The sequence below is a fragment of the Capricornis sumatraensis genome, chromosome 3, assembly GCF_032405125.1.
Source record: "Capricornis sumatraensis isolate serow.1 chromosome 3, serow.2, whole genome shotgun sequence".
Classification (NCBI taxonomy): domain Eukaryota; kingdom Metazoa; phylum Chordata; class Mammalia; order Artiodactyla; family Bovidae; genus Capricornis; species Capricornis sumatraensis.
This window is the reverse complement of record NC_091071.1, coordinates 43,321,558-43,389,384: the sequence shown is the minus strand read 5'-3', so window position 1 is coordinate 43,389,384 and position 67,827 is coordinate 43,321,558.

Genomic DNA, 67,827 nt, shown 5'->3' with positions numbered 1-67,827 from the left:
ACTCAGGAGCTGCTTCCCTGAGCTGGGGCTGAGGACCGGAGCCCAGACACGCAGGGGCAGGCCCCAACCACCTGCACACGTCTCTGCTGGGGAGGAGAGCACTAGGGAAATGACGTCTGTCAGGCACCTGCTGGGTGCTCACGGAGTCAGCCGCCGGGTGTGTGGGGCTGCAGACCCGAGCCAGGGGCACTGTGAGCCTTGTGCTCTCCGTGCTGTGCTGAGTCAGGGCGGTCAAGCGACCGCTGGAGGAGCCCTGCAGTTGCCCTCCCATTGCCTCTAATAGAGCCCTCACTGCTGGACCTCTTGGCAGTGTGCAACACACCGGCCCCTAAGCCTTCCAAAAGGACGCCTTTGAACTAGGTGCAAAGGCAAGGCAGGAGCGGAGCTGAGGCCAGGAAGGCGCCAGTGGCCTCTCCCAGCATCGCACAGCCTGCTCCTTCCTGGGCAGGAAGGCTAGCAGCGCGGCAAGCCTGGGCAAGTCTCGCACTGGGCAGAGCTGCCTCGCGCAAGGAACCTTACTAGATCCAGCCTCTGAGCAGAGCTAGAGCTCTGCCGTACTGGAGGCGCACTCAGCTCCGCCCAAGCAGGGATTGCAGGTGCAAGTGGCTTGGCTCCCTCGACTCTTCCCAAGGAGGCTCGCATCCCCGCGTACTGTGCACATGGCTTCCCGACAGGGAGGCCCCGCGCCTCCTGAAGGTCTTGGCTCAGGGGCTGCTTCAACTGAGCTGGGGCTGTAGGCGGGAGCCCAGACACGCAGGGGCAGGCCCCAACCACCTGCACACGTCTCTGCTGGGGAGGAGAGCACTAGGGAAATGACGTCTGTCAGGCACCTTCTGGGCGCTCACGGAGTCAGCCTCCGGGTGTGTGGGGCCGCAGACCCCAGCCAGGGGCCCTGTGAGCCTTGTGCTCTCCGTGCTGTGCTGAGTCTGGGCGGTCAAGCAACCGCTGGAGGAGCCCTGCAGTTGCCCTCCCATTGCCTCTAATAGAGCCCTCACTGCTGGAGCGCTTGGCAGTGTGCAACCCACCGGCAACTAAGCCCTCCACAAGAAGGCCTGGGGACTAGGTGCAAAGGCAAGGCAGGAGTGGAGCTGAGGCCAGGAAGGCGCCAGTAGCATCTCCCAGTCTCGCGCAGCCTGCTCTTTCCTGGACTGGAAGCCTAGCCGCGAGGCAAGTCTGGGCAAGGCTCGCCCAGGGCAGAGCAGCCTCACGCCAGCAACTCTACCAGATTAGGCCTCTGAGCAGACCTGGAGCTCTGCCGTACTGGGGGCGCACTCGGCTCCGCCCAAGAAGTGATTTCAGCTGCACGCAGCTGGGCTGCCTCCTCTTCCCCCGAGGAGGCTCGCTTCCCGCATGCTGTGCACTAGGCTTCCAGGCGGGGGCGCCCCGCGCCTCCTACAGGTCTTGACTCAGGAGCTGCTTCCCTGAGCTGGGGCTGAGGACCGGAGCCCAGACACGCAGGGGCAGGCCCCAACCACCTGCACACGTCTCTGCTGGGGAGGAGAGCACTAGGGAAATGACGTCTGTCAGGCACCTGCTGGGCGCTCACGGAGTCAGCCGCCCGGTATGTGGGGCTGCAGACCCTAGCCAGGGGCACTGTGAGCCTTGTGCTCTCCGTGCTGTGCTGAGTCAGGGCGGTCAAGCGACCGCTGGAGGAGCCCTGCAGTTGCCCTCCCATTGCCTCTAATAGAGCCCTCACTGCTGGACCTCTTGGCAGTGTGCAACACACCGGCCCCTAAGCCTTCCAAAAGGACGCCTTTGAACTAGGTGCAAAGGCAAGGCAGGAGCGGAGCTGAGGCCAGGAAGGCGCCAGTGGCCTCTCCCAGCATCGCACAGCCTGCTCCTTCCTGGGCAGGAAGGCTAGCAGCGCGGCAAGCCTGGGCAAGTCTCGCACTGGGCAGAGCTGCCTCGCGCAAGGAACCTTACTAGATCCAGCCTCTGAGCAGAGCTAGAGCTCTGCCGTACTGGAGGCGCACTCAGCTCCGCCCAAGCAGGGATTGCAGGTGCAAGTGGCTTGGCTCCCTCGACTCTTCCCAAGGAGGCTCGCATCCCCGCGTACTGTGCACATGGCTTCCCGACAGGGAGGCCCCGCGCCTCCTGAAGGTCTTGGCTCAGGGGCTGCTTCAACTGAGCTGGGGCTGTAGGCGGGAGCCCAGACACGCAGGGGCAGGCCCCAACCACCTGCACACGTCTCTGCTGGGGAGGAGAGCACTAGGGAAATGACGTCTGTCAGGCACCTTCTGGGCGCTCACGGAGTCAGCCTCCGGGTGTGTGGGGCCGCAGACCCCAGCCAGGGGCCCTGTGAGCCTTGTGCTCTCCGTGCTGTGCTGAGTCTGGGCGGTCAAGCAACCGCTGGAGGAGCCCTGCAGTTGCCCTCCCATTGCCACTAATAGAGCCCTCACTGCTGGAGCGCTTGGCAGTGTGCAACCCATCGGCAACTAAGCCCTCCGCAAGGACGCCCGGGGACTAGGTGCAAAGGCAAGGCAGGAGTGGAGCTGAGGCCAGGAAGGAGCCAGTCGCGTCTCCCAGTCTCGCGCAGTCTGCTCCTTCCTGGTCAGGAAGCCGAACTGCGAGGCAAGTCTGGGCAAGGCTCGCCCAGGCCAGAGCAGCCTCACGCCAGGAACTCTGGCAGATCGGGCCTCTGAGCAGAGCTGGAGCTCTGCCGTACTGGAAGCGAACTCGGCTCCACCCAAGCAGTGATTTCAGCCGCACGCAGCTGGGCTGCCTCCTCTTCCCCCGAGGAGGCTCGCTTCCCGCATGCTGTGCACTAAGCTTCCAGGCGGGGGCGCCCCGCGCCTCCTGCAGGTCTTGGCTCAGGGGCTGCTTCCCCTGAGCTGGGGATGGGAGCGGGAGCCCAGACACGCAGGGCCTGGCCCCAACCACTTGCACACGTCTCTGCTGGGGAGGAGAGCGCTAGGGAAATGACGTCTGTCAGGTAACTTCTGGGCGCCCACGGAGTCAGCCTCCGGGTGTGTGGGGCTGCAGACCACAGACAGGGGCCCTGTGAGCCTTGTGCTCTCCGTGCGGCGCTGAGTCTGGGCGGCCAAGCAACCGCTGGAGGAGCCCTGCAGTTGCCCTCCCCTTCCCTCTAATAGAGCCCTGACTGCTGGAGCGCTTAGCAGTGTGCTAGGCACCAGCCCCTAAGCCCTCCCCAAGGACGCCTGAGGCCTGGGTGCAAAGGCAAGGCAGGAGCGGAGCTGAGGCCAGGAAGGCGCCAGTGGCCTCTCCCAGCATCGCACAGCCTGCTCCTTCCTGGGCAGGAAGGCTAGCAGCGCGGCAAGCCTGGGCAAGTCTCGCACTGGGCAGAGCTGCCTCGCGCAAGGAACCTTACTAGATCCAGCCTCTGAGCAGAGCTAGAGCTCTGCCGTACTGGAGGCGCACTCAGCTCCGCCCAAGCAGGGATTGCAGGTGCAAGTGGCTTGGCTCCCTCGACTCTTCCCAAGGAGGCTCGCATCCCCGCGTACTGTGCACATGGCTTCCCGACAGGGAGGCCCCGCGCCTCCTGAAGGTCTTGGCTCAGGGGCTGCTTCAACTGAGCTGGGGCTGTAGGCGGGAGCCCAGACACGCAGGGGCAGGCCCCAACCACCTGCACACGTCTCAGCTGGGGAGGAGAGCACTAGGGAAATGACGTCTGTCAGGCACCTTCTGGGCGCTCACGGAGTCAGCCTCCGGGTGTGTGGGGCCGCAGACCCCAGCCAGGGGCCCTGTGAGCCTTGTGCTCTCCGTGCTGTGCTGAGTCTGGGCGGTCAAGCAACCGCTGGAGGAGCCTTGCAGTTGCCCTCCCATTGCCTCTAATAGAGCCCTCACTGCTGGAGCGCTTGGCAGTGTGCAACCCACCGGCAACTAAGCCCTCCACAAGAACGCCTGGGGACTAGGTGCAAAGGCAAGGCAGGAGTGGAGCTGAGGCCAGGAAGGCGCCAGTAGCATCTCCCAGTCTCGCGCAGCCTGCTCTTTCCTGGACTGGAAGCCTAGCCGCGAGGCAAGTCTGGGCAAGGCTCGCCCAGGGCAGAGCAGCCTCACGCCAGCAACTCTACCAGATTAGGCCTCTGAGCAGACCTGGAGCTCTGCCGTACTGGGGGCGCACTCGGCTCCGCCCAAGAAGTGATTTCAGCTGCACGCAGCTGGGCTGCCTCCTCTTCCCCCGAGGAGGCTCGCTTCCCGCATGCTGTGCACTAGGCTTCCAGGCGGGGGCGCCCCGCGCCTCCTACAGGTCTTGACTCAGGAGCTGCTTCCCTGAGCTGGGGCTGAGGACCGGAGCCCAGACACGCAGGGGCAGGCCCCAACCACCTGCACACGTCTCTGCTGGGGAGGAGAGCACTAGGGAAATGACCTCTGTCAGGCACCTGCTGGGCGCTCACGGAGTCAGCCGCCGGGTGCGTGGGGCTGCAGACCCTAGCCAGGGACACTGTGAGCCTTGTGCTCTCCGTGCTGTGCTGAGTCAGGGCCGTCAAGCGACCGCTGGAGGAGCCCTGCAGTTGCCCTCTCATTGCCTCTAATAGAGCCCTCACTGCTGGACCTCTTGGCAGTGTGCAACACACCGGCCCCTAAGCCTTCCAAAAGGACGCCTTTGAACTAGGTGCAAAGGCAAGGCAGGAGCGGAGCTGAGGCCAGGAAGGCGCCCGTGGCCTCTCCCAGCATCGCACAGCCTGCTCCTTCCTGGGCAGGAAGGCTAGCAGCGCGGCAAGCCTGGGCAAGTCTCGCACTGGGCAGAGCTGCCTCGCGCAAGGAACCTTACTAGATCCAGCCTCTGAGCAGAGCTAGAGCTCTGCCGTACTGGAGGCGCACTCAGCTCCGCCCAAGCAGGGATTGCAGGTGCAAGGGGCTTGGCTCCCTCGACTTCCCAAGGAGGCTCGCATCCCTGCGTACTGTGCACATGGCTTCCCGACAGGGAGGCCCCGCGCCTCCTGAAGGTCTTGGCTCAGGGGCTGCTTCAACTGAGCTGGGGCTGTAGGCGGGAGCCCAGACACGCAGGGGCAGGCCCCAACCACCTGCACACGTCTCTGCTGGGGAGGAGAGCACTAGGGAAATGACGTCTGTCAGGCACCTTCTGGGCGCTCACGGAGTCAGCCTCCGGGTGTGTGGGGCCGCAGACCCCAGCCAGGGGCCCTGTGAGCCTTGTGCTCTCCGTGCTGTGCTGAGTCTGGGCGGTCAAGCAACCGCTGGAGGAGCCCTGCAGTTGCCCTCCCATTGCCACTAATAGAGCCCTCACTGCTGGAGCGCTTGGCAGTGTGCAACCCACCGGCAACTAAGCCCTCCGCAAGGACGCCCGGGGACTAGGTGCAAAGGCAAGGCAGGAGTGGAGCTGAGGCCAGGAAGGAGCCAGTCGCGTCTCCCAGTCTCGCGCAGTCTGCTCCTTCCTGGTCAGGAAGCCGAACTGCGAGGCAAGTCTGGGCAAGGCTCGCCCAGGCCAGAGCAGCCTCACGCCAGGAACTCTGGCAGATCGGGCCTCTGAGCAGAGCTGGAGCTCTGCCGTACTGGAAGCGAACTCGGCTCCACCCAAGCAGTGATTTCAGCTGCACGCAGCTGGGCTGCCTCCTCTTCCCCCGAGGAGGCTCGCTTCCCGCATGCTGTGCACTAAGCTTCGAGGCGGGGGCGCCCCTCACCTCCTGCAGGTCTTGGCTCAGGGGCTGCTTCCCCTGAGCTGGGGATGGGAGCGGGAGCCCAGACACGCAGGGCCTGGCCCCAACCACTTGCACACGTCTCTGCTGGGGAGGAGAGCACTAGGGAAATGACGTCTGTCAGGTAACTTGTGGGCGCCCACGGAGTCAGCCTCCGGGTGTGTGGGGCTGCAGACCACAGACAGGGGCCCTGTGAGCCTTGTGCTCTCCGTGCGGCGCTGAGTCTGGGCGGCCAAGCAACCGCTGGAGGAGCCCTGCAGTTGCCCTCCCCTTCCCTCTAATAGAGCCCTGACTGCTGGAGCGCTTAGCAGTGTGCTAGGCACCAGCCCCTAAGCCCTCCCCAAGGACGCCTGAGGCCTGGGTGCAAAGGCAAGGCAGGAGCGGAGCTGAGGCCAGGAAGGCGCCAGTGGCCTCTCCCAGCATCGCACAGCCTGCTCCTTCCTGGGCAGGAAGGCTAGCAGCGCGGCAAGCCTGGGCAAGTCTCGCACTGGGCAGAGCTGCCTCGCGCAAGGAACCTTACTAGATCCAGCCTCTGAGCAGAGCTAGAGCTCTGCCGTACTGGAGGCGCACTCAGCTCCGCCCAAGCAGGGATTGCAGGTGCAAGTGGCTTGGCTCCCTCGACTCTTCCCAAGGAGGCTCGCATCCCCGCGTACTGTGCACATGGCTTCCCGACAGGGAGGCCCCGCGCCTCCTGAAGGTCTTGGCTCAGGGGCTGCTTCAACTGAGCTGGGGCTGTAGGCGGGAGCCCAGACACGCAGGGGCAGGCCCCAACCACCTGCACACGTCTCTGCTGGGGAGGAGAGCACTAGGGAAATGACGTCTGTCAGGCACCTTCTGGGCGCTCACGGAGTCAGCCTCCGGGTGTGTGGGGCCACAGACCCCAGCCAGGGGCCCTGTGAGCCTTGTGCTCTCCGTGCTGTGCTGAGTCTGGGCGGTCAAGCAACCGCTGGAGGAGCCCTGCAGTTGCCCTCCCATTGCCTCTAATAGAGCCCTCACTGCTGGAGCGCTTGGCAGTGTGCAACCCACCGGCAACTAAGCCCTCCACAAGAAGGCCTGGGGACTAGGTGCAAAGGCAAGGCAGGAGTGGAGCTGAGGCCAGGAAGGCGCCAGTAGCATCTCCCAGTCTCGCGCAGCCTGCTCTTTCCTGGACTGGAAGCCTAGCCGCGAGGCAAGTCTGGGCAAGGCTCGCCCAGGGCAGAGCAGCCTCACGCCAGCAACTCTACCAGATTAGGCCTCTGAGCAGACCTGGAGCTCTGCCGTACTGGGGGCGCACTCGGCTCCGCCCAAGAAGTGATTTCAGCTGCACGCAGCTGGGCTGCCTCCTCTTCCCCCGAGGAGGCTCGCTTCCCGCATGCTGTGCACTAGGCTTCCAGGCGGGGGCGCCCCGCGCCTCCTACAGGTCTTGACTCAGGAGCTGCTTCCCTGAGCTGGGGCTGAGGACCGGAGCCCAGACACGCAGGGGCAGGCCCCAACCACCTGCATACGTCTCTGCTGGGGAGGAGAGCACTAGGGAAATGACGTCTGTCAGGCACCTGCTGGGCGCTCACGGAGTCAGCCGCCGGGTGTGTGGGGCTGCAGACCCTAGCCAGGGGCACTGTGAGCCTTGTGCTCTCCGTGCTGTGCTGAGTCAGGGCGGTCAAGCGACCGCTGGAGGAGCCCTGCAGTTGCCCTCCCATTGCCTCTAATAGAGCCCTCACTGCTGGACCTCTTGGCAGTGTGCAACACACCGGCCCCTAAGCCTTCCAAAAGGACGCCTTTGAACTAGGTGCAAAGGCAAGGCAGGAGCGGAGCTGAGGCCAGGAAGGCGCCAGTGGCCTCTCCCAGCATCGCACAGCCTGCTCCTTCCTGGGCAGGAAGGCTAGCAGCGCGGCAAGCCTGGGCAAGTCTCGCACTGGGCAGAGCTGCCTCGCGCAAGGAACCTTACTAGATCCAGCCTCTGAGCAAAGCTAGAGCTCTGCCGTACTGGAGGCGCACTCAGCTCCGCCCAAGCAGGGATTGCAGGTGCAAGTGGCTTGGCTCCCTCGACTCTTCCCAAGGAGGCTCGCATCCCCGCGTACTGTGCACATGGCTTCCCGACAGGGAGGCCCCGCGCCTCCTGAAGGTCTTGGCTCAGGGGCTGCTTCAACTGAGCTGGGGCTGTAGGCGGGAGCCCAGACACGCAGGGGCAGGCCCCAACCACCTGCACACGTCTCTGCTGGGGAGGAGAGCACTAGGGAAATGACGTCTGTCAGGCACCTTCTGGGCGCTCACGGAGTCAGCCTCCGGGTGTGTGGGGCCGCAGACCCCAGCCAGGGGCCCTGTGAGCCTTGTGCTCTCCGTGCTGTGCTGAGTCTGGGCGGTCAAGCAACCGCTGGAGGAGCCCTGCAGTTGCCCTCCCATTGCCACTAATAGAGCCCTCACTGCTGGAGCGCTTGGCAGTGTGCAACCCACCGGCAACTAAGCCCTCCGCAAGGACGCCCGGGGACTAGGTGCAAAGGCAAGGCAGGAGTGGAGCTGAGGCCAGGAAGGAGCCAGTCGCGTCTCCCAGTCTCGCGCAGTCTGCTCCTTCCTGGTCAGGAAGCCGAACTGCGAGGCAAGTCTGGGCAAGGCTCGCCCAGGCCAGAGCAGCCTCACGCCAGGAACTCTGGCAGATCAGGCCTCTGAGCAGAGCTGGAGCTCTGCCGTACTGGAAGCGAACTCGGCTCCACCCAAGCAGTGATTTCAGCCGCACGCAGCTGGGCTGCCTCCTCTTCCCCCGAGGAGGCTCGCTTCCCGCATGCTGTGCACTAAGCTTCCAGGCGGGGGCGCCCCGCGCCTCCTGCAGGTCTTGGCTCAGGGGCTGCTTCCCCTGAGCTGGGGATGGGAGCGGGAGCCCAGACACGCAGGGCCTGGCCCCAACCACTTGCACACGTCTCTGCTGGGGAGGAGAGCGCTAGGGAAATGACGTCTGTCAGGTAACTTCTGGGCGCCCACGGAGTCAGCCTCCGGGTGTGTGGGGCTGCAGACCACAGACAGGGGCCCTGTGAGCCTTGTGCTCTCCGTGCGGCGCTGAGTCTGGGCGGCCAAGCAACCGCTGGAGGAGCCCTGCAGTTGCCCTCCCCTTCCCTCTAATAGAGCCCTGACTGCTGGAGCGCTTAGCAGTGTGCTAGGCACCAGCCCCTAAGCCCTCCCCAAGGACGCCTAAGGCCTGGGTGCAAAGGCAAGGCAGGAGCGGAGCTGAGGCCAGGAAGGCGCCAGTGGCCTCTCCCAGCATCGCACAGCCTGCTCCTTCCTGGGCAGGAAGGCTAGCAGCGCGGCAAGCCTGGGCAAGTCTCGCACTGGGCAGAGCTGCCTCGCGCAAGGAACCTTACTAGATCCAGCCTCTGAGCAGAGCTAGAGCTCTGCCGTACTGGAGGCGCACTCAGCTCCGCCCAAGCAGGGATTGCAGGTGCAAGTGGCTTGGCTCCCTCGACTCTTCCCAAGGAGGCTCGCATCCCCGCGTACTGTGCACATGGCTTCCCGACAGGGAGGCCCCGCGCCTCCTGAAGGTCTTGGCTCAGGGGCTGCTTCAACTGAGCTGGGGCTGTAGGCGGGAGCCCAGACACGCAGGGGCAGGCCCCAACCACCTGCACACGTCTCTGCTGGGGAGGAGAGCACTAGGGAAATGACGTCTGTCAGGCACCTTCTGGGCGCTCACGGAGTCAGCCTCCGGGTGTGTGGGGCCGCAGACCCCAGCCAGGGGCCCTGTGAGCCTTGTGCTCTCCGTGCTGTGCTGAGTCTGGGCGGTCAAGCAACCGCTGGAGGAGCCCTGCAGTTGCCCTCCCATTGCCTCTAATAGAGCCCTCACTGCTGGAGCGCTTGGCAGTGTGCAACCCACCGGCAACTAAGCCCTCCACAAGAAGGCCTGGGGACTAGGTGCAAAGGCAAGGCAGGAGTGGAGCTGAGGCCAGGAAGGCGCCAGTAGCATCTCCCAGTCTCGCGCAGCCTGCTCTTTCCTGGACTGGAAGCCTAGCCGCGAGGCAAGTCTGGGCAAGGCTCGCCCAGGGCAGAGCAGCCTCACGCCAGCAACTCTACCAGATTAGGCCTCTGAGCAGACCTGAGCTCTGCCGTACTGGGGGCGCACTCGGCTCCGCCCAAGAAGTGATTTCAGCTGCACGCAGCTGGGCTGCCTCCTCTTCCCCCGAGGAGGCTCGCTTCCCGCATGCTGTGCACTAGGCTTCCAGGCGGGGGCGCCCTGCGCCTCCTACAGGTCTTGACTCAGGAGCTGCTTCCCTGAGCTGGGGCTGAGGACCGGAGCCCAGACACGCAGGGGCAGGCCCCAACCACCTGCACACGTCTCTGCTGGGGAGGAGAGCACTAGGGAAATGACGTCTGTCAGGCACCTGCTGGGTGCTCACGGAGTCAGCCGCCGGGTGTGTGGGGCTGCAGACCCGAGCCAGGGGCACTGTGAGCCTTGTGCTCTCCGTGCTGTGCTGAGTCAGGGCGGTCAAGCGACCGCTGGAGGAGCCCTGCAGTTGCCCTCCCATTGCCTCTAATAGAGCCCTCACTGCTGGACCTCTTGGCAGTGTGCAACACACCGGCCCCTAAGCCTTCCAAAAGGACGCCTTTGAACTAGGTGCAAAGGCAAGGCAGGAGCGGAGTTGAGGCCAGGAAGGCGCCAGTGGCCTCTCCCAGCATCGCACAGCCTGCTCCTTCCTGGGCAGGAAGGCTAGCAGCGCGGCAAGCCTGGGCAAGTCTCGCACTGGGCAGAGCTGCCTCGCGCAAGGAACCTTACTAGATCCAGCCTCTGAGCAGAGCTAGAGCTCTGCCGTACTGGAGGCGCACTCAGCTCCGCCCAAGCAGGGATTGCAGGTGCAAGTGGCTTGGCTCCCTCGACTCTTCCCAAGGAGGCTCGCATCCCCGCGTACTGTGCACATGGCTTCCCGACAGGGAGGCCCCGCGCCTCCTGAAGGTCTTGGCTCAGGGGCTGCTTCAACTGAGCTGGGGCTGTAGGCGGGAGCCCAGACACGCAGGGGCAGGCCCCAACCACCTGCACACGTCTCTGCTGGGGAGGAGAGCACTAGGGAAATGACGTCTGTCAGGCACCTTCTGGGCGCTCACGGAGTCAGCCTCCGGGTGTGTGGGGCCGCAGACCCCAGCCAGGGGCCCTGTGAGCCTTGTGCTCTCCGTGCTGTGCTGAGTCTGGGCGGTCAAGCAACCGCTGGAGGAGCCCTGCAGTTGCCCTCCCATTGCCTCTAATAGAGCCCTCACTGCTGGAGCGCTTGGCAGTGTGCAACCCACCGGCAACTAAGCCCTCCACAAGAACGCCTGGGGACTAGGTGCAAAGGCAAGGCAGGAGTGGAGCTGAGGCCAGGAAGGCGCCAGTAGCATCTCCCAGTCTCGCGCAGCCTGCTCTTTCCTGGACTGGAAGCCTAGCCGCGAGGCAAGTCTGGGCAAGGCTCGCCCAGGGCAGAGCAGCCTCACGCCAGCAACTCTACCAGATTAGGCCTCTGAGCAGACCTGGAGCTCTGCCGTACTGGGGGCGCACTCGGCTCCGCCCAAGAAGTGATTTCAGCTGCACGCAGCTGGGCTGCCTCCTCTTCCCCCGAGGAGGCTCGCTTCCCGCATGCTGTGCACTAGGCTTCCAGGCGGGGGCGCCCCGCGCCTCCTACAGGTCTTGACTCAGGAGCTGCTTCCCTGAGCTGGGGCTGAGGACCGGAGCCCAGACACGCAGGGGCAGGCCCCAACCACCTGCACACGTCTCTGCTGGGGAGGAGAGCACTAGGGAAATGACGTCTGTCAGGCACCTGCTGGGTGCTCACGGAGTCAGCCGCCGGGTGTGTGGGGCTGCAGACCCGAGCCAGGGGCACTGTGAGCCTTGTGCTCTCCGTGCTGTGCTGAGTCAGGGCGGTCAAGCGACCGCTGGAGGAGCCCTGCAGTTGCCCTCCCATTGCCTCTAATAGAGCCCTCACTGCTGGACCTCTTGGCAGTGTGCAACACACCGGCCCCTAAGCCTTCCAAAAGGACGCCTTTGAACTAGGTGCAAAGGCAAGGCAGGAGCGGAGCTGAGGCCAGGAAGGCGCCAGTGGCCTCTCCCAGCATCGCACAGCCTGCTCCTTCCTGGGCAGGAAGGCTAGCAGCGCGGCAAGCCTGGGCAAGTCTCGCACTGGGCAGAGCTGCCTCGCGCAAGGAACCTTACTAGATCCAGCCTCTGAGCAGAGCTAGAGCTCTGCCGTACTGGAGGCGCACTCAGCTCCGCCCAAGCAGGGATTGCAGGTGCAAGTGGCTTGGCTCCCTCGACTCTTCCCAAGGAGGCTCGCATCCCCGCGTACTGTGCACATGGCTTCCCGACAGGGAGGCCCCGCGCCTCCTGAAGGTCTTGGCTCAGGGGCTGCTTCAACTGAGCTGGGGCTGTAGGCGGGAGCCCAGACACGCAGGGGCAGGCCCCAACCACCTGCACACGTCTCTGCTGGGGAGGAGAGCACTAGGGAAATGACGTCTGTCAGGCACCTTCTGGGCGCTCACGGAGTCAGCCTCCGGGTGTGTGGGGCCGCAGACCCCAGCCAGGGGCCCTGTGAGCCTTGTGCTCTCCGTGCTGTGCTGAGTCTGGGCGGTCAAGCAACCGCTGGAGGAGCCCTGCAGTTGCCCTCCCATTGCCTCTAATAGAGCCCTCACTGCTGGAGCGCTTGGCAGTGTGCAACCCACCGGCAACTAAGCCCTCCACAAGAAGGCCTGGGGACTAGGTGCAAAGGCAAGGCAGGAGTGGAGCTGAGGCCAGGAAGGCGCCAGTAGCATCTCCCAGTCTCGCGCAGCCTGCTCTTTCCTGGACTGGAAGCCTAGCCGCGAGGCAAGTCTGGGCAAGGCTCGCCCAGGGCAGAGCAGCCTCACGCCAGCAACTCTACCAGATTAGGCCTCTGAGCAGACCTGGAGCTCTGCCGTACTGGGGGTGCACTCGGCTCCGCCCAAGAAGTGATTTCAGCTGCACGCAGCTGGGCTGCCTCCTCTTCCCCCGAGGAGGCTCGCTTCCCGCATGCTGTGCACTAGGCTTCCAGGCGGGGGCGCCCCGCGCCTCCTACAGGTCTTGACTCAGGAGCTGCTTCCCTGAGCTGGGGCTGAGGACCGGAGCCCAGACACGCAGGGGCAGGCCCCAACCACCTGCACACGTCTCTGCTGGGGAGGAGAGCACTAGGGAAATGACGTCTGTCAGGCACCTGCTGGGCGCTCACGGAGTCAGCCGCCCGGTGTGTGGGGCTGCAGACCCTAGCCAGGGGCACTGTGAGCCTTGTGCTCTCCGTGCTGTGCTGAGTCAGGGCGGTCAAGCGACCGCTGGAGGAGCCCTGCAGTTGCCCTCCCATTGCCTCTAATAGAGCCCTCACTGCTGGACCTCTTGGCAGTGTGCAACACACCGGCCCCTAAACCTTCCAAAAGGACGCCTTTGAACTAGGTGCAAAGGCAAGGCAGGAGCGGAGCTGAGGCCAGGAAGGCGCCAGTGGCCTCTCCCAGCATCGCACAGCCTGCTCCTTCCTGGGCAGGAAGGCTAGCAGCGCGGCAAGCCTGGGCAAGTCTCGCACTGGGCAGAGCTGCCTCGCGCAAGGAACCTTACTAGATCCAGCCTCTGAGCAGAGCTAGAGCTCTGCCGTACTGGAGGCGCACTCAGCTCCGCCCAAGCAGGGATTGCAGGTGCAAGTGGCTTGGCTCCCTCGACTCTTCCCAAGGAGGCTCGCATCCCCGCGTACTGTGCACATGGCTTCCCGACAGGGAGGCCCCGCGCCTCCTGAAGGTCTTGGCTCAGGGGCTGCTTCAACTGAGCTGGGGCTGTAGGCGGGAGCCCAGACACGCAGGGGCAGGCCCCAACCACCTGCACACGTCTCTGCTGGGGAGGAGAGCACTAGGGAAATGACGTCTGTCAGGCACCTTCTGGGCGCTCACGGAGTCAGCCTCCGGGTGTGTGGGGCCGCAGACCCCAGCCAGGGGCCCTGTGAGCCTTGTGCTCTCCGTGCTGTGCTGAGTCTGGGCGGTCAAGCAACCGCTGGAGGAGCCCTGCAGTTGCCCTCCCATTGCCACTAATAGAGCCCTCACTGCTGGAGCGCTTGGCAGTGTGCAACCCACCGGCAACTAAGCCCTCCGCAAGGACGCCCGGGGACTAGGTGCAAAGGCAAGGCAGGAGTGGAGCTGAGGCCAGGAAGGAGCCAGTCGCGTCTCCCAGTCTCGCGCAGTCTGCTCCTTCCTGGTCAGGAAGCCGAACTGCGAGGCAAGTCTGGGCAAGGCTCGCCCAGGCCAGAGCAGCCTCACGCCAGGAACTCTGGCAGATCGGGCCTCTGAGCAGAGCTGGAGCTCTGCCGTACTGGAAGCGAACTCGGCTCCACCCAAGCAGTGATTTCAGCTGCACGCAGCTGGGCTGCCTCCTCTTCCCCCGAGGAGGCTCGCTTCCCGCATGCTGTGCACTAAGCTTCGAGGCGGGGGCGCCCCTCACCTCCTGCAGGTCTTGGCTCAGGGGCTGCTTCCCCTGAGCTGGGGATGGGAGCGGGAGCCCAGACACGCAGGGGCAGGCCCCAACCACCTGCACACGTCTCTGCTGGGGAGGAGAGCACTAGGGAAATGACGTCTGTCAGGCACCTTCTGGGCGCTCACGGAGTCAGCCTCCGGGTGTGTGGGGCCGCAGACCCCAGCCAGGGGCCCTGTGAGCCTTGTGCTCTCCGTGCTGTGCTGAGTCTGGGCGGTCAAGCAACCGCTGGAGGAGCCCTGCAGTTGCCCTCCCATTGCCACTAATAGAGCCCTCACTGCTGGAGCGCTTGGCAGTGTGCAACCCACCGGCAACTAAGCCCTCCGCAAGGACGCCCGGGGACTAGGTGCAAAGGCAAGGCAGGAGTGGAGCTGAGGCCAGGAAGGAGCCAGTCGCGTCTCCCAGTCTCGCGCAGTCTGCTCCTTCCTGGTCAGGAAGCCGAACTGCGAGGCAAGTCTGGGCAAGGCTCGCCCAGGCCAGAGCAGCCTCACGCCAGGAACTCTGGCAGATCGGGCCTCTGAGCAGAGCTGGAGCTCTGCCGTACTGGAAGCGAACTCGGCTCCACCCAAGCAGTGATTTCAGCCGCACGCAGCTGGGCTGCCTCCTCTTCCCCCGAGGAGGCTCGCTTCCCGCATGCTGTGCACTAAGCTTCCAGGCGGGGGCGCCCCGCGCCTCCTGCAGGTCTTGGCTCAGGGGCTGCTTCCCCTGAGCTGGGGATGGGAGCGGGAGCCCAGACACGCAGGGCCTGGCCCCAACCACTTGCACACGTCTCTGCTGGGGAGGAGAGCGCTAGGGAAATGACGTCTGTCAGGTAACTTCTGGGCGCCCACGGAGTCAGCCTCCGGGTGTGTGGGGCTGCAGACCACAGACAGGGGCCCTGTGAGCCTTGTGCTCTCCGTGCGGCGCTGAGTCTGGGCGGCCAAGCAACCGCTGGAGGAGCCCTGCAGTTGCCCTCCCCTTCCCTCTAATAGAGCCCTGACTGCTGGAGCGCTTAGCAGTGTGCTAGGCACCAGCCCCTAAGCCCTCCCCAAGGACGCCTGAGGCCTGGGTGCAAAGGCAAGGCAGGAGCGGAGCTGAGGCCAGGAAGGCGCCAGTGGCCTCTCCCAGCATCGCACAGCCTGCTCCTTCCTGGGCAGGAAGGCTAGCAGCGCGGCAAGCCTGGGCAAGTCTCGCACTGGGCAGAGCTGCCTCGCGCAAGGAACCTTACTAGATCCAGCCTCTGAGCAGAGCTAGAGCTCTGCCGTACTGGAGGCGCACTCAGCTCCGCCCAAGCAGGGATTGCAGGTGCAAGTGGCTTGGCTCCCTCGACTCTTCCCAAGGAGGCTCGCATCCCCGCGTACTGTGCACATGGCTTCCCGACAGGGAGGCCCCGCGCCTCCTGAAGGTCTTGGCTCAGGGGCTGCTTCAACTGAGCTGGGGCTGTAGGCGGGAGCCCAGACACGCAGGGGCAGGCCCCAACCACCTGCACACGTCTCAGCTGGGGAGGAGAGCACTAGGGAAATGACGTCTGTCAGGCACCTTCTGGGCGCTCACGGAGTCAGCCTCCGGGTGTGTGGGGCCGCAGACCCCAGCCAGGGGCCCTGTGAGCCTTGTGCTCTCCGTGCTGTGCTGAGTCTGGGCGGTCAAGCAACCGCTGGAGGAGCCCTGCAGTTGCCCTCCCATTGCCTCTAATAGAGCCCTCACTGCTGGAGCGCTTGGCAGTGTGCAACCCACCGGCAACTAAGCCCTCCACAAGAACGCCTGGGGACTAGGTGCAAAGGCAAGGCAGGAGTGGAGCTGAGGCCAGGAAGGCGCCAGTAGCATCTCCCAGTCTCGCGCAGCCTGCTCTTTCCTGGACTGGAAGCCTAGCCGCGAGGCAAGTCTGGGCAAGGCTCGCCCAGGGCAGAGCAGCCTCACGCCAGCAACTCTACCAGATTAGGCCTCTGAGCAGACCTGGAGCTCTGCCGTACTGGGGGCGCACTCGGCTCCGCCCAAGAAGTGATTTCAGCTGCACGCAGCTGGGCTGCCTCCTCTTCCCCCGAGGAGGCTCGCTTCCCGCATGCTGTGCACTAGGCTTCCAGGCGGGGGCGCCCTGCGCCTCCTACAGGTCTTGACTCAGGAGCTGCTTCCCTGAGCTGGGGCTGAGGACCGGAGCCCAGACACGCAGGGGCAGGCCCCAACCACCTGCACACGTCTCTGCTGGGGAGGAGAGCACTAGGGAAATGACGTCTGTCAGGCACCTGCTGGGTGCTCACGGAGTCAGCCGCCGGGTGTGTGGGGCTGCAGACCCGAGCCAGGGGCACTGTGAGCCTTGTGCTCTCCGTGCTGTGCTGAGTCAGGGCGGTCAAGCGACCGCTGGAGGAGCCCTGCAGTTGCCCTCCCATTGCCTCTAATAGAGCCCTCACTGCTGGACCTCTTGGCAGTGTGCAACACACCGGCCCCTAAGCCTTCCAAAAGGACGCCTTTGAACTAGGTGCAAAGGCAAGGCAGGAGCGGAGCTGAGGCCAGGAAGGCGCCAGTGGCCTCTCCCAGCATCGCACAGCCTGCTCCTTCCTGGGCAGGAAGGCTAGCAGCGCGGCAAGCCTGGGCAAGTCTCGCACTGGGCAGAGCTGCCTCGCGCAAGGAACCTTACTAGATCCAGCCTCTGAGCAGAGCTAGAGCTCTGCCGTACTGGAGGCGCACTCAGCTCCGCCCAAGCAGGGATTGCAGGTGCAAGTGGCTTGGCTCCCTCGACTCTTCCCAAGGAGGCTCGCATCCCCGCGTACTGTGCACATGGCTTCCCGACAGGGAGGCCCCGCGCCTCCTGAAGGTCTTGGCTCAGGGGCTGCTTCAACTGAGCTGGGGCTGTAGGCGGGAGCCCAGACACGCAGGGGCAGGCCCCAACCACCTGCACACGTCTCTGCTGGGGAGGAGAGCACTAGGGAAATGACGTCTGTCAGGCACCTTCTGGGCGCTCACGGAGTCAGCCTCCGGGTGTGTGGGGCCGCAGACCCCAGCCAGGGGCCCTGTGAGCCTTGTGCTCTCCGTGCTGTGCTGAGTCTGGGCGGTCAAGCAACCGCTGGAGGAGCCCTGCAGTTGCCCTCCCATTGCCTCTAATAGAGCCCTCACTGCTGGAGCGCTTGGCAGTGTGCAACCCACCGGCAACTAAGCCCTCCACAAGAAGGCCTGGGGACTAGGTGCAAAGGCAAGGCAGGAGTGGAGCTGAGGCCAGGAAGGCGCCAGTAGCATCTCCCAGTCTCGCGCAGCCTGCTCTTTCCTGGACTGGAAGCCTAGCCGCGAGGCAAGTCTGGGCAAGGCTCGCCCAGGGCAGAGCAGCCTCACGCCAGCAACTCTACCAGATTAGGCCTCTGAGCAGACCTGGAGCTCTGCCGTACTGGGGGTGCACTCGGCTCCGCCCAAGAAGTGATTTCAGCTGCACGCAGCTGGGCTGCCTCCTCTTCCCCCGAGGAGGCTCGCTTCCCGCATGCTGTGCACTAGGCTTCCAGGCGGGGGCGCCCCGCGCCTCCTACAGGTCTTGACTCAGGAGCTGCTTCCCTGAGCTGGGGCTGAGGACCGGAGCCCAGACACGCAGGGGCAGGCCCCAACCACCTGCACACGTCTCTGCTGGGGAGGAGAGCACTAGGGAAATGACGTCTGTCAGGCACCTGCTGGGCGCTCACGGAGTCAGCCGCCCGGTGTGTGGGGCTGCAGACCCTAGCCAGGGGCACTGTGAGCCTTGTGCTCTCCGTGCTGTGCTGAGTCAGGGCGGTCAAGCGACCGCTGGAGGAGCCCTGCAGTTGCCCTCCCATTGCCTCTAATAGAGCCCTCACTGCTGGACCTCTTGGCAGTGTGCAACACACCGGCCCCTAAACCTTCCAAAAGGACGCCTTTGAACTAGGTGCAAAGGCAAGGCAGGAGCGGAGCTGAGGCCAGGAAGGCGCCAGTGGCCTCTCCCAGCATCGCACAGCCTGCTCCTTCCTGGGCAGGAAGGCTAGCAGCGCGGCAAGCCTGGGCAAGTCTCGCACTGGGCAGAGCTGCCTCGCGCAAGGAACCTTACTAGATCCAGCCTCTGAGCAGAGCTAGAGCTCTGCCGTACTGGAGGCGCACTCAGCTCCGCCCAAGCAGGGATTGCAGGTGCAAGTGGCTTGGCTCCCTCGACTCTTCCCAAGGAGGCTCGCATCCCCGCGTACTGTGCACATGGCTTCCCGACAGGGAGGCCCCGCGCCTCCTGAAGGTCTTGGCTCAGGGGCTGCTTCAACTGAGCTGGGGCTGTAGGCGGGAGCCCAGACACGCAGGGGCAGGCCCCAACCACCTGCACACGTCTCTGCTGGGGAGGAGAGCACTAGGGAAATGACGTCTGTCAGGCACCTTCTGGGCGCTCACGGAGTCAGCCTCCGGGTGTGTGGGGCCGCAGACCCCAGCCAGGGGCCCTGTGAGCCTTGTGCTCTCCGTGCTGTGCTGAGTCTGGGCGGTCAAGCAACCGCTGGAGGAGCCCTGCAGTTGCCCTCCCATTGCCACTAATAGAGCCCTCACTGCTGGAGCGCTTGGCAGTGTGCAACCCACCGGCAACTAAGCCCTCCGCAAGGACGCCCGGGGACTAGGTGCAAAGGCAAGGCAGGAGTGGAGCTGAGGCCAGGAAGGAGCCAGTCGCGTCTCCCAGTCTCGCGCAGTCTGCTCCTTCCTGGTCAGGAAGCCGAACTGCGAGGCAAGTCTGGGCAAGGCTCGCCCAGGCCAGAGCAGCCTCACGCCAGGAACTCTGGCAGATCGGGCCTCTGAGCAGAGCTGGAGCTCTGCCGTACTGGAAGCGAACTCGGCTCCACCCAAGCAGTGATTTCAGCTGCACGCAGCTGGGCTGCCTCCTCTTCCCCCGAGGAGGCTCGCTTCCCGCATGCTGTGCACTAAGCTTCGAGGCGGGGGCGCCCCTCACCTCCTGCAGGTCTTGGCTCAGGGGCTGCTTCCCCTGAGCTGGGGATGGGAGCGGGAGCCCAGACACGCAGGGCCTGGCCCCAACCACTTGCACACGTCTCTGCTGGGGAGGAGAGCACTAGGGAAATGACGTCTGTCAGGTAACTTGTGGGCGCCCACGGAGTCAGCCTCCGGGTGTGTGGGGCTGCAGACCACAGACAGGGGCCCTGTGAGCCTTGTGCTCTCCGTGCGGCGCTGAGTCTGGGCGGCCAAGCAACCGCTGGAGGAGCCCTGCAGTTGCCCTCCCCTTCCCTCTAATAGAGCCCTGACTGCTGGAGCGCTTAGCAGTGTGCTAGGCACCAGCCCCTAAGCCCTCCCCAAGGACGCCTGAGGCCTGGGTGCAAAGGCAAGGCAGGAGCGGAGCTGAGGCCAGGAAGGCGCCAGTGGCCTCTCCCAGCATCGCACAGCCTGCTCCTTCCTGGGCAGGAAGGCTAGCAGCGCGGCAAGCCTGGGCAAGTCTCGCACTGGGCAGAGCTGCCTCGCGCAAGGAACCTTACTAGATCCAGCCTCTGAGCAGAGCTAGAGCTCTGCCGTACTGGAGGCGCACTCAGCTCCGCCCAAGCAGGGATTGCAGGTGCAAGTGGCTTGGCTCCCTCGACTCTTCCCAAGGAGGCTCGCATCCCCGCGTACTGTGCACATGGCTTCCCGACAGGGAGGCCCCGCGCCTCCTGAAGGTCTTGGCTCAGGGGCTGCTTCAACTGAGCTGGGGCTGTAGGCGGGAGCCCAGACACGCAGGGGCAGGCCCCAACCACCTGCACACGTCTCTGCTGGGGAGGAGAGCACTAGGGAAATGACGTCTGTCAGGCACCTTCTGGGCGCTCACGGAGTCAGCCTCCGGGTGTGTGGGGCCGCAGACCCCAGCCAGGGGCCCTGTGAGCCTTGTGCTCTCCGTGCTGTGCTGAGTCTGGGCGGTCAAGCAACCGCTGGAGGAGCCCTGCAGTTGCCCTCCCATTGCCTCTAATAGAGCCCTCACTGCTGGAGCGCTTGGCAGTGTGCAACCCACCGGCAACTAAGCCCTCCACAAGAAGGCCTGGGGACTAGGTGCAAAGGCAAGGCAGGAGTGGAGCTGAGGCCAGGAAGGCGCCAGTAGCATCTCCCAGTCTCGCGCAGCCTGCTCTTTCCTGGACTGGAAGCCTAGCCGCGAGGCAAGTCTGGGCAAGGCTCGCCCAGGGCAGAGCAGCCTCACGCCAGCAACTCTACCAGATTAGGCCTCTGAGCAGACCTGGAGCTCTGCCGTACTGGGGGTGCACTCGGCTCCGCCCAAGAAGTGATTTCAGCTGCACGCAGCTGGGCTGCCTCCTCTTCCCCCGAGGAGGCTCGCTTCCCGCATGCTGTGCACTAGGCTTCCAGGCGGGGGCGCCCCGCGCCTCCTACAGGTCTTGACTCAGGAGCTGCTTCCCTGAGCTGGGGCTGAGGACCGGAGCCCAGACACGCAGGGGCAGGCCCCAACCACCTGCACACGTCTCTGCTGGGGAGGAGAGCACTAGGGAAATGACGTCTGTCAGGCACCTGCTGGGCGCTCACGGAGTCAGCCGCCCGGTGTGTGGGGCTGCAGACCCTAGCCAGGGGCACTGTGAGCCTTGTGCTCTCCGTGCTGTGCTGAGTCAGGGCGGTCAAGCGACCGCTGGAGGAGCCCTGCAGTTGCCCTCCCATTGCCTCTAATAGAGCCCTCACTGCTGGACCTCTTGGCAGTGTGCAACACACCGGCCCCTAAACCTTCCAAAAGGACGCCTTTGAACTAGGTGCAAAGGCAAGGCAGGAGCGGAGCTGAGGCCAGGAAGGCGCCAGTGGCCTCTCCCAGCATCGCACAGCCTGCTCCTTCCTGGGCAGGAAGGCTAGCAGCGCGGCAAGCCTGGGCAAGTCTCGCACTGGGCAGAGCTGCCTCGCGCAAGGAACCTTACTAGATCCAGCCTCTGAGCAGAGCTAGAGCTCTGCCGTACTGGAGGCGCACTCAGCTCCGCCCAAGCAGGGATTGCAGGTGCAAGTGGCTTGGCTCCCTCGACTCTTCCCAAGGAGGCTCGCATCCCCGCGTACTGTGCACATGGCTTCCCGACAGGGAGGCCCCGCGCCTCCTGAAGGTCTTGGCTCAGGGGCTGCTTCAACTGAGCTGGGGCTGTAGGCGGGAGCCCAGACACGCAGGGGCAGGCCCCAACCACCTGCACACGTCTCTGCTGGGGAGGAGAGCACTAGGGAAATGACGTCTGTCAGGCACCTTCTGGGCGCTCACGGAGTCAGCCTCCGGGTGTGTGGGGCCGCAGACCCCAGCCAGGGGCCCTGTGAGCCTTGTGCTCTCCGTGCTGTGCTGAGTCTGGGCGGTCAAGCAACCGCTGGAGGAGCCCTGCAGTTGCCCTCCCATTGCCACTAATAGAGCCCTCACTGCTGGAGCGCTTGGCAGTGTGCAACCCACCGGCAACTAAGCCCTCCGCAAGGACGCCCGGGGACTAGGTGCAAAGGCAAGGCAGGAGTGGAGCTGAGGCCAGGAAGGAGCCAGTCGCGTCTCCCAGTCTCGCGCAGTCTGCTCCTTCCTGGTCAGGAAGCCGAACTGCGAGGCAAGTCTGGGCAAGGCTCGCCCAGGCCAGAGCAGCCTCACGCCAGGAACTCTGGCAGATCGGGCCTCTGAGCAGAGCTGGAGCTCTGCCGTACTGGAAGCGAACTCGGCTCCACCCAAGCAGTGATTTCAGCTGCACGCAGCTGGGCTGCCTCCTCTTCCCCCGAGGAGGCTCGCTTCCCGCATGCTGTGCACTAAGCTTCGAGGCGGGGGCGCCCCTCACCTCCTGCAGGTCTTGGCTCAGGGGCTGCTTCCCCTGAGCTGGGGATGGGAGCGGGAGCCCAGACACGCAGGGCCTGGCCCCAACCACTTGCACACGTCTCTGCTGGGGAGGAGAGCACTAGGGAAATGACGTCTGTCAGGTAACTTGTGGGCGCCCACGGAGTCAGCCTCCGGGTGTGTGGGGCTGCAGACCACAGACAGGGGCCCTGTGAGCCTTGTGCTCTCCGTGCGGCGCTGAGTCTGGGCGGCTAAGCAACCGCTGGAGGAGCCCTGCAGTTGCCCTCCCCTTCCCTCTAATAGAGCCCTGACTGCTGGAGCGCTTAGCAGTGTGCTAGGCACCAGCCCCTAAGCCCTCCCCAAGGACGCCTGAGGCCTGGGTGCAAAGGCAAGGCAGGAGCGGAGCTGAGGCCAGGAAGGCGCCAGTGGCCTCTCCCAGCATCGCACAGCCTGCTCCTTCCTGGGCAGGAAGGCTAGCAGCGCGGCAAGCCTGGGCAAGTCTCGCACTGGGCAGAGCTGCCTCGCGCAAGGAACCTTACTAGATCCAGCCTCTGAGCAGAGCTAGAGCTCTGCCGTACTGGAGGCGCACTCAGCTCCGCCCAAGCAGGGATTGCAGGTGCAAGTGGCTTGGCTCCCTCGACTCTTCCCAAGGAGGCTCGCATCCCCGCGTACTGTGCACATGGCTTCCCGACAGGGAGGCCCCGCGCCTCCTGAAGGTCTTGGCTCAGGGGCTGCTTCAACTGAGCTGGGGCTGTAGGCGGGAGCCCAGACACGCAGGGGCAGGCCCCAACCACCTGCACACGTCTCTGCTGGGGAGGAGAGCACTAGGGAAATGACGTCTGTCAGGCACCTTCTGGGCGCTCACGGAGTCAGCCTCCGGGTGTGTGGGGCCGCAGACCCCAGCCAGGGGCCCTGTGAGCCTTGTGCTCTCCGTGCTGTGCTGAGTCTGGGCGGTCAAGCAACCGCTGGAGGAGCCCTGCAGTTGCCCTCCCATTGCCACTAATAGAGCCCTCACTGCTGGAGCGCTTGGCAGTGTGCAACCCACCGGCAACTAAGCCCTCCGCAAGGACGCCCGGGGACTAGGTGCAAAGGCAAGGCAGGAGTGGAGCTGAGGCCAGGAAGGAGCCAGTCGCGTCTCCCAGTCTCGCGCAGTCTGCTCCTTCCTGGTCAGGAAGCCGAACTGCGAGGCAAGTCTGGGCAAGGCTCGCCCAGGCCAGAGCAGCCTCACGCCAGGAACTCTGGCAGATCGGGCCTCTGAGCAGAGCTGGAGCTCTGCCGTACTGGAAGCGAACTCGGCTCCACCCAAGCAGTGATTTCAGCCGCACGCAGCTGGGCTGCCTCCTCTTCCCCCGAGGAGGCTCGCTTCCCGCATGCTGTGCACTAAGCTTCCAGGCGGGGGCGCCCCGCGCCTCCTGCAGGTCTTGGCTCAGGGGCTGCTTCCCCTGAGCTGGGGATGGGAGCGGGAGCCCAGACACGCAGGGCCTGGCCCCAACCACTTGCACACGTCTCTGCTGGGGAGGAGAGCGCTAGGGAAATGACGTCTGTCAGGTAACTTCTGGGCGCCCACGGAGTCAGCCTCCGGGTGTGTGGGGCTGCAGACCACAGACAGGGGCCCTGTGAGCCTTGTGCTCTCCGTGCGGCGCTGAGTCTGGGCGGCCAAGCAACCGCTGGAGGAGCCCTGCAGTTGCCCTCCCCTTCCCTCTAATAGAGCCCTGACTGCTGGAGCGCTTAGCAGTGTGCTAGGCACCAGCCCCTAAGCCCTCCCCAAGGACGCCTGAGGCCTGGGTGCAAAGGCAAGGCAGGAGCGGAGCTGAGGCCAGGAAGGCGCCAGTGGCCTCTCCCAGCATCGCACAGCCTGCTCCTTCCTGGGCAGGAAGGCTAGCAGCGCGGCAAGCCTGGGCAAGTCTCGCACTGGGCAGAGCTGCCTCGCGCAAGGAACCTTACTAGATCCAGCCTCTGAGCAGAGCTAGAGCTCTGCCGTACTGGAGGCGCACTCAGCTCCGCCCAAGCAGGGATTGCAGGTGCAAGTGGCTTGGCTCCCTCGACTCTTCCCAAGGAGGCTCGCATCCCCGCGTACTGTGCACATGGCTTCCCGACAGGGAGGCCCCGCGCCTCCTGAAGGTCTTGGCTCAGGGGCTGCTTCAACTGAGCTGGGGCTGTAGGCGGGAGCCCAGACACGCAGGGGCAGGCCCCAACCACCTGCACACGTCTCTGCTGGGGAGGAGAGCACTAGGGAAATGACGTCTGTCAGGCACCTTCTGGGCGCTCACGGAGTCAGCCTCCGGGTGTGTGGGGCCGCAGACCCCAGCCAGGGGCCCTGTGAGCCTTGTGCTCTCCGTGCTGTGCTGAGTCTGGGCGGTCAAGCAACCGCTGGAGGAGCCCTGCAGTTGCCCTCCCATTGCCACTAATAGAGCCCTCACTGCTGGAGCGCTTGGCAGTGTGCAACCCACCGGCAACTAAGCCCTCCGCAAGGACGCCCGGGGACTAGGTGCAAAGGCAAGGCAGGAGTGGAGCTGAGGCCAGGAAGGAGCCAGTCGCGTCTCCCAGTCTCGCGCAGTCTGCTCCTTCCTGGTCAGGAAGCCGAACTGCGAGGCAAGTCTGGGCAAGGCTCGCCCAGGCCAGAGCAGCCTCACGCCAGGAACTCTGGCAGATCGGGCCTCTGAGCAGAGCTGGAGCTCTGCCGTACTGGAAGCGAACTCGGCTCCACCCAAGCAGTGATTTCAGCCGCACGCAGCTGGGCTGCCTCCTCTTCCCCCGAGGAGGCTCGCTTCCCGCATGCTGTGCACTAAGCTTCCAGGCGGGGGCGCCCCGCGCCTCCTGCAGGTCTTGGCTCAGGGGCTGCTTCCCCTGAGCTGGGGATGGGAGCGGGAGCCCAGACACGCAGGGCCTGGCCCCAACCACTTGCACACGTCTCTGCTGGGGAGGAGAGCGCTAGGGAAATGACGTCTGTCAGGTAACTTCTGGGCGCCCACGGAGTCAGCCTCCGGGTGTGTGGGGCTGCAGACCACAGACAGGGGCCCTGTGAGCCTTGTGCTCTCCGTGCGGCGCTGAGTCTGGGCGGCCAAGCAACCGCTGGAGGAGCCCTGCAGTTGCCCTCCCCTTCCCTCTAATAGAGCCCTGACTGCTGGAGCGCTTAGCAGTGTGCTAGGCACCAGCCCCTAAGCCCTCCCCAAGGACGCCTGAGGCCTGGGTGCAAAGGCAAGGCAGGAGCGGAGCTGAGGCCAGGAAGGCGCCAGTGGCCTCTCCCAGCATCGCACAGCCTGCTCCTTCCTGGGCAGGAAGGCTAGCAGCGCGGCAAGCCTGGGCAAGTCTCGCACTGGGCAGAGCTGCCTCGCGCAAGGAACCTTACTAGATCCAGCCTCTGAGCAGAGCTAGAGCTCTGCCGTACTGGAGGCGCACTCAGCTCCGCCCAAGCAGGGATTGCAGGTGCAAGTGGCTTGGCTCCCTCGACTCTTCCCAAGGAGGCTCGCATCCCCGCGTACTGTGCACATGGCTTCCCGACAGGGAGGCCCCGCGCCTCCTGAAGGTCTTGGCTCAGGGGCTGCTTCAACTGAGCTGGGGCTGTAGGCGGGAGCCCAGACACGCAGGGGCAGGCCCCAACCACCTGCACACGTCTCAGCTGGGGAGGAGAGCACTAGGGAAATGACGTCTGTCAGGCACCTTCTGGGCGCTCACGGAGTCAGCCTCCGGGTGTGTGGGGCCGCAGACCCCAGCCAGGGGCCCTGTGAGCCTTGTGCTCTCCGTGCTGTGCTGAGTCTGGGCGGTCAAGCAACCGCTGGAGGAGCCCTGCAGTTGCCCTCCCATTGCCTCTAATAGAGCCCTCACTGCTGGAGCGCTTGGCAGTGTGCAACCCACCGGCAACTAAGCCCTCCACAAGAAGGCCTGGGGACTAGGTGCAAAGGCAAGGCAGGAGTGGAGCTGAGGCCAGGAAGGCGCCAGTAGCATCTCCCAGTCTCGCGCAGCCTGCTCTTTCCTGGACTGGAAGCCTAGCCGCGAGGCAAGTCTGGGCAAGGCTCGCCCAGGGCAGAGCAGCCTCACGCCAGCAACTCTACCAGATTAGGCCTCTGAGCAGACCTGGAGCTCTGCCGTACTGGGGGCGCACTCGGCTCCGCCCAAGAAGTGATTTCAGCTGCACGCAGCTGGGCTGCCTCCTCTTCCCCCGAGGAGGCTCGCTTCCCGCATGCTGTGCACTAGGCTTCCAGGCGGGGGCGCCCTGCGCCTCCTACAGGTCTTGACTCAGGAGCTGCTTCCCTGAGCTGGGGCTGAGGACCGGAGCCCAGACACGCAGGGGCAGGCCCCAACCACCTGCACACGTCTCTGCTGGGGAGGAGAGCACTAGGGAAATGACGTCTGTCAGGCACCTGCTGGGTGCTCACGGAGTCAGCCGCCGGGTGTGTGGGGCTGCAGACCCGAGCCAGGGGCACTGTGAGCCTTGTGCTCTCCGTGCTGTGCTGAGTCAGGGCGGTCAAGCGACCGCTGGAGGAGCCCTGCAGTTGCCCTCCCATTGCCTCTAATAGAGCCCTCACTGCTGGACCTCTTGGCAGTGTGCAACACACCGGCCCCTAAGCCTTCCAAAAGGACGCCTTTGAACTAGGTGCAAAGGCAAGGCAGGAGCGGAGCTGAGGCCAGGAAGGCGCCAGTGGCCTCTCCCAGCATCGCACAGCCTGCTCCTTCCTGGGCAGGAAGGCTAGCAGCGCGGCAAGCCTGGGCAAGTCTCGCACTGGGCAGAGCTGCCTCGCGCAAGGAACCTTACTAGATCCAGCCTCTGAGCAGAGCTAGAGCTCTGCCGTACTGGAGGCGCACTCAGCTCCGCCCAAGCAGGGATTGCAGGTGCAAGTGGCTTGGCTCCCTCGACTCTTCCCAAGGAGGCTCGCATCCCCGCGTACTGTGCACATGGCTTCCCGACAGGGAGGCCCCGCGCCTCCTGAAGGTCTTGGCTCAGGGGCTGCTTCAACAGAGCTGGGGCTGTAGGCGGGAGCCCAGACACGCAGGGGCAGGCCCCAACCACCTGCACACGTCTCTGCTGGGGAGGAGAGCACTAGGGAAATGACGTCTGTCAGGCACCTTCTGGGCGCTCACGGAGTCAGCCTCCGGGTGTGTGGGGCCGCAGACCCCAGCCAGGGGCCCTGTGAGCCTTGTGCTCTCCGTGCTGTGCTGAGTCTGGGCGGTCAAGCAACCGCTGGAGGAGCCCTGCAGTTGCCCTCCCATTGCCTCTAATAGAGCCCTCACTGCTGGAGCGCTTGGCAGTGTGCAACCCACCGGCAACTAAGCCCTCCACAAGAAGGCCTGGGGACTAGGTGCAAAGGCAAGGCAGGAGTGGAGCTGAGGCCAGGAAGGCGCCAGTAGCATCTCCCAGTCTCGCGCAGCCTGCTCTTTCCTGGACTGGAAGCCTAGCCGCGAGGCAAGTCTGGGCAAGGCTCGCCCAGGGCAGAGCAGCCTCACGCCAGCAACTCTACCAGATTAGGCCTCTGAGCAGACCTGGAGCTCTGCCGTACTGGGGGTGCACTCGGCTCCGCCCAAGAAGTGATTTCAGCTGCACGCAGCTGGGCTGCCTCCTCTTCCCCCGAGGAGGCTCGCTTCCCGCATGCTGTGCACTAGGCTTCCAGGCGGGGGCGCCCCGCGCCTCCTGCAGGTCTTGGCTCAGGGGCTGCTTCCCCTGAGCTGGGGATGGGAGCGGGAGCCCAGACACGCAGGGCCTGGCCCCAACCACTTGCACACGTCTCTGCTGGGGAGGAGAGCGCTAGGGAAATGACGTCTGTCAGGTAACTTCTGGGCGCCCACGGAGTCAGCCTCCGGGTGTGTGGGGCTGCAGACCACAGACAGGGGCCCTGTGAGCCTTGTGCTCTCCGTGCGGCGCTGAGTCTGGGCGGCCAAGCAACCGCTGGAGGAGCCCTGCAGTTGCCCTCCCCTTCCCTCTAATAGAGCCCTGACTGCTGGAGCGCTTAGCAGTGTGCTAGGCACCAGCCCCTAAGCCCTCCCCAAGGACGCCTGAGGCCTGGGTGCAAAGGCAAGGCAGGAGCGGAGCTGAGGCCAGGAAGGCGCCAGTGGCCTCTCCCAGCATCGCACAGCCTGCTCCTTCCTGGGCAGGAAGGCTAGCAGCGCGGCAAGCCTGGGCAAGTCTCGCACTGGGCAGAGCTGCCTCGCGCAAGGAACCTTACTAGATCCAGCCTCTGAGCAGAGCTAGAGCTCTGCCGTACTGGAGGCGCACTCAGCTCCGCCCAAGCAGGGATTGCAGGTGCAAGTGGCTTGGCTCCCTCGACTCTTCCCAAGGAGGCTCGCATCCCCGCGTACTGTGCACATGGCTTCCCGACAGGGAGGCCCCGCGCCTCCTGAAGGTCTTGGCTCAGGGGCTGCTTCAACTGAGCTGGGGCTGTAGGCGGGAGCCCAGACACGCAGGGGCAGGCCCCAACCACCTGCACACGTCTCTGCTGGGGAGGAGAGCACTAGGGAAATGACGTCTGTCAGGCACCTTCTGGGCGCTCACGGAGTCAGCCTCCGGGTGTGTGGGGCCGCAGACCCCAGCCAGGGGCCCTGTGAGCCTTGTGCTCTCCGTGCTGTGCTGAGTCTGGGCGGTCAAGCAACCGCTGGAGGAGCCCTGCAGTTGCCCTCCCATTGCCACTAATAGAGCCCTCACTGCTGGAGCGCTTGGCAGTGTGCAACCCACCGGCAACTAAGCCCTCCGCAAGGACGCCCGGGGACTAGGTGCAAAGGCAAGGCAGGAGTGGAGCTGAGGCCAGGAAGGAGCCAGTCGCGTCTCCCAGTCTCGCGCAGTCTGCTCCTTCCTGGTCAGGAAGCCGAACTGCGAGGCAAGTCTGGGCAAGGCTCGCCCAGGCCAGAGCAGCCTCACGCCAGGAACTCTGGCAGATCGGGCCTCTGAGCAGAGCTGGAGCTCTGCCGTACTGGAAGCGAACTCGGCTCCACCCAAGCAGTGATTTCAGCCGCACGCAGCTGGGCTGCCTCCTCTTCCCCCGAGGAGGCTCGCTTCCCGCATGCTGTGCACTAAGCTTCCAGGCGGGGGCGCCCCGCGCCTCCTGCAGGTCTTGGCTCAGGGGCTGCTTCCCCTGAGCTGGGGATGGGAGCGGGAGCCCAGACACGCAGGGCCTGGCCCCAACCACTTGCACACGTCTCTGCTGGGGAGGAGAGCGCTAGGGAAATGACGTCTGTCAGGTAACTTCTGGGCGCCCACGGAGTCAGCCTCCGGGTGTGTGGGGCTGCAGACCACAGACAGGGGCCCTGTGAGCCTTGTGCTCTCCGTGCGGCGCTGAGTCTGGGCGGCCAAGCAACCGCTGGAGGAGCCCTGCAGTTGCCCTCCCCTTCCCTCTAATAGAGCCCTGACTGCTGGAGCGCTTAGCAGTGTGCTAGGCACCAGCCCCTAAGCCCTCCCCAAGGACGCCTGAGGCCTGGGTGCAAAGGCAAGGCAGGAGCGGAGCTGAGGCCAGGAAGGCGCCAGTGGCCTCTCCCAGCATCGCACAGCCTGCTCCTTCCTGGGCAGGAAGGCTAGCAGCGCGGCAAGCCTGGGCAAGTCTCGCACTGGGCAGAGCTGCCTCGCGCAAGGAACCTTACTAGATCCAGCCTCTGAGCAGAGCTAGAGCTCTGCCGTACTGGAGGCGCACTCAGCTCCGCCCAAGCAGGGATTGCAGGTGCAAGTGGCTTGGCTCCCTCGACTCTTCCCAAGGAGGCTCGCATCCCCGCGTACTGTGCACATGGCTTCCCGACAGGGAGGCCCCGCGCCTCCTGAAGGTCTTGGCTCAGGGGCTGCTTCAACTGAGCTGGGGCTGTAGGCGGGAGCCCAGACACGCAGGGGCAGGCCCCAACCACCTGCACACGTCTCAGCTGGGGAGGAGAGCACTAGGGAAATGACGTCTGTCAGGCACCTTCTGGGCGCTCACGGAGTCAGCCTCCGGGTGTGTGGGGCCGCAGACCCCAGCCAGGGGCCCTGTGAGCCTTGTGCTCTCCGTGCTGTGCTGAGTCTGGGCGGTCAAGCAACCGCTGGAGGAGCCCTGCAGTTGCCCTCCCATTGCCTCTAATAGAGCCCTCACTGCTGGAGCGCTTGGCAGTGTGCAACCCACCGGCAACTAAGCCCTCCACAAGAAGGCCTGGGGACTAGGTGCAAAGGCAAGGCAGGAGTGGAGCTGAGGCCAGGAAGGCGCCAGTAGCATCTCCCAGTCTCGCGCAGCCTGCTCTTTCCTGGACTGGAAGCCTAGCCGCGAGGCAAGTCTGGGCAAGGCTCGCCCAGGGCAGAGCAGCCTCACGCCAGCAACTCTACCAGATTAGGCCTCTGAGCAGACCTGGAGCTCTGCCGTACTGGGGGCGCACTCGGCTCCGCCCAAGAAGTGATTTCAGCTGCACGCAGCTGGGCTGCCTCCTCTTCCCCCGAGGAGGCTCGCTTCCCGCATGCTGTGCACTAGGCTTCCAGGCGGGGGCGCCCTGCGCCTCCTACAGGTCTTGACTCAGGAGCTGCTTCCCTGAGCTGGGGCTGAGGACCGGAGCCCAGACACGCAGGGGCAGGCCCCAACCACCTGCACACGTCTCTGCTGGGGAGGAGAGCACTAGGGAAATGACGTCTGTCAGGCACCTGCTGGGTGCTCACGGAGTCAGCCGCCGGGTGTGTGGGGCTGCAGACCCGAGCCAGGGGCACTGTGAGCCTTGTGCTCTCCGTGCTGTGCTGAGTCAGGGCGGTCAAGCGACCGCTGGAGGAGCCCTGCAGTTGCCCTCCCATTGCCTCTAATAGAGCCCTCACTGCTGGACCTCTTGGCAGTGTGCAACACACCGGCCCCTAAGCCTTCCAAAAGGACGCCTTTGAACTAGGTGCAAAGGCAAGGCAGGAGCGGAGCTGAGGCCAGGAAGGCGCCAGTGGCCTCTCCCAGCATCGCACAGCCTGCTCCTTCCTGGGCAGGAAGGCTAGCAGCGCGGCAAGCCTGGGCAAGTCTCGCACTGGGCAGAGCTGCCTCGCGCAAGGAACCTTACTAGATCCAGCCTCTGAGCAGAGCTAGAGCTCTGCCGTACTGGAGGCGCACTCAGCTCCGCCCAAGCAGGGATTGCAGGTGCAAGTGGCTTGGCTCCCTCGACTCTTCCCAAGGAGGCTCGCATCCCCGCGTACTGTGCACATGGCTTCCCGACAGGGAGGCCCCGCGCCTCCTGAAGGTCTTGGCTCAGGGGCTGCTTCAACTGAGCTGGGGCTGTAGGCGGGAGCCCAGACACGCAGGGGCAGGCCCCAACCACCTGCACACGTCTCTGCTGGGGAGGAGAGCACTAGGGAAATGACGTCTGTCAGGCACCTTCTGGGCGCTCACGGAGTCAGCCTCCGGGTGTGTGGGGCCGCAGACCCCAGCCAGGGGCCCTGTGAGCCTTGTGCTCTCCGTGCTGTGCTGAGTCTGGGCGGTCAAGCAACCGCTGGAGGAGCCCTGCAGTTGCCCTCCCATTGCCTCTAATAGAGCCCTCACTGCTGGAGCGCTTGGCAGTGTGCAACCCACCGGCAACTAAGCCCTCCACAAGAAGGCCTGGGGACTAGGTGCAAAGGCAAGGCAGGAGTGGAGCTGAGGCCAGGAAGGCGCCAGTAGCATCTCCCAGTCTCGCGCAGCCTGCTCTTTCCTGGACTGGAAGCCTAGCCGCGAGGCAAGTCTGGGCAAGGCTCGCCCAGGGCAGAGCAGCCTCACGCCAGCAACTCTACCAGATTAGGCCTCTGAGCAGACCTGGAGCTCTGCCGTACTGGGGGTGCACTCGGCTCCGCCCAAGAAGTGATTTCAGCTGCACGCAGCTGGGCTGCCTCCTCTTCCCCCGAGGAGGCTCGCTTCCCGCATGCTGTGCACTAGGCTTCCAGGCGGGGGCGCCCCGCGCCTCCTACAGGTCTTGACTCAGGAGCTGCTTCCCTGAGCTGGGGCTGAGGACCGGAGCCCAGACACGCAGGGGCAGGCCCCAACCACCTGCACACGTCTCTGCTGGGGAGGAGAGCACTAGGGAAATGACGTCTGTCAGGCACCTGCTGGGCGCTCACGGAGTCAGCCGCCCGGTGTGTGGGGCTGCAGACCCTAGCCAGGGGCACTGTGAGCCTTGTGCTCTCCGTGCTGTGCTGAGTCAGGGCGGTCAAGCGACCGCTGGAGGAGCCCTGCAGTTGCCCTCCCATTGCCTCTAATAGAGCCCTCACTGCTGGACCTCTTGGCAGTGTGCAACACACCGGCCCCTAAACCTTCCAAAAGGACGCCTTTGAACTAGGTGCAAAGGCAAGGCAGGAGCGGAGCTGAGGCCAGGAAGGCGCCAGTGGCCTCTCCCAGCATCGCACAGCCTGCTCCTTCCTGGGCAGGAAGGCTAGCAGCGCGGCAAGCCTGGGCAAGTCTCGCACTGGGCAGAGCTGCCTCGCGCAAGGAACCTTACTAGATCCAGCCTCTGAGCAGAGCTAGAGCTCTGCCGTACTGGAGGCGCACTCAGCTCCGCCCAAGCAGGGATTGCAGGTGCAAGTGGCTTGGCTCCCTCGACTCTTCCCAAGGAGGCTCGCATCCCCGCGTACTGTGCACATGGCTTCCCGACAGGGAGGCCCCGCGCCTCCTGAAGGTCTTGGCTCAGGGGCTGCTTCAACTGAGCTGGGGCTGTAGGCGGGAGCCCAGACACGCAGGGGCAGGCCCCAACCACCTGCACACGTCTCTGCTGGGGAGGAGAGCACTAGGGAAATGACGTCTGTCAGGCACCTTCTGGGCGCTCACGGAGTCAGCCTCCGGGTGTGTGGGGCCGCAGACCCCAGCCAGGGGCCCTGTGAGCCTTGTGCTCTCCGTGCTGTGCTGAGTCTGGGCGGTCAAGCAACCGCTGGAGGAGCCCTGCAGTTGCCCTCCCATTGCCACTAATAGAGCCCTCACTGCTGGAGCGCTTGGCAGTGTGCAACCCACCGGCAACTAAGCCCTCCGCAAGGACGCCCGGGGACTAGGTGCAAAGGCAAGGCAGGAGTGGAGCTGAGGCCAGGAAGGAGCCAGTCGCGTCTCCCAGTCTCGCGCAGTCTGCTCCTTCCTGGTCAGGAAGCCGAACTGCGAGGCAAGTCTGGGCAAGGCTCGCCCAGGCCAGAGCAGCCTCACGCCAGGAACTCTGGCAGATCGGGCCTCTGAGCAGAGCTGGAGCTCTGCCGTACTGGAAGCGAACTCGGCTCCACCCAAGCAGTGATTTCAGCTGCACGCAGCTGGGCTGCCTCCTCTTCCCCCGAGGAGGCTCGCTTCCCGCATGCTGTGCACTAAGCTTCGAGGCGGGGGCGCCCCTCACCTCCTGCAGGTCTTGGCTCAGGGGCTGCTTCCCCTGAGCTGGGGATGGGAGCGGGAGCCCAGACACGCAGGGCCTGGCCCCAACCACTTGCACACGTCTCTGCTGGGGAGGAGAGCACTAGGGAAATGACGTCTGTCAGGTAACTTGTGGGCGCCCACGGAGTCAGCCTCCGGGTGTGTGGGGCTGCAGACCACAGACAGGGGCCCTGTGAGCCTTGTGCTCTCCGTGCGGCGCTGAGTCTGGGCGGCCAAGCAACCGCTGGAGGAGCCCTGCAGTTGCCCTCCCCTTCCCTCTAATAGAGCCCTGACTGCTGGAGCGCTTAGCAGTGTGCTAGGCACCAGCCCCTAAGCCCTCCCCAAGGACGCCTGAGGCCTGGGTGCAAAGGCAAGGCAGGAGCGGAGCTGAGGCCAGGAAGGCGCCAGTGGCCTCTCCCAGCATCGCACAGCCTGCTCCTTCCTGGGCAGGAAGGCTAGCAGCGCGGCAAGCCTGGGCAAGTCTCGCACTGGGCAGAGCTGCCTCGCGCAAGGAACCTTACTAGATCCAGCCTCTGAGCAGAGCTAGAGCTCTGCCGTACTGGAGGCGCACTCAGCTCCGCCCAAGCAGGGATTGCAGGTGCAAGTGGCTTGGCTCCCTCGACTCTTCCCAAGGAGGCTCGCATCCCCGCGTACTGTGCACATGGCTTCCCGACAGGGAGGCCCCGCGCCTCCTGAAGGTCTTGGCTCAGGGGCTGCTTCAACTGAGCTGGGGCTGTAGGCGGGAGCCCAGACACGCAGGGGCAGGCCCCAACCACCTGCACACGTCTCAGCTGGGGAGGAGAGCACTAGGGAAATGACGTCTGTCAGGCACCTTCTGGGCGCTCACGGAGTCAGCCTCCGGGTGTGTGGGGCCGCAGACCCCAGCCAGGGGCCCTGTGAGCCTTGTGCTCTCCGTGCTGTGCTGAGTCTGGGCGGTCAAGCAACCGCTGGAGGAGCCCTGCAGTTGCCCTCCCATTGCCTCTAATAGAGCCCTCACTGCTGGAGCGCTTGGCAGTGTGCAACCCACCGGCAACTAAGCCCTCCACAAGAAGGCCTGGGGACTAGGTGCAAAGGCAAGGCAGGAGTGGAGCTGAGGCCAGGAAGGCGCCAGTAGCATCTCCCAGTCTCGCGCAGCCTGCTCTTTCCTGGACTGGAAGCCTAGCCGCGAGGCAAGTCTGGGCAAGGCTCGCCCAGGGCAGAGCAGCCTCACGCCAGCAACTCTACCAGATTAGGCCTCTGAGCAGACCTGGAGCTCTGCCGTACTGGGGGCGCACTCGGCTCCGCCCAAGAAGTGATTTCAGCTGCACGCAGCTGGGCTGCCTCCTCTTCCCCCGAGGAGGCTCGCTTCCCGCATGCTGTGCACTAGGCTTCCAGGCGGGGGCGCCCTGCGCCTCCTACAGGTCTTGACTCAGGAGCTGCTTCCCTGAGCTGGGGCTGAGGACCGGAGCCCAGACACGCAGGGGCAGGCCCCAACCACCTGCACACGTCTCTGCTGGGGAGGAGAGCACTAGGGAAATGACGTCTGTCAGGCACCTGCTGGGTGCTCACGGAGTCAGCCGCCGGGTGTGTGGGGCTGCAGACCCGAGCCAGGGGCACTGTGAGCCTTGTGCTCTCCGTGCTGTGCTGAGTCAGGGCGGTCAAGCGACCGCTGGAGGAGCCCTGCAGTTGCCCTCCCATTGCCTCTAATAGAGCCCTCACTGCTGGACCTCTTGGCAGTGTGCAACACACCGGCCCCTAAGCCTTCCAAAAGGACGCCTTTGAACTAGGTGCAAAGGCAAGGCAGGAGCGGAGCTGAGGCCAGGAAGGCGCCAGTGGCCTCTCCCAGCATCGCACAGCCTGCTCCTTCCTGGGCAGGAAGGCTAGCAGCGCGGCAAGCCTGGGCAAGTCTCGCACTGGGCAGAGCTGCCTCGCGCAAGGAACCTTACTAGATCCAGCCTCTGAGCAGAGCTAGAGCTCTGCCGTACTGGAGGCGCACTCAGCTCCGCCCAAGCAGGGATTGCAGGTGCAAGTGGCTTGGCTCCCTCGACTCTTCCCAAGGAGGCTCGCATCCCCGCGTACTGTGCACATGGCTTCCCGACAGGGAGGCCCCGCGCCTCCTGAAGGTCTTGGCTCAGGGGCTGCTTCAACTGAGCTGGGGCTGTAGGCGGGAGCCCAGACACGCAGGGGCAGGCCCCAACCACCTGCACACGTCTCTGCTGGGGAGGAGAGCACTAGGGAAATGACGTCTGTCAGGCACCTTCTGGGCGCTCACGGAGTCAGCCTCCGGGTGTGTGGGGCCGCAGACCCCAGCCAGGGGCCCTGTGAGCCTTGTGCTCTCCGTGCTGTGCTGAGTCTGGGCGGTCAAGCAACCGCTGGAGGAGCCCTGCAGTTGCCCTCCCATTGCCTCTAATAGAGCCCTCACTGCTGGAGCGCTTGGCAGTGTGCAACCCACCGGCAACTAAGCCCTCCACAAGAAGGCCTGGGGACTAGGTGCAAAGGCAAGGCAGGAGTGGAGCTGAGGCCAGGAAGGCGCCAGTAGCATCTCCCAGTCTCGCGCAGCCTGCTCTTTCCTGGACTGGAAGCCTAGCCGCGAGGCAAGTCTGGGCAAGGCTCGCCCAGGGCAGAGCAGCCTCACGCCAGCAACTCTACCAGATTAGGCCTCTGAGCAGACCTGGAGCTCTGCCGTACTGGGGGTGCACTCGGCTCCGCCCAAGAAGTGATTTCAGCTGCACGCAGCTGGGCTGCCTCCTCTTCCCCCGAGGAGGCTCGCTTCCCGCATGCTGTGCACTAGGCTTCCAGGCGGGGGCGCCCCGCGCCTCCTACAGGTCTTGACTCAGGAGCTGCTTCCCTGAGCTGGGGCTGAGGACCGGAGCCCAGACACGCAGGGGCAGGCCCCAACCACCTGCACACGTCTCTGCTGGGGAGGAGAGCACTAGGGAAATGACGTCTGTCAGGCACCTGCTGGGCGCTCACGGAGTCAGCCGCCCGGTGTGTGGGGCTGCAGACCCTAGCCAGGGGCACTGTGAGCCTTGTGCTCTCCGTGCTGTGCTGAGTCAGGGCGGTCAAGCGACCGCTGGAGGAGCCCTGCAGTTGCCCTCCCATTGCCTCTAATAGAGCCCTCACTGCTGGACCTCTTGGCAGTGTGCAACACACCGGCCCCTAAACCTTCCAAAAGGACGCCTTTGAACTAGGTGCAAAGGCAAGGCAGGAGCGGAGCTGAGGCCAGGAAGGCGCCAGTGGCCTCTCCCAGCATCGCACAGCCTGCTCCTTCCTGGGCAGGAAGGCTAGCAGCGCGGCAAGCCTGGGCAAGTCTCGCACTGGGCAGAGCTGCCTCGCGCAAGGAACCTTACTAGATCCAGCCTCTGAGCAGAGCTAGAGCTCTGCCGTACTGGAGGCGCACTCAGCTCCGCCCAAGCAGGGATTGCAGGTGCAAGTGGCTTGGCTCCCTCGACTCTTCCCAAGGAGGCTCGCATCCCCGCGTACTGTGCACATGGCTTCCCGACAGGGAGGCCCCGCGCCTCCTGAAGGTCTTGGCTCAGGGGCTGCTTCAACTGAGCTGGGGCTGTAGGCGGGAGCCCAGACACGCAGGGGCAGGCCCCAACCACCTGCACACGTCTCTGCTGGGGAGGAGAGCACTAGGGAAATGACGTCTGTCAGGCACCTTCTGGGCGCTCACGGAGTCAGCCTCCGGGTGTGTGGGGCCGCAGACCCCAGCCAGGGGCCCTGTGAGCCTTGTGCTCTCCGTGCTGTGCTGAGTCTGGGCGGTCAAGCAACCGCTGGAGGAGCCCTGCAGTTGCCCTCCCATTGCCACTAATAGAGCCCTCACTGCTGGAGCGCTTGGCAGTGTGCAACCCACCGGCAACTAAGCCCTCCGCAAGGACGCCCGGGGACTAGGTGCAAAGGCAAGGCAGGAGTGGAGCTGAGGCCAGGAAGGAGCCAGTCGCGTCTCCCAGTCTCGCGCAGTCTGCTCCTTCCTGGTCAGGAAGCCGAACTGCGAGGCAAGTCTGGGCAAGGCTCGCCCAGGCCAGAGCAGCCTCACGCCAGGAACTCTGGCAGATCGGGCCTCTGAGCAGAGCTGGAGCTCTGCCGTACTGGAAGCGAACTCGGCTCCACCCAAGCAGTGATTTCAGCTGCACGCAGCTGGGCTGCCTCCTCTTCCCCCGAGGAGGCTCGCTTCCCGCATGCTGTGCACTAAGCTTCGAGGCGGGGGCGCCCCTCACCTCCTGCAGGTCTTGGCTCAGGGGCTGCTTCCCCTGAGCTGGGGATGGGAGCGGGAGCCCAGACACGCAGGGCCTGGCCCCAACCACTTGCACACGTCTCTGCTGGGGAGGAGAGCACTAGGGAAATGACGTCTGTCAGGTAACTTGTGGGCGCCCACGGAGTCAGCCTCCGGGTGTGTGGGGCTGCAGACCACAGACAGGGGCCCTGTGAGCCTTGTGCTCTCCGTGCGGCGCTGAGTCTGGGCGGCCAAGCAACCGCTGGAGGAGCCCTGCAGTTGCCCTCCCCTTCCCTCTAATAGAGCCCTGACTGCTGGAGCGCTTAGCAGTGTGCTAGGCACCAGCCCCTAAGCCCTCCCCAAGGACGCCTGAGGCCTGGGTGCAAAGGCAAGGCAGGAGCGGAGCTGAGGCCAGGAAGGCGCCAGTGGCCTCTCCCAGCATCGCACAGCCTGCTCCTTCCTGGGCAGGAAGGCTAGCAGCGCGGCAAGCCTGGGCAAGTCTCGCACTGGGCAGAGCTGCCTCGCGCAAGGAACCTTACTAGATCCAGCCTCTGAGCAGAGCTAGAGCTCTGCCGTACTGGAGGCGCACTCAGCTCCGCCCAAGCAGGGATTGCAGGTGCAAGTGGCTTGGCTCCCTCGACTCTTCCCAAGGAGGCTCGCATCCCCGCGTACTGTGCACATGGCTTCCCGACAGGGAGGCCCCGCGCCTCCTGAAGGTCTTGGCTCAGGGGCTGCTTCAACTGAGCTGGGGCTGTAGGCGGGAGCCCAGACACGCAGGGGCAGGCCCCAACCACCTGCACACGTCTCTGCTGGGGAGGAGAGCACTAGGGAAATGACGTCTGTCAGGCACCTTCTGGGCGCTCACGGAGTCAGCCTCCGGGTGTGTGGGGCCGCAGACCCCAGCCAGGGGCCCTGTGAGCCTTGTGCTCTCCGTGCTGTGCTGAGTCTGGGCGGTCAAGCAACCGCTGGAGGAGCCCTGCAGTTGCCCTCCCATTGCCTCTAATAGAGCCCTCACTGCTGGAGCGCTTGGCAGTGTGCAACCCACCGGCAACTAAGCCCTCCACAAGAAGGCCTGGGGACTAGGTGCAAAGGCAAGGCAGGAGTGGAGCTGAGGCCAGGAAGGCGCCAGTAGCATCTCCCAGTCTCGCGCAGCCTGCTCTTTCCTGGACTGGAAGCCTAGCCGCGAGGCAAGTCTGGGCAAGGCTCGCCCAGGGCAGAGCAGCCTCACGCCAGCAACTCTACCAGATTAGGCCTCTGAGCAGACCTGGAGCTCTGCCGTACTGGGGGCGCACTCGGCTCCGCCCAAGAAGTGATTTCAGCTGCACGCAGCTGGGCTGCCTCCTCTTCCCCCGAGGAGGCTCGCTTCCCGCATGCTGTGCACTAGGCTTCCAGGCGGGGGCGCCCCGCGCCTCCTACAGGTCTTGACTCAGGAGCTGCTTCCCTGAGCTGGGGCTGAGGACCGGAGCCCAGACACGCAGGGGCAGGCCCCAACCACCTGCATACGTCTCTGCTGGGGAGGAGAGCACTAGGGAAATGACGTCTGTCAGGCACCTGCTGGGCGCTCACGGAGTCAGCCGCCGGGTGTGTGGGGCTGCAGACCCTAGCCAGGGGCACTGTGAGCCTTGTGCTCTCCGTGCTGTGCTGAGTCAGGGCGGTCAAGCGACCGCTGGAGGAGCCCTGCAGTTGCCCTCCCATTGCCTCTAATAGAGCCCTCACTGCTGGACCTCTTGGCAGTGTGCAACACACCGGCCCCTAAGCCTTCCAAAAGGACGCCTTTGAACTAGGTGCAAAGGCAAGGCAGGAGCGGAGCTGAGGCCAGGAAGGCGCCAGTGGCCTCTCCCAGCATCGCACAGCCTGCTCCTTCCTGGGCAGGAAGGCTAGCAGCGCGGCAAGCCTGGGCAAGTCTCGCACTGGGCAGAGCTGCCTCGCGCAAGGAACCTTACTAGATCCAGCCTCTGAGCAAAGCTAGAGCTCTGCCGTACTGGAGGCGCACTCAGCTCCGCCCAAGCAGGGATTGCAGGTGCAAGTGGCTTGGCTCCCTCGACTCTTCCCAAGGAGGCTCGCATCCCCGCGTACTGTGCACATGGCTTCCCGACAGGGAGGCCCCGCGCCTCCTGAAGGTCTTGGCTCAGGGGCTGCTTCAACTGAGCTGGGGCTGTAGGCGGGAGCCCAGACACGCAGGGGCAGGCCCCAACCACCTGCACACGTCTCTGCTGGGGAGGAGAGCACTAGGGAAATGACGTCTGTCAGGCACCTTCTGGGCGCTCACGGAGTCAGCCTCCGGGTGTGTGGGGCCGCAGACCCCAGCCAGGGGCCCTGTGAGCCTTGTGCTCTCCGTGCTGTGCTGAGTCTGGGCGGTCAAGCAACCGCTGGAGGAGCCCTGCAGTTGCCCTCCCATTGCCACTAATAGAGCCCTCACTGCTGGAGCGCTTGGCAGTGTGCAACCCACCGGCAACTAAGCCCTCCGCAAGGACGCCCGGGGACTAGGTGCAAAGGCAAGGCAGGAGTGGAGCTGAGGCCAGGAAGGAGCCAGTCGCGTCTCCCAGTCTCGCGCAGTCTGCTCCTTCCTGGTCAGGAAGCCGAACTGCGAGGCAAGTCTGGGCAAGGCTCGCCCAGGCCAGAGCAGCCTCACGCCAGGAACTCTGGCAGATCGGGCCTCTGAGCAGAGCTGGAGCTCTGCCGTACTGGAAGCGAACTCGGCTCCACCCAAGCAGTGATTTCAGCCGCACGCAGCTGGGCTGCCTCCTCTTCCCCCGAGGAGGCTCGCTTCCCGCATGCTGTGCACTAAGCTTCCAGGCGGGGGCGCCCCGCGCCTCCTGCAGGTCTTGGCTCAGGGGCTGCTTCCCCTGAGCTGGGGATGGGAGCGGGAGCCCAGACACGCAGGGCCTGGCCCCAACCACTTGCACACGTCTCTGCTGGGGAGGAGAGCGCTAGGGAAATGACGTCTGTCAGGTAACTTCTGGGCGCCCACGGAGTCAGCCTCCGGGTGTGTGGGGCTGCAGACCACAGACAGGGGCCCTGTGAGCCTTGTGCTCTCCGTGCGGCGCTGAGTCTGGGCGGCCAAGCAACCGCTGGAGGAGCCCTGCAGTTGCCCTCCCCTTCCCTCTAATAGAGCCCTGACTGCTGGAGCGCTTAGCAGTGTGCTAGGCACCAGCCCCTAAGCCCTCCCCAAGGACGCCTGAGGCCTGGGTGCAAAGGCAAGGCAGGAGCGGAGCTGAGGCCAGGAAGGCGCCAGTGGCCTCTCCCAGCATCGCACAGCCTGCTCCTTCCTGGGCAGGAAGGCTAGCAGCGCGGCAAGCCTGGGCAAGTCTCGCACTGGGCAGAGCTGCCTCGCGCAAGGAACCTTACTAGATCCAGCCTCTGAGCAGAGCTAGAGCTCTGCCGTACTGGAGGCGCACTCAGCTCCGCCCAAGCAGGGATTGCAGGTGCAAGTGGCTTGGCTCCCTCGACTCTTCCCAAGGAGGCTCGCATCCCCGCGTACTGTGCACATGGCTTCCCGACAGGGAGGCCCCGCGCCTCCTGAAGGTCTTGGCTCAGGGGCTGCTTCAACTGAGCTGGGGCTGTAGGCGGGAGCCCAGACACGCAGGGGCAGGCCCCAACCACCTGCACACGTCTCAGCTGGGGAGGAGAGCACTAGGGAAATGACGTCTGTCAGGCACCTTCTGGGCGCTCACGGAGTCAGCCTCCGGGTGTGTGGGGCCGCAGACCCCAGCCAGGGGCCCTGTGAGCCTTGTGCTCTCCGTGCTGTGCTGAGTCTGGGCGGTCAAGCAACCGCTGGAGGAGCCCTGCAGTTGCCCTCCCATTGCCTCTAATAGAGCCCTCACTGCTGGAGCGCTTGGCAGTGTGCAACCCACCGGCAACTAAGCCCTCCACAAGAAGGCCTGGGGACTAGGTGCAAAGGCAAGGCAGGAGTGGAGCTGAGGCCAGGAAGGCGCCAGTAGCATCTCCCAGTCTCGCGCAGCCTGCTCTTTCCTGGACTGGAAGCCTAGCCGCGAGGCAAGTCTGGGCAAGGCTCGCCCAGGGCAGAGCAGCCTCACGCCAGCAACTCTACCAGATTAGGCCTCTGAGCAGACCTGGAGCTCTGCCGTACTGGGGGCGCACTCGGCTCCGCCCAAGAAGTGATTTCAGCTGCACGCAGCTGGGCTGCCTCCTCTTCCCCCGAGGAGGCTCGCTTCCCGCATGCTGTGCACTAGGCTTCCAGGCGGGGGCGCCCTGCGCCTCCTACAGGTCTTGACTCAGGAGCTGCTTCCCTGAGCTGGGGCTGAGGACCGGAGCCCAGACACGCAGGGGCAGGCCCCAACCACCTGCACACGTCTCTGCTGGGGAGGAGAGCACTAGGGAAATGACGTCTGTCAGGCACCTGCTGGGTGCTCACGGAGTCAGCCGCCGGGTGTGTGGGGCTGCAGACCCGAGCCAGGGGCACTGTGAGCCTTGTGCTCTCCGTGCTGTGCTGAGTCAGGGCGGTCAAGCGACCGCTGGAGGAGCCCTGCAGTTGCCCTCCCATTGCCTCTAATAGAGCCCTCACTGCTGGACCTCTTGGCAGTGTGCAACACACCGGCCCCTAAGCCTTCCAAAAGGACGCCTTTGAACTAGGTGCAAAGGCAAGGCAGGAGCGGAGCTGAGGCCAGGAAGGCGCCAGTGGCCTCTCCCAGCATCGCACAGCCTGCTCCTTCCTGGGCAGGAAGGCTAGCAGCGCGGCAAGCCTGGGCAAGTCTCGCACTGGGCAGAGCTGCCTCGCGCAAGGAACCTTACTAGATCCAGCCTCTGAGCAGAGCTAGAGCTCTGCCGTACTGGAGGCGCACTCAGCTCCGCCCAAGCAGGGATTGCAGGTGCAAGTGGCTTGGCTCCCTCGACTCTTCCCAAGGAGGCTCGCATCCCCGCGTACTGTGCACATGGCTTCCCGACAGGGAGGCCCCGCGCCTCCTGAAGGTCTTGGCTCAGGGGCTGCTTCAACTGAGCTGGGGCTGTAGGCGGGAGCCCAGACACGCAGGGGCAGGCCCCAACCACCTGCACACGTCTCTGCTGGGGAGGAGAGCACTAGGGAAATGACGTCTGTCAGGCACCTTCTGGGCGCTCACGGAGTCAGCCTCCGGGTGTGTGGGGCCGCAGACCCCAGCCAGGGGCCCTGTGAGCCTTGTGCTCTCCGTGCTGTGCTGAGTCTGGGCGGTCAAGCAACCGCTGGAGGAGCCCTGCAGTTGCCCTCCCATTGCCTCTAATAGAGCCCTCACTGCTGGAGCGCTTGGCAGTGTGCAACCCACCGGCAACTAAGCCCTCCACAAGAAGGCCTGGGGACTAGGTGCAAAGGCAAGGCAGGAGTGGAGCTGAGGCCAGGAAGGCGCCAGTAGCATCTCCCAGTCTCGCGCAGCCTGCTCTTTCCTGGACTGGAAGCCTAGCCGCGAGGCAAGTCTGGGCAAGGCTCGCCCAGGGCAGAGCAGCCTCACGCCAGCAACTCTACCAGATTAGGCCTCTGAGCAGACCTGGAGCTCTGCCGTACTGGGGGTGCACTCGGCTCCGCCCAAGAAGTGATTTCAGCTGCACGCAGCTGGGCTGCCTCCTCTTCCCCCGAGGAGGCTCGCTTCCCGCATGCTGTGCACTAGGCTTCCAGGCGGGGGCGCCCCGCGCCTCCTACAGGTCTTGACTCAGGAGCTGCTTCCCTGAGCTGGGGCTGAGGACCGGAGCCCAGACACGCAGGGGCAGGCCCCAACCACCTGCACACGTCTCTGCTGGGGAGGAGAGCACTAGGGAAATGACGTCTGTCAGGCACCTGCTGGGCGCTCACGGAGTCAGCCGCCCGGTGTGTGGGGCTGCAGACCCTAGCCAGGGGCACTGTGAGCCTTGTGCTCTCCGTGCTGTGCTGAGTCAGGGCGGTCAAGCGACCGCTGGAGGAGCCCTGCAGTTGCCCTCCCATTGCCTCTAATAGAGCCCTCACTGCTGGACCTCTTGGCAGTGTGCAACACACCGGCCCCTAAACCTTCCAAAAGGACGCCTTTGAACTAGGTGCAAAGGCAAGGCAGGAGCGGAGCTGAGGCCAGGAAGGCGCCAGTGGCCTCTCCCAGCATCGCACAGCCTGCTCCTTCCTGGGCAGGAAGGCTAGCAGCGCGGCAAGCCTGGGCAAGTCTCGCACTGGGCAGAGCTGCCTCGCGCAAGGAACCTTACTAGATCCAGCCTCTGAGCAGAGCTAGAGCTCTGCCGTACTGGAGGCGCACTCAGCTCCGCCCAAGCAGGGATTGCAGGTGCAAGTGGCTTGGCTCCCTCGACTCTTCCCAAGGAGGCTCGCATCCCCGCGTACTGTGCACATGGCTTCCCGACAGGGAGGCCCCGCGCCTCCTGAAGGTCTTGGCTCAGGGGCTGCTTCAACTGAGCTGGGGCTGTAGGCGGGAGCCCAGACACGCAGGGGCAGGCCCCAACCACCTGCACACGTCTCTGCTGGGGAGGAGAGCACTAGGGAAATGACGTCTGTCAGGCACCTTCTGGGCGCTCACGGAGTCAGCCTCCGGGTGTGTGGGGCCGCAGACCCCAGCCAGGGGCCCTGTGAGCCTTGTGCTCTCCGTGCTGTGCTGAGTCTGGGCGGTCAAGCAACCGCTGGAGGAGCCCTGCAGTTGCCCTCCCATTGCCACTAATAGAGCCCTCACTGCTGGAGCGCTTGGCAGTGTGCAACCCACCGGCAACTAAGCCCTCCGCAAGGACGCCCGGGGACTAGGTGCAAAGGCAAGGCAGGAGTGGAGCTGAGGCCAGGAAGGAGCCAGTCGCGTCTCCCAGTCTCGCGCAGTCTGCTCCTTCCTGGTCAGGAAGCCGAACTGCGAGGCAAGTCTGGGCAAGGCTCGCCCAGGCCAGAGCAGCCTCACGCCAGGAACTCTGGCAGATCGGGCCTCTGAGCAGAGCTGGAGCTCTGACGTACTGGAAGCGAACTCGGCTCCACCCAAGCAGTGATTTCAGCTGCACGCAGCTGGGCTGCCTCCTCTTCCCCCGAGGAGGCTCGCTTCCCGCATGCTGTGCACTAAGCTTCCAGGCGGGGGCGCCCCTCACCTCCTGCAGGTCTTGGCTCAGGGGCTGCTTCCCCTGAGCTGGGGATGGGAGCGGGAGCCCAGACACGCAGGGCCTGGCCCCAACCACTTGCACACGTCTCTGCTGGGGAGGAGAGCACTAGGGAAATGACGTCTGTCAGGTAACTTGTGGGCGCCCACGGAGTCAGCCTCCGGGTGTGTGGGGCTGCAGACCACAGACAGGGGCCCTGTGAGCCTTGTGCTCTCCGTGCGGCGCTGAGTCTGGGCGGCCAAGCAACCGCTGGAGGAGCCCTGCAGTTGCCCTCCCCTTCCCTCTAATAGAGCCCTGACTGCTGGAGCGCTTAGCAGTGTGCTAGGCACCAGCCCCTAAGCCCTCCCCAAGGACGCCTGAGGCCTGGGTGCAAAGGCAAGGCAGGAGCGGAGCTGAGGCCAGGAAGGCGCCAGTGGCCTCTCCCAGCATCGCACAGCCTGCTCCTTCCTGGGCAGGAAGGCTAGCAGCGCGGCAAGCCTGGGCAAGTCTCGCACTGGGCAGAGCTGCCTCGCGCAAGGAACCTTACTAGATCCAGCCTCTGAGCAGAGCTAGAGCTCTGCCGTACTGGAGGCGCACTCAGCTCCGCCCAAGCAGGGATTGCAGGTGCAAGTGGCTTGGCTCCCTCGACTCTTCCCAAGGAGGCTCGCATCCCCGCGTACTGTGCACATGGCTTCCCGACAGGGAGGCCCCGCGCCTCCTGAAGGTCTTGGCTCAGCGGCTGCTTCAACTGAGCTGGGGCTGTAGGCGGGAGCCCAGACACGCAGGGGCAGGCCCCAACCACCTGCACACGTCTCTGCTGGGGAGGAGAGCACTAGGGAAATGACGTCTGTCAGGCACCTTCTGGGCGCTCACGGAGTCAGCCTCCGGGTGTGTGGGGCCGCAGACCCCAGCCAGGGGCCCTGTGAGCCTTGTGCTCTCCGTGCTGTGCTGAGTCTGGGCGGTCAAGCAACCGCTGGAGGAGCCCTGCAGTTGCCCTCCCATTGCCTCTAATAGAGCCCTCACTGCTGGAGCGCTTGGCAGTGTGCAACCCACCGGCAACTAAGCCCTCCACAAGAAGGCCTGGGGACTAGGTGCAAAGGCAAGGCAGGAGTGGAGCTGAGGCCAGGAAGGCGCCAGTAGCATCTCCCAGTCTCGCGCAGCCTGCTCTTTCCTGGACTGGAAGCCTAGCCGCGAGGCAAGTCTGGGCAAGGCTCGCCCAGGGCAGAGCAGCCTCACGCCAGCAACTCTACCAGATTAGGCCTCTGAGCAGACCTGGAGCTCTGCCGTACTGGGGGCGCACTCGGCTCCGCCCAAGAAGTGATTTCAGCTGCACGCAGCTGGGCTGCCTCCTCTTCCCCCGAGGAGGCTCGCTTCCCGCATGCTGTGCACTAGGCTTCCAGGCGGGGGCGCCCCGCGCCTCCTACAGGTCTTGACTCAGGAGCTGCTTCCCTGAGCTGGGGCTGAGGACCGGAGCCCAGACACGCAGGGGCAGGCCCCAACCACCTGCATACGTCTCTGCTGGGGAGGAGAGCACTAGGGAAATGACGTCTGTCAGGCACCTGCTGGGCGCTCACGGAGTCAGCCGCCGGGTGTGTGGGGCTGCAGACCCTAGCCAGGGGCACTGTGAGCCTTGTGCTCTCCGTGCTGTGCTGAGTCAGGGCGGTCAAGCGACCGCTGGAGGAGCCCTGCAGTTGCCCTCCCATTGCCTCTAATAGAGCCCTCACTGCTGGACCTCTTGGCAGTGTGCAACACACCGGCCCCTAAGCCTTCCAAAAGGACGCCTTTGAACTAGGTGCAAAGGCAAGGCAGGAGCGGAGCTGAGGCCAGGAAGGCGCCAGTGGCCTCTCCCAGCATCGCACAGCCTGCTCCTTCCTGGGCAGGAAGGCTAGCAGCGCGGCAAGCCTGGGCAAGTCTCGCACTGGGCAGAGCTGCCTCGCGCAAGGAACCTTACTAGATCCAGCCTCTGAGCAAAGCTAGAGCTCTGCCGTACTGGAGGCGCACTCAGCTCCGCCCAAGCAGGGATTGCAGGTGCAAGTGGCTTGGCTCCCTCGACTCTTCCCAAGGAGGCTCGCATCCCCGCGTACTGTGCACATGGCTTCCCGACAGGGAGGCCCCGCGCCTCCTGAAGGTCTTGGCTCAGGGGCTGCTTCAACTGAGCTGGGGCTGTAGGCGGGAGCCCAGACACGCAGGGGCAGGCCCCAACCACCTGCACACGTCTCTGCTGGGGAGGAGAGCACTAGGGAAATGACGTCTGTCAGGCACCTTCTGGGCGCTCACGGAGTCAGCCTCCGGGTGTGTGGGGCCGCAGACCCCAGCCAGGGGCCCTGTGAGCCTTGTGCTCTCCGTGCTGTGCTGAGTCTGGGCGGTCAAGCAACCGCTGGAGGAGCCCTGCAGTTGCCCTCCCATTGCCACTAATAGAGCCCTCACTGCTGGAGCGCTTGGCAGTGTGCAACCCACCGGCAACTAAGCCCTCCGCAAGGACGCCCGGGGACTAGGTGCAAAGGCAAGGCAGGAGTGGAGCTGAGGCCAGGAAGGAGCCAGTCGCGTCTCCCAGTCTCGCGCAGTCTGCTCCTTCCTGGTCAGGAAGCCGAACTGCGAGGCAAGTCTGGGCAAGGCTCGCCCAGGCCAGAGCAGCCTCACGCCAGGAACTCTGGCAGATCGGGCCTCTGAGCAGAGCTGGAGCTCTGCCGTACTGGAAGCGAACTCGGCTCCACCCAAGCAGTGATTTCAGCCGCACGCAGCTGGGCTGCCTCCTCTTCCCCCGAGGAGGCTCGCTTCCCGCATGCTGTGCACTAAGCTTCCAGGCGGGGGCGCCCCGCGCCTCCTGCAGGTCTTGGCTCAGGGGCTGCTTCCCCTGAGCTGGGGATGGGAGCGGGAGCCCAGACACGCAGGGCCTGGCCCCAACCACTTGCACACGTCTCTGCTGGGGAGGAGAGCGCTAGGGAAATGACGTCTGTCAGGTAACTTCTGGGCGCCCACGGAGTCAGCCTCCGGGTGTGTGGGGCTGCAGACCACAGACAGGGGCCCTGTGAGCCTTGTGCTCTCCGTGCGGCGCTGAGTCTGGGCGGCCAAGCAACCGCTGGAGGAGCCCTGCAGTTGCCCTCCCCTTCCCTCTAATAGAGCCCTGACTGCTGGAGCGCTTAGCAGTGTGCTAGGCACCAGCCCCTAAGCCCTCCCCAAGGACGCCTGAGGCCTGGGTGCAAAGGCAAGGCAGGAGCGGAGCTGAGGCCAGGAAGGCGCCAGTGGCCTCTCCCAGCATCGCACAGCCTGCTCCTTCCTGGGCAGGAAGGCTAGCAGCGCGGCAAGCCTGGGCAAGTCTCGCACTGGGCAGAGCTGCCTCGCGCAAGGAACCTTACTAGATCCAGCCTCTGAGCAGAGCTAGAGCTCTGCCGTACTGGAGGCGCACTCAGCTCCGCCCAAGCAGGGATTGCAGGTGCAAGTGGCTTGGCTCCCTCGACTCATCCCAAGGAGGCTCGCATCCCCGCGTACTGTGCACATGGCTTCCCGACAGGGAGGCCCCGCGCCTCCTGAAGGTCTTGGCTCAGGGGCTGCTTCAACTGAGCTGGGGCTGTAGGCGGGAGCCCAGACACGCAGGGGCAGGCCCCAACCACCTGCACACGTCTCAGCTGGGGAGGAGAGCACTAGGGAAATGACGTCTGTCAGGCACCTTCTGGGCGCTCACGGAGTCAGCCTCCGGGTGTGTGGGGCCGCAGACCCCAGCCAGGGGCCCTGTGAGCCTTGTGCTCTCCGTGCTGTGCTGAGTCTGGGCGGTCAAGCAACCGCTGGAGGAGCCTTGCAGTTGCCCTCCCATTGCCTCTAATAGAGCCCTCACTGCTGGAGCGCTTGGCAGTGTGCAACCCACCGGCAACTAAGCCCTCCACAAGAAGGCCTGGGGACTAGGTGCAAAGGCAAGGCAGGAGTGGAGCTGAGGCCAGGAAGGCGCCAGTAGCATCTCCCAGTCTCGCGCAGCCTGCTCTTTCCTGGACTGGAAGCCTAGCCGCGAGGCAAGTCTGGGCAAGGCTCGCCCAGGGCAGAGCAGCCTCACGCCAGCAACTCTACCAGATTAGGCCTCTGAGCAGACCTGGAGCTCTGCCGTACTGGGGGCGCACTCGGCTCCGCCCAAGAAGTGATTTCAGCTGCACGCAGCTGGGCTGCCTCCTCTTCCCCCGAGGAGGCTCGCTTCCCGCATGCTGTGCACTAGGCTTCCAGGCGGGGGCGCCCCGCGCCTCCTACAGGTCTTGACTCAGGAGCTGCTTCCCTGAGCTGGGGCTGAGGACCGGAGCCCAGACACGCAGGGGCAGGCCCCAACCACCTGCACACGTCTCTGCTGGGGAGGAGAGCACTAGGGAAATGACGTCTGTCAGGCACCTGCTGGGCGCTCACGGAGTCAGCCGCCGGGTGCGTGGGGCTGCAGACCCTAGCCAGGGACACTGTGAGCCTTGTGCTCTCCGTGCTGTGCTGAGTCAGGGCCGTCAAGCGACCGCTGGAGGAGCCCTGCAGTTGCCCTCTCATTGCCTCTAATAGAGCCCTCACTGCTGGACCTCTTGGCAGTGTGCAACACACCGGCCCCTAAGCCTTCCAAAAGGACGCCTTTGAACTAGGTGCAAAGGCAAGGCAGGAGCGGAGCTGAGGCCAGGAAGGCGCCAGTGGCCTCTCCCAGCATCGCACAGCCTGCTCCTTCCTGGGCAGGAAGGCTAGCAGCGCGGCAAGCCTGGGCAAGTCTCGCACTGGGCAGAGCTGCCTCGCGCAAGGAACCTTACTAGATCCAGCCTCTGAGCAGAGCTAGAGCTCTGCCGTACTGGAGGCGCACTCAGCTCCGCCCAAGCAGGGATTGCAGGTGCAAGGGGCTTGGCTCCCTCGACTTCCCAAGGAGGCTCGCATCTCTGCGTACTGTGCACATGGCTTCCCGACAGGGAGGCCCCGCGCCTCCTGAAGGTCTTGGCTCAGGGGCTGCTTCAACTGAGCTGGGGCTGTAGGCGGGAGCCCAGACACGCAGGGGCAGGCCCCAACCACCTGCACACGTCTCTGCTGGGGAGGAGAGCACTAGGGAAATGACGTCTGTCAGGCACCTTCTGGGCGCTCACGGAGTCAGCCTCCGGGTGTGTGGGGCCGCAGACCCCAGCCAGGGGCCCTGTGAGCCTTGTGCTCTCCGTGCTGTGCTGAGTCTGGGCGGTCAAGCAACCGTTGGAGGAGCCCTGCAGTTGCCCTCCCATTGCCACTAATAGAGCCCTCACTGCTGGAGCGCTTGGCAGTGTGCAACCCACCGGCAACTAAGCCCTCCGCAAGGACGCCCGGGGACTAGGTGCAAAGGCAAGGCAGGAGTGGAGCTGAGGCCAGGAAGGAGCCAGTCGCGTCTCCCAGTCTCGCGCAGTCTGCTCCTTCCTGGTCAGGAAGCCGAACTGCGAGGCAAGTCTGGGCAAGGCTCGCCCAGGCCAGAGCAGCCTCACGCCAGGAACTCTGGCAGATCGGGCCTCTGAGCAGAGCTGGAGCTCTGCCGTACTGGAAGCGAACTCGGCTCCACCCAAGCAGTGATTTCAGCTGCACGCAGCTGGGCTGCCTCCTCTTCCCCCGAGGAGGCTCGCTTCCCGCATGCTGTGCACTAAGCTTCCAGGCGGGGGCGCCCCTCACCTCCTGCAGGTCTTGGCTCAGGGGCTGCTTCCCCTGAGCTGGGGATGGGAGCGGGAGCCCAGACACGCAGGGCCTGGCCCCAACCACTTGCACACGTCTCTGCTGGGGAGGAGAGCGCTAGGGAAATGACGTCTGTCAGGTAACTTCTGGGCGCCCACGGAGTCAGCCTCCGGGTGTGTGGGGCTGCAGACCACAGACAGGGGCCCTGTGAGCCTTGTGCTCTCCGTGCGGCGCTGAGTCTGGGCGGCCAAGCAACCGCTGGAGGAGCCCTGCAGTTGCCCTCCCCTTCCCTCTAATAGAGCCCTGACTGCTGGAGCGCTTAGCAGTGTGCTAGGCACCAGCCCCTAAGCCCTCCCCAAGGACGCCTGAGGCCTGGGTGCAAAGGCAAGGCAGGAGCGGAGCTGAGGCCAGGAAGGCGCCAGTGGCCTCTCCCAGCATCGCACAGCCTGCTCCTTCCTGGGCAGGAAGGCTAGCAGCGCGGCAAGCCTGGGCAAGTCTCGCACTGGGCAGAGCTGCCTCGCGCAAGGAACCTTACTAGATCCAGCCTCTGAGCAGAGCTAGAGCTCTGCCGTACTGGAGGCGCACTCAGCTCCGCCCAAGCAGGGATTGCAGGTGCAAGTGGCTTGGCTCCCTCGACTCTTCCCAAGGAGGCTCGCATCCCCGCGTACTGTGCACATGGCTTCCCGACAGGGAGGCCCCGCGCCTCCTGAAGGTCTTGGCTCAGGGGCTGCTTCAACTGAGCTGGGGCTGTAGGCGGGAGCCCAGACACGCAGGGGCAGGCCCCAACCACCTGCACACGTCTCTGCTGGGGAGGAGAGCACTAGGGAAATGACGTCTGTCAGGCACCTTCTGGGCGCTCACGGAGTCAGCCTCCGGGTGTGTGGGGCCGCAGACCCCAGCCAGGGGCCCTGTGAGCCTTGTGCTCTCCGTGCTGTGCTGAGTCTGGGCGGTCAAGCAACCGCTGGAGGAGCCCTGCAGTTGCCCTCCCATTGCCTCTAATAGAGCCCTCACTGCTGGAGCGCTTGGCAGTGTGCAACCCACCGGCAACTAAGCCCTCCACAAGAAGGCCTGGGGACTAGGTGCAAAGGCAAGGCAGGAGTGGAGCTGAGGCCAGGAAGGCGCCAGTAGCATCTCCCAGTCTCGCGCAGCCTGCTCTTTCCTGGACTGGAAGCCTAGCCGCGAGGCAAGTCTGGGCAAGGCTCGCCCAGGGCAGAGCAGCCTCACGCCAGCAACTCTACCAGATTAGGCCTCTGAGCAGACCTGGAGCTCTGCCGTACTGGGGGCGCACTCGGCTCCGCCCAAGAAGTGATTTCAGCTGCACGCAGCTGGGCTGCCTCCTCTTCCCCCGAGGAGGCTCGCTTCCCGCATGCTGTGCACTAGGCTTCCAGGCGGGGGCGCCCCGCGCCTCCTACAGGTCTTGACTCAGGAGCTGCTTCCCTGAGCTGGGGCTGAGGACCGGAGCCCAGACACGCAGGGGCAGGCCCCAACCACCTGCATACGTCTCTGCTGGGGAGGAGAGCACTAGGGAAATGACGTCTGTCAGGCACCTGCTGGGCGCTCACGGAGTCAGCCGCCGGGTGTGTGGGGCTGCAGACCCTAGCCAGGGGCACTGTGAGCCTTGTGCTCTCCGTGCTGTGCTGAGTCAGGGCGGTCAAGCGACCGCTGGAGGAGCCCTGCAGTTGCCCTCCCATTGCCTCTAATAGAGCCCTCACTGCTGGACCTCTTGGCAGTGTGCAACACACCGGCCCCTAAGCCTTCCAAAAGGACGCCTTTGAACTAGGTGCAAAGGCAAGGCAGGAGCGGAGCTGAGGCCAGGAAGGCGCCAGTGGCCTCTCCCAGCATCGCACAGCCTGCTCCTTCCTGGGCAGGAAGGCTAGCAGCGCGGCAAGCCTGGGCAAGTCTCGCACTGGGCAGAGCTGCCTCGCGCAAGGAACCTTACTAGATCCAGCCTCTGAGCAGAGCTAGAGCTCTGCCGTACTGGAGGCGCACTCAGCTCCGCCCAAGCAGGGATTGCAGGTGCAAGTGGCTTGGCTCCCTCGACTCTTCCCAAGGAGGCTCGCATCCCCGCGTACTGTGCACATGGCTTCCCGACAGGGAGGCCCCGCGCCTCCTGAAGGTCTTGGCTCAGGGGCTGCTTCAACTGAGCTGGGGCTGTAGGCGGGAGCCCAGACACGCAGGGGCAGGCCCCAACCACCTGCACACGTCTCTGCTGGGGAGGAGAGCACTAGGGAAATGACGTCTGTCAGGCACCTTCTGGGCGCTCACGGAGTCAGCCTCCGGGTGTGTGGGGCCGCAGACCCCAGCCAGGGGCCCTGTGAGCCTTGTGCTCTCCGTGCTGTGCTGAGTCTGGGCGGTCAAGCAACCGCTGGAGGAGCCCTGCAGTTGCCCTCCCATTGCCTCTAATAGAGCCCTCACTGCTGGAGCGCTTGGCAGTGTGCAACCCACCGGCAACTAAGCCCTCCACAAGAAGGCCTGGGGACTAGGTGCAAAGGCAAGGCAGGAGTGGAGCTGAGGCCAGGAAGGCGCCAGTAGCATCTCCCAGTCTCGCGCAGCCTGCTCTTTCCTGGACTGGAAGCCTAGCCGCGAGGCAAGTCTGGGCAAGGCTCGCCCAGGGCAGAGCAGCCTCACGCCAGCAACTCTACCAGATTAGGCCTCTGAGCAGACCTGGAGCTCTGCCGTACTGGGGGCGCACTCGGCTCCGCCCAAGAAGTGATTTCAGCTGCACGCAGCTGGGCTGCCTCCTCTTCCCCCGAGGAGGCTCGCTTCCCTCATGCTGTGCACTAGGCTTCCAGGCGGGGGCGCCCCGCGCCTCCTACAGGTCTTGACTCAGGAGCTGCTTCCCTGAGCTGGGGCTGAGGACCGGAGCCCAGACACGCAGGGGCAGGCCCCAACCACCTGCACACGTCTCTGCTGGGGAGGAGAGCACTAGGGAAATGACGTCTGTCAGGCACCTGCTGGGTGCTCACGGAGTCAGCCGCCGGGTGTGTGGGGCTGCAGACCCGAGCCAGGGGCACTGTGAGCCTTGTGCTCTCCGTGCTGTGCTGAGTCAGGGCGGTCAAGCGACCGCTGGAGGAGCCCTGCAGTTGCCCTCCCATTGCCTCTAATAGAGCCCTCACTGCTGGACCTCTTGGCAGTGTGCAACACACCGGCCCCTAAGCCTTCCAAAAGGACGCCTTTGAACTAGGTGCAAAGGCAAGGCAGGAGCGGAGCTGAGGCCAGGAAGGCGCCAGTGGCCTCTCCCAGCATCGCACAGCCTGCTCCTTCCTGGGCAGGAAGGCTAGCAGCGCGGCAAGCCTGGGCAAGTCTCGCACTGGGCAGAGCTGCCTCGCGCAAGGAACCTTACTAGATCCAGCCTCTGAGCAGAGCTAGAGCTCTGCCGTACTGGAGGCGCACTCAGCTCCGCCCAAGCAGGGATTGCAGGTGCAAGTGGCTTGGCTCCCTCGACTCTTCCCAAGGAGGCTCGCATCCCCGCGTACTGTGCACATGGCTTCCCGACAGGGAGGCCCCGCGCCTCCTGAAGGTCTTGGCTCAGGGGCTGCTTCAACTGAGCTGGGGCTGTAGGCGGGAGCCCAGACACGCAGGGGCAGGCCCCAACCACCTGCACACGTCTCTGCTGGGGAGGAGAGCACTAGGGAAATGACGTCTGTCAGGCACCTTCTGGGCGCTCACGGAGTCAGCCTCCGGGTGTGTGGGGCCGCAGACCCCAGCCAGGGGCCCTGTGAGCCTTGTGCTCTCCGTGCTGTGCTGAGTCTGGGCGGTCAAGCAACCGCTGGAGGAGCCCTGCAGTTGCCCTCCCATTGCCTCTAATAGAGCCCTCACTGCTGGAGCGCTTGGCAGTGTGCAACCCACCGGCAACTAAGCCCTCCACAAGAAGGCCTGGGGACTAGGTGCAAAGGCAAGGCAGGAGTGGAGCTGAGGCCAGGAAGGCGCCAGTAGCATCTCCCAGTCTCGCGCAGCCTGCTCTTTCCTGGACTGGAAGCCTAGCCGCGAGGCAAGTCTGGGCAAGGCTCGCCCAGGGCAGAGCAGCCTCACGCCAGCAACTCTACCAGATTAGGCCTCTGAGCAGACCTGGAGCTCTGCCGTACTGGGGGCGCACTCGGCTCCGCCCAAGAAGTGATTTCAGCTGCACGCAGCTGGGCTGCCTCCTCTTCCCCCGAGGAGGCTCGCTTCCCGCATGCTGTGCACTAGGCTTCCAGGCGGGGGCGCCCCGCGCCTCCTACAGGTCTTGACTCAGGAGCTGCTTCCCTGAGCTGGGGCTGAGGACCGGAGCCCAGACACGCAGGGGCAGGCCCCAACCACCTGCACACGTCTCTGCTGGGGAGGAGAGCACTAGGGAAATGACGTCTGTCAGGCACCTGCTGGGTGCTCACAGAGTCAGCCGCCGGGTGTGTGGGGCTGCAGACCCGAGCCAGGGGCACTGTGAGCCTTGTGCTCTCCGTGCTGTGCTGAGTCAGGGCGGTCAAGCGACCGCTGGAGGAGCCCTGCAGTTGCCCTCCCATTGCCTCTAATAGAGCCCTCACTGCTGGACCTCTTGGCAGTGTGCAACACACCGGCCCCTAAGCCTTCCAAAAGGACGCCTTTGAACTAGGTGCAAAGGCAAGGCAGGAGCGGAGCTGAGGCCAGGAAGGCGCCAGTGGCCTCTCCCAGCATCGCACAGCCTGCTCCTTCCTGGGCAGGAAGGCTAGCAGCGCGGCAAGCCTGGGCAAGTCTCGCACTGGGCAGAGCTGCCTCGCGCAAGGAACCTTACTAGATCCAGCCTCTGAGCAGAGCTAGAGCTCTGCCGTACTGGAGGCGCACTCAGCTCCGCCCAAGCAGGGATTGCAGGTGCAAGTGGCTTGGCTCCCTCGACTCTTCCCAAGGAGGCTCGCATCCCCGCGTACTGTGCACATGGCTTCCCGACAGGGAGGCCCCGCGCCTCCTGAAGGTCTTGGCTCAGGGGCTGCTTCAACTGAGCTGGGGCTGTAGGCGGGAGCCCAGACACGCAGGGGCAGGCCCCAACCACCTGCACACGTCTCTGCTGGGGAGGAGAGCACTAGGGAAATGACGTCTGTCAGGCACCTTCTGGGCGCTCACGGAGTCAGCCTCCGGGTGTGTGGGGCCGCAGACCCCAGCCAGGGGCCCTGTGAGCCTTGTGCTCTCCGTGCTGTGCTGAGTCTGGGCGGTCAAGCAACCGCTGGAGGAGCCCTGCAGTTGCCCTCCCATTGCCTCTAATAGAGCCCTCACTGCTGGAGCGCTTGGCAGTGTGCAACCCACCGGCAACTAAGCCCTCCACAAGAAGGCCTGGGGACTAGGTGCAAAGGCAAGGCAGGAGTGGAGCTGAGGCCAGGAAGGCGCCAGTAGCATCTCCCAGTCTCGCGCAGCCTGCTCTTTCCTGGACTGGAAGCCTAGCCGCGAGGCAAGTCTGGGCAAGGCTCGCCCAGGGCAGAGCAGCCTCACGCCAGCAACTCTACCAGATTAGGCCTCTGAGCAGACCTGGAGCTCTGCCGTACTGGGGGCGCACTCGGCTCCGCCCAAGAAGTGATTTCAGCTGCACGCAGCTGGGCTGCCTCCTCTTCCCCCGAGGAGGCTCGCTTCCCGCATGCTGTGCACTAGGCTTCCAGGCGGGGGCGCCCCGCGCCTCCTACAGGTCTTGACTCAGGAGCTGCTTCCCTGAGCTGGGGCTGAGGACCGGAGCCCAGACACGCAGGGGCAGGCCCCAACCACCTGCACACGTCTCTGCTGGGGAGGAGAGCACTAGGGAAATGACGTCTGTCAGGCACCTGCTGGGTGCTCACGGAGTCAGCCGCCGGGTGTGTGGGGCTGCAGACCCGAGCCAGGGGCACTGTGAGCCTTGTGCTCTCCGTGCTGTGCTGAGTCAGGGCGGTCAAGCGACCGCTGGAGGAGCCCTGCAGTTGCCCTCCCATTGCCTCTAATAGAGCCCTCACTGCTGGACCTCTTGGCAGTGTGCAACACACCGGCCCCTAAGCCTTCCAAAAGGACGCCTTTGAACTAGGTGCAAAGGCAAGGCAGGAGCGGAGCTGAGGCCAGGAAGGCGCCAGTGGCCTCTCCCAGCATCGCACAGCCTGCTCCTTCCTGGGCAGGAAGGCTAGCAGCGCGGCAAGCCTGGGCAAGTCTCGCACTGGGCAGAGCTGCCTCGCGCAAGGAACCTTACTAGATCCAGCCTCTGAGCAGAGCTAGAGCTCTGCCGTACTGGAGGCGCACTCAGCTCCGCCCAAGCAGGGATTGCAGGTGCAAGTGGCTTGGCTCCCTCGACTCTTCCCAAGGAGGCTCGCATCCCCGCGTACTGTGCACATGGCTTCCCGACAGGGAGGCCCCGCGCCTCCTGAAGGTCTTGGCTCAGGGGCTGCTTCAACTGAGCTGGGGCTGTAGGCGGGAGCCCAGACACGCAGGGGCAGGCCCCAACCACCTGCACACGTCTCTGCTGGGGAGGAGAGCACTAGGGAAATGACGTCTGTCAGGCACCTTCTGGGCGCTCACGGAGTCAGCCTCCGGGTGTGTGGGGCCGCAGACCCCAGCCAGGGGCCCTGTGAGCCTTGTGCTCTCCGTGCTGTGCTGAGTCTGGGCGGTCAAGCAACCGCTGGAGGAGCCCTGCAGTTGCCCTCCCATTGCCTCTAATAGAGCCCTCACTGCTGGAGCGCTTGGCAGTGTGCAACCCACCGGCAACTAAGCCCTCCACAAGAAGGCCTGGGGACTAGGTGCAAAGGCAAGGCAGGAGTGGAGCTGAGGCCAGGAAGGCGCCAGTAGCATCTCCCAGTCTCGCGCAGCCTGCTCTTTCCTGGACTGGAAGCCTAGCCGCGAGGCAAGTCTGGGCAAGGCTCGCCCAGGGCAGAGCAGCCTCACGCCAGCAACTCTACCAGATTAGGCCTCTGAGCAGACCTGGAGCTCTGCCGTACTGGGGGCGCACTCGGCTCCGCCCAAGAAGTGATTTCAGCTGCACGCAGCTGGGCTGCCTCCTCTTCCCCCGAGGAGGCTCGCTTCCCGCATGCTGTGCACTAGGCTTCCAGGCGGGGGCGCCCCGCGCCTCCTACAGGTCTTGACTCAGGAGCTGCTTCCCTGAGCTGGGGCTGAGGACCGGAGCCCAGACACGCAGGGGCAGGCCCCAACCACCTGCACACGTCTCTGCTGGGGAGGAGAGCACTAGGGAAATGACGTCTGTCAGGCACCTGCTGGGTGCTCACGGAGTCAGCCGCCGGGTGTGTGGGGCTGCAGACCCGAGCCAGGGGCACTGTGAGCCTTGTGCTCTCCGTGCTGTGCTGAGTCAGGGCGGTCAAGCGACCGCTGGAGGAGCCCTGCAGTTGCCCTCCCATTGCCTCTAATAGAGCCCTCACTGCTGGACCTCTTGGCAGTGTGCAACACACCGGCCCCTAAACCTTCCAAAAGGACGCCTTTGAACTAGGTGCAAAGGCAAGGCAGGAGCGGAGCTGAGGCCAGGAAGGCGCCAGTGGCCTCTCCCAGCATCGCACAGCCTGCTCCTTCCTGGGCAGGAAGGCTAGCAGCGCGGCAAGCCTGGGCAAGTCTCGCACTGGGCAGAGCTGCCTCGCGCAAGGAACCTTACTAGATCCAGCCTCTGAGCAGAGCTAGAGCTCTGCCGTACTGGAGGCGCACTCAGCTCCGCCCAAGCAGGGATTGCAGGTGCAAGTGGCTTGGCTCCCTCGACTCTTCCCAAGGAGGCTCGCATCCCCGCGTACTGTGCACATGGCTTCCCGACAGGGAGGCCCCGCGCCTCCTGAAGGTCTTGGCTCAGGGGCTGCTTCAACTGAGCTGGGGCTGTAGGCGGGAGCCCAGACACGCAGGGGCAGGCCCCAACCACCTGCACACGTCTCTGCTGGGGAGGAGAGCACTAGGGAAATGACGTCTGTCAGGCACCTTCTGGGCGCTCACGGAGTCAGCCTCCGGGTGTGTGGGGCCGCAGACCCCAGCCAGGGGCCCTGTGAGCCTTGTGCTCTCCGTGCTGTGCTGAGTCTGGGCGGTCAAGCAACCGCTGGAGGAGCCCTGCAGTTGCCCTCCCATTGCCACTAATAGAGCCCTCACTGCTGGAGCGCTTGGCAGTGTGCAACCCACCGGCAACTAAGCCCTCCGCAAGGACGCCCGGGGACTAGGTGCAAAGGCAAGGCAGGAGTGGAGCTGAGGCCAGGAAGGAGCCAGTCGCGTCTCCCAGTCTCGCGCAGTCTGCTCCTTCCTGGTCAGGAAGCCGAACTGCGAGGCAAGTCTGGGCAAGGCTCGCCCAGGCCAGAGCAGCCTCACGCCAGGAACTCTGGCAGATCGGGCCTCTGAGCAGAGCTGGAGCTCTGCCGTACTGGAAGCGAACTCGGCTCCACCCAAGCAGTGATTTCAGCTGCACGCAGCTGGGCTGCCTCCTCTTCCCCCGAGGAGGCTCGCTTCCCGCATGCTGTGCACTAAGCTTCCAGGCGGGGGCGCCCCGCGCCTCCTGCAGGTCTTGGCTCAGGGGCTGCTTCCCCTGAGCTGGGGATGGGAGCGGGAGCCCAGACACGCAGGGCCTGGCCCCAACCACTTGCACACGTCTCTGCTGGGGAGGAGAGCGCTAGGGAAATGACGTCTGTCAGGTAACTTCTGGGCGGCCACGGAGTCAGCCTCCGGGTGTGTGGGGCTGCAGACCACAGACAGGGGCCCTGTGAGCCTTGTGCTCTCCGTGCGGCGCTGAGTCTGGGCGGCCAAGCAACCGCTGGAGGAGCCCTGCAGTTGCCCTCCCCTTCCCTCTAATAGAGCCCTGACTGCTGGAGCGCTTAGCAGTGTGCTAGGCACCAGCCCCTAAGCCCTCCCCAAGGACGCCTGAGGCCTGGGTGCAAAGGCAAGGCAGGAGCGGAGCTGAGGCCAGGAAGGCGCCAGTGGCCTCTCCCAGCATCGCACAGCCTGCTCCTTCCTGGGCAGGAAGGCTAGCAGCGCGGCAAGCCTGGGCAAGTCTCGCACTGGGCAGAGCTGCCTCGCGCAAGGAACCTTACTAGATCCAGCCTCTGAGCAGAGCTAGAGCTCTGCCGTACTGGAGGCGCACTCAGCTCCGCCCAAGCAGGGATTGCAGGTGCAAGTGGCTTGGCTCCCTCGACTCTTCCCAAGGAGGCTCGCATCCCCGCGTACTGTGCACATGGCTTCCCGACAGGGAGGCCCCGCGCCTCCTGAAGGTCTTGGCTCAGGGGCTGCTTCAACTGAGCTGGGGCTGTAGGCGGGAGCCCAGACACGCAGGGGCAGGCCCCAACCACCTGCACACGTCTCTGCTGGGGAGGAGAGCACTAGGGAAATGACGTCTGTCAGGCACCTTCTGGGCGCTCACGGAGTCAGCCTCCGGGTGTGTGGGGCCGCAGACCCCAGCCAGGGGCCCTGTGAGCCTTGTGCTCTCCGTGCTGTGCTGAGTCTGGGCGGTCAAGCAACCGCTGGAGGAGCCCTGCAGTTGCCCTCCCATTGCCTCTAATAGAGCCCTCACTGCTGGAGCGCTTGGCAGTGTGCAACCCACCGGCAACTAAGCCCTCCACAAGAAGGCCTGGGGACTAGGTGCAAAGGCAAGGCAGGAGTGGAGCTGAGGCCAGGAAGGCGCCAGTAGCATCTCCCAGTCTCGCGCAGCCTGCTCTTTCCTGGACTGGAAGCCTAGCCGCGAGGCAAGTCTGGGCAAGGCTCGCCCAGGGCAGAGCAGCCTCACGCCAGCAACTCTACCAGATTAGGCCTCTGAGCAGACCTGGAGCTCTGCCATACTGGGGGCGCACTCGGCTCCGCCCAAGAAGTGATTTCAGCTGCACGCAGCTGGACTGCCTCCTCTTCCCCCGAGGAGGCTCGCTTCCCGCATGCTGTGCACTAGGCTTCCAGGCGGGGGCGCCCCGCGCCTCCTACAGGTCTTGACTCAGGAGCTGCTTCCCTGAGCTGGGGCTGAGGACCGGAGCCCAGACACGCAGGGGCAGGCCCCAACCACCTGCACACGTCTCTGCTGGGGAGGAGAGCACTAGGGAAATGACGTCTGTCAGGCACCTGCTGGGTGCTCACGGAGTCAGCCGCCGGGTGTGTGGGGCTGCAGACCCGAGCCAGGGGCACTGTGAGCCTTGTGCTCTCCGTGCTGTGCTGAGTCAGGGCGGTCAAGCGACCGCTGGAGGAGCCCTGCAGTTGCCCTCCCATTGCCTCTAATAGAGCCCTCACTGCTGGACCTCTTGGCAGTGTGCAACACACCGGCCCCTAAGCCTTCCAAAAGGACGCCTTTGAACTAGGTGCAAAGGCAAGGCAGGAGCGGAGCTGAGGCCAGGAAGGCGCCAGTGGCCTCTCCCAGCATCGCACAGCCTGCTCCTTCCTGGGCAGGAAGGCTAGCAGCGCGGCAAGCCTGGGCAAGTCTCGCACTGGGCAGAGCTGCCTCGCGCAAGGAACCTTACTAGATCCAGCCTCTGAGCAGAGCTAGAGCTCTGCCGTACTGGAGGCGCACTCAGCTCCGCCCAAGCAGGGATTGCAGGTGCAAGTGGCTTGGCTCCCTCGACTCTTCCCAAGGAGGCTCGCATCCCCGCGTACTGTGCACATGGCTTCCCGACAGGGAGGCCCCGCGCCTCCTGAAGGTCTTGGCTCAGGGGCTGCTTCAACTGAGCTGGGGCTGTAGGCGGGAGCCCAGACACGCAGGGGCAGGCCCCAACCACCTGCACACGTCTCTGCTGGGGAGGAGAGCACTAGGGAAATGACGTCTGTCAGGCACCTTCTGGGCGCTCACGGAGTCAGCCTCCGGGTGTGTGGGGCCGCAGACCCCAGCCAGGGGCCCTGTGAGCCTTGTGCTCTCCGTGCTGTGCTGAGTCTGGGCGGTCAAGCAACCGCTGGAGGAGCCCTGCAGTTGCCCTCCCATTGCCTCTAATAGAGCCCTCACTGCTGGAGCGCTTGGCAGTGTGCAACCCACCGGCAACTAAGCCCTCCACAAGAAGGCCTGGGGACTAGGTGCAAAGGCAAGGCAGGAGTGGAGCTGAGGCCAGGAAGGCGCCAGTAGCATCTCCCAGTCTCGCGCAGCCTGCTCTTTCCTGGACTGGAAGCCTAGCCGCGAGGCAAGTCTGGGCAAGGCTCGCCCAGGGCAGAGCAGCCTCACGCCAGCAACTCTACCAGATTAGGCCTCTGAGCAGACCTGGAGCTCTGCCGTACTGGGGGCGCACTCGGCTCCGCCCAAGAAGTGATTTCAGCTGCACGCAGCTGGGCTGCCTCCTCTTCCCCCGAGGAGGCTCGCTTCCCGCATGCTGTGCACTAGGCTTCCAGGCGGGGGCGCCCCGCGCCTCCTACAGGTCTTGACTCAGGAGCTGCTTCCCTGAGCTGGGGCTGAGGACCGGAGCCCAGACACGCAGGGGCAGGCCCCAACCACCTGCACACGTCTCTGCTGGGGAGGAGAGCACTAGGGAAATGACGTCTGTCAGGCACCTGCTGGGTGCTCACGGAGTCAGCCGCCGGGTGTGTGGGGCTGCAGACCCGAGCCAGGGGCACTGTGAGCCTTGTGCTCTCCGTGCTGTGCTGAGTCAGGGCGGTCAAGCGACCGCTGGAGGAGCCCTGCAGTTGCCCTCCCATTGCCTCTAATAGAGCCCTCACTGCTGGACCTCTTGGCAGTGTGCAACACACCGGCCCCTAAGCCTTCCAAAAGGACGCCTTTGAACTAGGTGCAAAGGCAAGGCAGGAGCGGAGCTGAGGCCAGGAAGGCGCCAGTGGCCTCTCCCAGCATCGCACAGCCTGCTCCTTCCTGGGCAGGAAGGCTAGCAGCGCGGCAAGCCTGGGCAAGTCTCGCACTGGGCAGAGCTGCCTCGCGCAAGGAACCTTACTAGATCCAGCCTCTGAGCAGAGCTAGAGCTCTGCCGTACTGGAGGCGCACTCAGCTCCGCCCAAGCAGGGATTGCAGGTGCAAGTGGCTTGGCTCCCTCGACTCTTCCCAAGGAGGCTCGCATCCCCGCGTACTGTGCACATGGCTTCCCGACAGGGAGGCCCCGCGCCTCCTGAAGGTCTTGGCTCAGGGGCTGCTTCAACTGAGCTGGGGCTGTAGGCGGGAGCCCAGACACGCAGGGGCAGGCCCCAACCACCTGCACACGTCTCTGCTGGGGAGGAGAGCACTAGGGAAATGACGTCTGTCAGGCACCTTCTGGGCGCTCACGGAGTCAGCCTCCGGGTGTGTGGGGCCGCAGACCCCAGCCAGGGGCCCTGTGAGCCTTGTGCTCTCCGTGCTGTGCTGAGTCTGGGCGGTCAAGCAACCGCTGGAGGAGCCCTGCAGTTGCCCTCCCATTGCCTCTAATAGAGCCCTCACTGCTGGAGCGCTTGGCAGTGTGCAACCCACCGGCAACTAAGCCCTCCACAAGAAGGCCTGGGGACTAGGTGCAAAGGCAAGGCAGGAGTGGAGCTGAGGCCAGGAAGGCGCCAGTAGCATCTCCCAGTCTCGCGCAGCCTGCTCTTTCCTGGACTGGAAGCCTAGCCGCGAGGCAAGTCTGGGCAAGGCTCGCCCAGGGCAGAGCAGCCTCACGCCAGCAACTCTACCAGATTAGGCCTCTGAGCAGACCTGGAGCTCTGCCGTACTGGGGGCGCACTCGGCTCCGCCCAAGAAGTGATTTCAGCTGCACGCAGCTGGGCTGCCTCCTCTTCCCCCGAGGAGGCTCGCTTCCCGCATGCTGTGCACTAGGCTTCCAGGCGGGGGCGCCCCGCGCCTCCTACAGGTCTTGACTCAGGAGCTGCTTCCCTGAGCTGGGGCTGAGGACCGGAGCCCAGACACGCAGGGGCAGGCCCCAACCACCTGCACACGTCTCTGCTGGGGAGGAGAGCACTAGGGAAATGACGTCTGTCAGGCACCTGCTGGGTGCTCACGGAGTCAGCCGCCGGGTGTGTGGGGCTGCAGACCCGAGCCAGGGGCACTGTGAGCCTTGTGCTCTCCGTGCTGTGCTGAGTCAGGGCGGTCAAGCGACCGCTGGAGGAGCCCTGCAGTTGCCCTCCCATTGCCTCTAATAGAGCCCTCACTGCTGGACCTCTTGGCAGTGTGCAACACACCGGCCCCTAAGCCTTCCAAAAGGACGCCTTTGAACTAGGTGCAAAGGCAAGGCAGGAGCGGAGCTGAGGCCAGGAAGGCGCCAGTGGCCTCTCCCAGCATCGCACAGCCTGCTCCTTCCTGGGCAGGAAGGCTAGCAGCGCGGCAAGCCTGGGCAAGTCTCGCACTGGGCAGAGCTGCCTCGCGCAAGGAACCTTACTAGATCCAGCCTCTGAGCAGAGCTAGAGCTCTGCCGTACTGGAGGCGCACTCAGCTCCGCCCAAGCAGGGATTGCAGGTGCAAGTGGCTTGGCTCCCTCGACTCTTCCCAAGGAGGCTCGCATCCCCGCGTACTGTGCACATGGCTTCCCGACAGGGAGGCCCCGCGCCTCCTGAAGGTCTTGGCTCAGGGGCTGCTTCAACTGAGCTGGGGCTGTAGGCGGGAGCCCAGACACGCAGGGGCAGGCCCCAACCACCTGCACACGTCTCTGCTGGGGAGGAGAGCACTAGGGAAATGACGTCTGTCAGGCACCTTCTGGGCGCTCACGGAGTCAGCCTCCGGGTGTGTGGGGCCGCAGACCCCAGCCAGGGGCCCTGTGAGCCTTGTGCTCTCCGTGCTGTGCTGAGTCTGGGCGGTCAAGCAACCGCTGGAGGAGCCCTGCAGTTGCCCTCCCATTGCCTCTAATAGAGCCCTCACTGCTGGAGCGCTTGGCAGTGTGCAACCCACCGGCAACTAAGCCCTCCACAAGAAGGCCTGGGGACTAGGTGCAAAGGCAAGGCAGGAGTGGAGCTGAGGCCAGGAAGGCGCCAGTAGCATCTCCCAGTCTCGCGCAGCCTGCTCTTTCCTGGACTGGAAGCCTAGCCGCGAGGCAAGTCTGGGCAAGGCTCGCCCAGGGCAGAGCAGCCTCACGCCAGCAACTCTACCAGATTAGGCCTCTGAGCAGACCTGGAGCTCTGCCGTACTGGGGGCGCACTCGGCTCCGCCCAAGAAGTGATTTCAGCTGCACGCAGCTGGGCTGCCTCCTCTTCCCCCGAGGAGGCTCGCTTCCCGCATGCTGTGCACTAGGCTTCCAGGCGGGGGCGCCCCGCGCCTCCTACAGGTCTTGACTCAGGAGCTGCTTCCCTGAGCTGGGGCTGAGGACCGGAGCCCAGACACGCAGGGGCAGGCCCCAACCACCTGCACACGTCTCTGCTGGGGAGGAGAGCACTAGGGAAATGACGTCTGTCAGGCACCTGCTGGGTGCTCACGGAGTCAGCCGCCGGGTGTGTGGGGCTGCAGACCCGAGCCAGGGGCACTGTGAGCCTTGTGCTCTCCGTGCTGTGCTGAGTCAGGGCGGTCAAGCGACCGCTGGAGGAGCCCTGCAGTTGCCCTCCCATTGCCTCTAATAGAGCCCTCACTGCTGGACCTCTTGGCAGTGTGCAACACACCGGCCCCTAAGCCTTCCAAAAGGACGCCTTTGAACTAGGTGCAAAGGCAAGGCAGGAGCGGAGCTGAGGCCAGGAAGGCGCCAGTGGCCTCTCCCAGCATCGCACAGCCTGCTCCTTCCTGGGCAGGAAGGCTAGCAGCGCGGCAAGCCTGGGCAAGTCTCGCACTGGGCAGAGCTGCCTCGCGCAAGGAACCTTACTAGATCCAGCCTCTGAGCAGAGCTAGAGCTCTGCCGTACTGGAGGCGCACTCAGCTCCGCCCAAGCAGGGATTGCAGGTGCAAGTGGCTTGGCTCCCTCGACTCTTCCCAAGGAGGCTCGCATCCCCGCGTACTGTGCACATGGCTTCCCGACAGGGAGGCCCCGCGCCTCCTGAAGGTCTTGGCTCAGGGGCTGCTTCAACTGAGCTGGGGCTGTAGGCGGGAGCCCAGACACGCAGGGGCAGGCCCCAACCACCTGCACACGTCTCTGCTGGGGAGGAGAGCACTAGGGAAATGACGTCTGTCAGGCACCTTCTGGGCGCTCACGGAGTCAGCCTCCGGGTGTGTGGGGCCGCAGACCCCAGCCAGGGGCCCTGTGAGCCTTGTGCTCTCCGTGCTGTGCTGAGTCTGGGCGGTCAAGCAACCGCTGGAGGAGCCCTGCAGTTGCCCTCCCATTGCCTCTAATAGAGCCCTCACTGCTGGAGCGCTTGGCAGTGTGCAACCCACCGGCAACTAAGCCCTCCACAAGAACGCCTGGGGACTAGGTGCAAAGGCAAGGCAGGAGTGGAGCTGAGGCCAGGAAGGCGCCAGTAGCATCTCCCAGTCTCGCGCAGCCTGCTCTTTCCTGGACTGGAAGCCTAGCCGCGAGGCAAGTCTGGGCAAGGCTCGCCCAGGGCAGAGCAGCCTCACGCCAGCAACTCTACCAGATTAGGCCTCTGAGCAGACCTGGAGCTCTGCCGTACTGGGGGCGCACTCGGCTCCGCCCAAGAAGTGATTTCAGCTGCACGCAGCTGGGCTGCCTCCTCTTCCCCCGAGGAGGCTCGCTTCCCGCATGCTGTGCACTAGGCTTCCAGGCGGGGGCGCCCCGCGCCTCCTACAGGTCTTGACTCAGGAGCTGCTTCCCTGAGCTGGGGCTGAGGACCGGAGCCCAGACACGCAGGGGCAGGCCCCAACCACCTGCACACGTCTCTGCTGGGGAGGAGAGCACTAGGGAAATGACGTCTGTCAGGCACCTGCTGGGTGCTCACGGAGTCAGCCGCCGGGTGTGTGGGGCTGCAGACCCGAGCCAGGGGCACTGTGAGCCTTGTGCTCTCCGTGCTGTGCTGAGTCAGGGCGGTCAAGCGACCGCTGGAGGAGCCCTGCAGTTGCCCTCCCATTGCCTCTAATAGAGCCCTCACTGCTGGACCTCTTGGCAGTGTGCAACACACCGGCCCCTAAGCCTTCCAAAAGGACGCCTTTGAACTAGGTGCAAAGGCAAGGCAGGAGCGGAGCTGAGGCCAGGAAGGCGCCAGTGGCCTCTCCCAGCATCGCACAGCCTGCTCCTTCCTGGGCAGGAAGGCTAGCAGCGCGGCAAGCCTGGGCAAGTCTCGCACTGGGCAGAGCTGCCTCGCGCAAGGAACCTTACTAGATCCAGCCTCTGAGCAGAGCTAGAGCTCTGCCGTACTGGAGGCGCACTCAGCTCCGCCCAAGCAGGGATTGCAGGTGCAAGTGGCTTGGCTCCCTCGACTCTTCCCAAGGAGGCTCGCATCCCCGCGTACTGTGCACATGGCTTCCCGACAGGGAGGCCCCGCGCCTCCTGAAGGTCTTGGCTCAGGGGCTGCTTCAACTGAGCTGGGGCTGTAGGCGGGAGCCCAGACACTCAGGGGCAGGCCCCAACCACCTGCACACGTCTCTGCTGGGGAGGAGAGCACTAGGGAAATGACGTCTGTCAGGCACCTTCTGGGCGCTCACGGAGTCAGCCTCCGGGTGTGTGGGGCCGCAGACCCCAGCCAGGGGCCCTGTGAGCCTTGTGCTCTCCGTGCTGTGCTGAGTCTGGGGGGTCAAGCAACCGCTGGAGGAGCCCTGCAGTTGCCCTCCCATTGCCACTAATAGAGCCCTCACTGCTGGAGCGCTTGGCAGTGTGCAACCCACCGGCAACTAAGCCCTCCGCAAGGACGCCCGGGGACTAGGTGCAAAGGCAAGGCAGGAGTGGAGCTGAGGCCAGGAAGGAGCCAGTCGCGTCTCCCAGTCTCGCGCAGTCTGCTCCTTCCTGGTCAGGAAGCCGAACTGCGAGGCAAGTCTGGGCAAGGCTCGCCCAGGCCAGAGCAGCCTCACGCCAGGAACTCTGGCAGATCGGGCCTCTGAGCAGAGCTGGAGCTCTGCCGTACTGGAAGCGAAGTCGGCTCCACCCAAGCAGTGATTTCAGCTGCACGCAGCTGGGCTGCCTCCTCTTCCCCCGAGGAGGCTCGCTTCCCGCATGCTGTGCACTAAGCTTCCAGGCGGGGGCGCCCCGCGCCCCCTGCAGGTCTTGGCTCAGGGGCTGCTTCCCCTGAGCTGGGGATGGGAGCGGGAGCCCAGACACGCAGGGCCTGGCCCCAACCACTTGCACACGTCTCTGCTGGGGAGGAGAGCGCTAGGGAAATGACGTCTGTCAGGTAACTTCTGGGCGCCCACGGAGTCAGCCTCCGGGTGTGTGGGGCTGCAGACCACAGACAGGGGCCCTGTGAGCCTTGTGCTCTCCGTGCGGCGCTGAGTCTGGGCGGCCAAGCAACCGCTGGAGGAGCCCTGCAGTTGCCCTCCCCTTCCCTCTAATAGAGCCCTGACTGCTGGAGCGCTTAGCAGTGTGCTAGGCACCAGCCCCTAAGCCCTCCCCAAGGACGCCTGAGGCCTGGGTGCAAAGGCAAGGCAGGAGCGGAGCTGAGGCCAGGAAGGCGCCAGTGGCCTCTCCCAGCATCGCACAGCCTGCTCCTTCCTGGGCAGGAAGGCTAGCAGCGCGGCAAGCCTGGGCAAGTCTCGCACTGGGCAGAGCTGCCTCGCGCAAGGAACCTTACTAGATCCAGCCTCTGAGCAGAGCTAGAGCTCTGCCGTACTGGAGGCGCACTCAGCTCCGCCCAAGCAGGGATTGCAGGTGCAAGTGGCTTGGCTCCCTCGACTCTTCCCAAGGAGGCTCGCATCCCCGCGTACTGTGCACATGGCTTCCCGACAGGGAGGCCCCGCGCCTCCTGAAGGTCTTGGCTCAGGGGCTGCTTCAACTGAGCTGGGGCTGTAGGCGGGAGCCCAGACACGCAGGGGCAGGCCCCAACCACCTGCACACGTCTCTGCTGGGGAGGAGAGCACTAGGGAAATGACGTCTGTCAGGCACCTTCTGGGCGCTCACGGAGTCAGCCTCCGGGTGTGTGGGGCCGCAGACCCCAGCCAGGGGCCCTGTGAGCCTTGTGCTCTCCGTGCTGTGCTGAGTCTGGGCGGTCAAGCAACCGCTGGAGGAGCCCTGCAGTTGCCCTCCCATTGCCTCTAATAGAGCCCTCACTGCTGGAGCGCTTGGCAGTGTGCAACCCACCGGCAACTAAGCCCTCCACAAGAAGGCCTGGGGACTAGGTGCAAAGGCAAGGCAGGAGTGGAGCTGAGGCCAGGAAGGCGCCAGTAGCATCTCCCAGTC